Source organism: Manacus vitellinus, unplaced genomic scaffold (assembly GCF_001715985.3).
Source record: "Manacus vitellinus isolate BGI_N305 unplaced genomic scaffold, ASM171598v3 scaffold_6_pilon, whole genome shotgun sequence".
Taxonomy (NCBI): domain Eukaryota; kingdom Metazoa; phylum Chordata; class Aves; order Passeriformes; family Pipridae; genus Manacus; species Manacus vitellinus.
The window spans coordinates 18,000,029-18,072,117 of record NW_021940750.1 but is presented as its reverse complement, the minus strand read 5'-3'; the positions used below and the strand labels follow the sequence as shown (position 1 = coordinate 18,072,117).

The window sequence follows — 72,089 nt, the reverse complement described above, 5'->3', positions numbered from 1 at the left end:
CCTTTCCCACACATTTCCAATCTATACATATTAAAATTCCAGTCAATTAAGAATTGCACTGCTTAATTACCCAGCACAGGTTTACCATTGTTCTAGTGTACAGCTATTCCACGCTATCAACAACAGCAAGCTTACTGTGCTGTAAACTAGCTGGGAAAGAGAGATTGACCATGTTATGTCCTGCTCTACAGAGATTGCAAAGCATTCAAGGCTGCCAAAGCACTTACCTGAGCTGCCTCTCTTCTGCTCTTTAAGGTGCATGCTATAAAGGAAATGCTAAAATCCCTGTAGCTAACCAAGAACTGAAAGGTTAGCTTTGTTTCCACTGCAAGAACTCAAGACAGACTTTAATCCCAGCTTCAATATGTAAAATTCACAGATAAAATGAGACATTCCATCTCCTTATTTATGCTTACCTGAAAGCTGATCTAGTGATCTTTCCAGGTTTTGTCAGAGTCCAATAGCCTGTGTTTCACACTTCACCTCAGTTATTAAGGGCTTCCAGTTACAAGATAAAAAGGATAATAATACAGCACTATAAATTTGGTATTAATTATTTGAGGAAATATCTAAGAGCATCACTTTTAAGCTAAGAACATTTGTCTCCCTCTAGGAACACTTCACATTGCTGTTTAGCACCCTGTGTGAGAGATGTAATAAAACATTGGAGCTTGTGTTACTGTGCAGTTCTGCAGTGTGTGCATGATTGGTTTTGTTGCTTCAGGCTCCTCTGAATAGGGAGCGATTCATCTCTAGGAGGCTAATTTCTTACAGTTGAGTGCAGGATTTTAATAAATAAACCCAAAAGTGAAGTGCCCTTTTGAACAGCCCTCATATCAGCAGGTAATATCAGTAATTTAGGAAACTCAAACCATTCGCCATTCCATCCAATGTATTGTGATCTGTACTGGATTATTTATTTATTTTTAATACATTATAAGTTATCTCTTTTGTTGTAATTAAGATCTTACAACACCACGGAGAAATTTTAACCCCAGAATGCTGAAGATGAATTAGTTGAAGGACAATAAAAATACATTTTTGATTGACCAGTTTACAAATCATTTGTTCCGGTGAGAACAAAGAACGTGTTTTCTACAGTAACAGATGCTGAGCCATCCTCTCCTTAATGAAGACCTGGAGAAAGAGCTTTGAAGAGGTAAAAAACAGTCTACAGAAAGATTCCCTTACAGATAACTTTTTCCCTTCCCCCATAAAAGCAACTGTTTCCCCTAACCCTTCCAATTGAAGACTTACTGAGTACTCCAGGCTTCTGTAGCAGTAGAGATCTCTCTTCATTCATGCTATAGCATGAAGCCATATAATCCTGTCACAATTCCTTGCTACCTCAAAGTATGGCAAAAAGTGTATGAAACTATCCCCAGCCCTGTGAGTTGCTAAGGATCCAGGCAACCTGTCCAAAAGTGTTGGGCTACACGTTGCCTTTGCTGCCAGAGTTGCCCTAACCCAGACAAGATGCTCCTGTGGCTAGGAATAGGATTTGATGACCTGTCAGATAATCTATCCCACCCAAGAGCAGTGAGACCCAACTCAAGTGGTCTCTAGGAGCCAAGTTTTCTTGACATTGCTTCCTAGGATATATGAATTTGATTTCTTCTGACTTCAAGTCCTATCTGATGGGGGCGAAGTGGGACTATGTACTGTAGAAAGTCTAATGATTGAGAAATAAGAAAAAAGAAAGCACAACTACAGAACAACTACCTCTGTAGATCTTGTAGTGAAACTGCCTTGTCATGGGCAAAACACTTAGAATTAACAATGAAAAGAATAGGCATTGTTCGAAGCTATTATTTGGAAATCATCTAAATTTTTAAAGGTTAATTACTGTAATTTACCCATCTTGATTATTAAAAAGGGTTCTACATGAACAATAAACATAAGAGTTCAATCTGTTTTATTTCCACAGTTGATTCATCCACATCTGATTAGCTTTTTTATGACCATCTAATTGATTTATAGAATTCTGTCCAGTACAGATGGGCTACCGTTCATGACTACTTTCATACCATTTATATTATTGTTGCTCTGATTTTTATTCAAGGCCAAACAGAGGGGAATATAAGAGCGTGATGTTCACCTAAACATAACAATGACATTAAATTTCTATTTGGCTCTGAGACAAGAATAGATTTGTGGAGACAATCTACTATGAATACAAATAAGTTGTTTATACATAAATATAATAAAATTTCTTACTTAATTATGACCCAGTTTACAGGTTCTACAATATGCTCTGTTATGCAGTTTTGTAGCAACAGCCAGGATAAATCAATTGTCACAAACTCATTTGTCTCAAAACTCGAATTATACACCTACTAACACTTGTGAGAGAATAAAAGCTATGCCTCCGTAGCCTGTTCTATGATAATTCTAGTAAGTTTGTAATACATAGTATTTTATGCACATGTACATGTATATGCTACATTATTTTATACTCAGTTTATACAGAATTTTGCATTTGGTGGAAACCATCACTCCCCTTTGAGTTGTCAAGACCAGTGGAGTCTGGCTAGATGCTTCCTAGAAAAGACACGTAGCACAAGCAAGTCTTTACCAAGCACTGGTCTGCAAACCTAGCTCTTGCTCTCTTTTATTTCTGAGTTTTCTGGGTATATGAGGAGTAGTTTGAAGAACCTGCATTGTAGTTGTCTTTATACAGAAGAATTGTTGTCAACACCAGACCCCGAATCATCCAAATCATTCAAAGAATGAAGTACCATCAATTACCTAGTGCTCCAGCCTCTGCTTTATGTACCTGGAGCTTCATGAATGTAACTTGTATGTATATTAGCAAGAAAGCAAGATGTCAGCAGTTATTACAGTAATGAGAGGTACAATTTCATGCCAGCAATTCTGTACACATCATACTATAGATATTTGCTTAAGTGTGCCAAATGTTTTGCTTGACCACCTTGCAGGGGATTAATTTTGTGATCAGTCACAGGAGCCACCACTAATAAATCTGAAGAAAACTAACAAGGAGTTTAACTAACCAGACACTTCTCAGGCCAAGAAGGTGTGTAGTATCAAACAAGCTCAAATACTGAACAATAGCCTTTGCACAAAACTCATGAAAGAAAATATATGGGTTGTTGCCTTCATGTACACATTAATTTTTCAGAATTTGTTGCCACCAAGTATAGCATCGTAAAATGGGATAGGAGGGCAGAAAGAGTCTTCTGTTTAATACAGACTAAACTACCATTGTGGGAAAGCTGCCTGTTCAGATTACACAGCTAAGCAGATTGTACTGCTTGTAACTTCAGCTGCAGGGCACATCATCACACTTGCTGAATTATTGCAGTGAGTTTGTTACCCTCCCTGGGAGGGAAGAGGGACTAGATAGATCACCTGATTCATATTGTGCCAATAAGGTATTCCATACCATGTTACGTCAGCTCAGATATAAAAGAGACTAGAAGGAAGCAAGGGCTTTCTCTTCTGGGTAGCTGCACAAATAGTTGGGCCATTTCTTCAGAGGAGAAGAGTGTTCTCGTGGGGAAGGAGTCTTTATTGTTAGTTCTTCTCTGTGTGTATAGTTTTTACAATTTGTTTTCCTCTCTATGTAAATATTAAACTGCCTTTCTTAGCAGGTTCGATTTCACGTTTTTTCTTTTCCTTTTTCCTCTTTCCTCCTCCCCTCTCCTCAGAGGGGAGGCTGGGTGCAGGCCCGGTGGATACCTGGCATTCAGCCAAGGTAAACAATAAAAATTATCTACCACAGTTTAACATGACACAGTACAGGAATTCTCCAGTGCAGTGGAAAACCTTCACTGACATTGCAATGGCTTATGATAAAAACATTTCTTACGTTGTGGAGATGAGAAACATTGTCCTCTCACACTCACAATTCTTCATTAATACATGTTGCAAACAGCAAAGGAGGAAAACACTGCAAAATGGAGAGCATTTAAAAATCAGTATGTTAAAAGTTGATAATGCTAATTGCAACATGGAGAAACAGTTTTGATATACCCTCCAGCACAGGTTGAGGGAAGCATCAGTTCTGAACTCACACTTACAGGGAGTGCTTCATCTCTGCTTTGCTTTTACAATACCACGTATCAAGTAACAAATTGTTCTTCCAGTGAATTCCAGTTTAATACAGAACATGTGTGTATGGACTTGTATTTTAGCTGTGCCAAAGTGCTTCACTGAGTACCTCTAACAAGTCCAACAAGCAGCAAAGAGGAAAAATAGATATAGCAAAGGTGAAAAGCTATTTCAAATGCAATTTGAAACAAGACAGAGGGTCAACAGGAGACAAAGTAAGGTTGTTCCAGGTGTTGGAGCCGCAGAAAAGACACTTACCCAGCACAGATAGCTGTACAGGTAGGGAAGAGACCAGGATGACACAAGATGTGCCAAAGGAGAATGCCAGAGATTGACCTTGCAGGATGCTACACAGAAGGGTTGTTAGCACAGAGGAGATGAAAACAAAGAAGCAGGAGTCTGACAGGAGAGGAAGGAACAAATTTTGGTTACATGACTGACAGGCTGCTGCTGCTGCAGGTTGCACAGACACCAAGAAGTCTAAGGGTTATCAGGTCATTAAATGCATAGAGAAGAGCTGTTTCTGTGCAGAAGAAAACCAGACTATTAGTCCCTCAGAATGTCTCAGAAAAAGGTGTTTCTGACTCCTAGCAACACAGAGCTCCATGATTCTACCTGCAATGACTACAGGCTTCAGGAACCAATTTTCTCTCAAGTAATATCAATGTTGCAGCTTATAATGAGGGTTCAGGGCTCTTGCAGGATTAACTGAGAAAGAAATCAGCTTCAGAATCTAGTTTTTTATGGAGATTGTTATATATAGTCATTTTTGTAACTCCACAGATTTTATTACTTACAAAATATTTGTTATGTCTTTTCACTTTGTCAGTCATTCAAAGACTGCTGTGTGGCAACAGCGAATGTTGCCTGTTTGCGTCCTTCTGAGGGAAAAAAGATTTACTACAGCAAGATTTAGAAAAAGAGGTTTAGCAGGTATTAATCATCAAGAACATGGCATACCTTCATGGCAAGAAAGAAACCCTGCCTTCCTTCTCACCCTATCCTAGAATGTTCCCTGTGACTCCAGCTGTTTTGTATTTATTTTAGTCACTCCCATTCTTGACAAGCACTTGCAAGCACTGCTCCCTTTCTCACCTGCTCTCCCTTGCTCAGATAACTGCCTTCATCCTCCCTTTTTCTGTCATGCTTTTGGTGATCTTCTCATTATTGGAACATAAGAAAAAGCCCACTGGCATAAGGGAAGTCCTTGGACTTCAGCAGTGAGTCTATATAGAGATGACATGCTAGTCTCTGTTTCAAAGCAACACACTCTGGCTTCATGTGGGGTTCTACAGCTGAACAAAAGTCAGCAAAGGTCTGAAATACAAGCAGGCAGAAACACTGAAAAGCAAAGAATTCAATTAGACTAAATACAAACTTCTGTGTTCAGGGAGAAAAGATGGTTGCAATTCTCTGTTGAGATTTAGCAGTGCTTTCCACATCCACAAGTTACTGGTGAATCTTTGTGCAAAACATTTGATTTTTCCATGCTTTATCCATCAGTTCCCTATAAGTAAATGGGCATCATAAAGACTGTCTTTCAAGGTTACTGTCATGATAGATCAAGAAATATTAGGGATTTGTCCGGGTCCTGCACTTAGAATGATGTTTTCGTATAATGTATCTGGGACAAGAATAAGCAGACTTTTTAATACAATCTTTTTTTAGTAATCCTACAGAATAGATGCCTGAATTATACTGTAATCTGCTGCTGCAAGACTTTAGGTAAGCTGGTGCTGCAGCTGAATCCAAACAAACACAGTTTTACAGCTGCTGGAACCGAAGAAGTGCAGGCAGAGCTATGCTGCAGGCAGTTTCACCATGAAATGTTGTCACGAGCTCCTTGAACCATCAGTGCACTCTGCTTTCCGTTGCAGGTCACTGCCTGTCACAGGCTTCTTGTCCTGCTTGGCTCCGCTCCTGGGCTAATCCTACCACTTGGCATCACTGTTTGCTCACTGCCCTTCATCCAGGTGAGTCCAAAAGCGGGAGCCAGACTTCAAATGGGAAATCCTCTCAAGCAGCATAGCAAAACTTTTGTTGTGATTTGAACCATTCTGTGTGGCTGCTTAAGAGTTTATAGTTATTCTGTTCCCTTTTTTCCCTCAGGAAAATAAGTAAAAAATTTAAAAAAACCTCATTCCCCAAGGAAGACATAATTTCTGAAAGCATTTTTTTAAAGGAAAATGAACTACTATGCCAGTATCTCATCTTAATACTTTGATGTCTCAAAGAAAGAAATAAATACAAAACCCAGAAGCATATGCTGTTTCTATCTGTGCTTGTTTCACTGAAATAGTGTTTTCAAACTGGAAGTGATGAAGGAGTGTGGGAAATATTGAAAAGTAATGAATCAATTTCAATCAATTTTAATTCCAGTATAAGAGGAAGTAATGCCACTTGTTGAAAACAAAGCAATCATTTCTGACAGCTAAATTTGCAAGAGACTTATTGCTGTCTGGAGGGAGGTAAAGCTGAATGCTTCCCTGCTTCTACCTCCCCATTACTTGACTTTCAGTGCTGTTTGATATGTTCTAGTGAAGTTTCTCTGTATCCTGTGACTCTTATTTTTCTTCCCTTAAATCAGCACTCCCACACAAACAGAATTATTTTTTTCCCAGTTTTAACTTGGACTTTAGTGGAAAATGTATGTATCTGTTTTATAAAAATACTTTTCTTGATGAAAGACATCTTGATTTAAAATAGTTGTTAGGGAAATTTGGAATTATAGTATTGCTAGAATAAAATTAAAAATAAAGATAAGAGTGGAAAGATCATCGAGTCTCTCTTTTGTGTCATTTTACTGTGGTTTTTTACAAGCTAACCATTCTGGTCTGTGTGTACGTTGTGGTTGAAATAAGCCAAAATCCTCTTACAGTGCTTATTCATCATTTAGCACCCAATAATCATTTTGACTGGTTGTTGCCTAAACATTTTACTAACTGGTTTCCCTTGAAGTCCATGAGGGTTATGGATTTTACATGGCTTTATTAAAAAGTTGAAAAATTTTGCTTCTGTACTACAAAGAAAGGCAGAAGCCTCCTCCTTTGGAAGAACACCATGAGGACTCACAGCCCTCCATGAAGGTTTGCAAGGAAAACACCCTAGTGGATGTTTTCCCTCAAAGGGGAGACTCGCAATGAAGAGGTTTGCCCAAGTATTTTCAGGTTGTCAACAGCAGGTCTTGGCTTTCACCCTTTCATTCATTTATAAACTGGTTTCTCCACATACAGTGGGCTCAGGTAAACCATGAAACAAATATCGGGATGACAAACAGCACTGAACATTGGCTTCATTCATTAACCTATTTAACACTGAGTTTTTCCATTGCTGACTTCAGGCTTTTGAACTGAAGAGCAAAAATTCACTGCTCAGCATAGCTGCTACCTTACTAACATAGGCAAGACTGTGTCTTTACCTACAGGTTTTTTTCTTCTAGGCTGTGCTGTTGCCTTTGGCAGCAGTAGGGCTTGAGAGACACGTTTCCTTGTGCCTGTGCTGGAATTGTTATCAGCAGTGATCCAATATAATTTTAAACTTTTATAAACAATTCTTCATGTAGATGTTTTAAAATTAAAATGCATTATTCTTTTATTTATATCTGCATCATAGCTTTTCATAAGACAGTTTGAAGCAAGTCACATTTTCCACCAAAAATTTAATGCAGAAAGTAAGATATTAACAGGGTCTAATTTCAATCTAACAGGTTAACAAGGGTCTAGTATCAAACCTTCATCCCACACACTAGAGGTATTACAAATACAGGTCTCATCCACATCCCAGCAGGGGTCAGAAAGCCTGGACTTGGATGAGCATTGGAAAATCTCCAAGGTAATAGCAGCGGGAGGTCCTGGAATTTTTGAACTTGTCAGGAGATGTCAAAAAATTAAAAAAACAGACAAAAACCAAAACCAAAACTAAAAATAAAAAAACCACTGTGTGTACTCCATTTAAAATACACAGTAGCAGAAGAGGATTAGACATGGCAATTTAAAAATTAGAAGATAAATTCATTTACTATTCTTGAACAGTTAGACACCATTATAGATAGCTCTGCTTTTTTTACAAGATGTGTTTTACACACTTATTCATACACATGAAGGAAAAAGCTTGATCTGTGCTTCTACACCCATTATTTGTGAGAGTAATTCCTTGCAGCACAGTGAAGGCAGCTGTAAGGGCTGCTTGCATCATTAAAGAACCACAGGACCGGGCCTATCTTTTGTTATGGATGTTGAGACTGAGATCACTGTAATAAGAAACCTTCACAACTTTTAAAATACAGAGAAACAAGTATTTCAACTTAGATTTCACCCCTGAAGTCTGTCATTACCAGTTAGCTAACAGTTCCCTCTGAAGAGGGCCCACAATGCAAAAGTATATTTTCAGAGTTTCAAGAGGCTGTCAATGTCACCCAGTCTTCCAGGCAAATTCATTAGGCCAGAATTAAATACTTACTGTGGAGGAAAATATAGGAAGAGAAACTTCAGCCTTTGTCACCCATACTTTTGTTAACCTAGACTTTGCCAGATTTGCCGCATGTCACAACCGGTGCTTGCCGGGGCCATTGAGTCACCAAGAATGCATTCGCTTTGTGAAGTAGTTTCCGCTTGCATGTGACAAAGCAGCTAGCTGGCTAGTCAGCCCCAGTCAGTGTCTATTTATGGCAAAATGTCAAAAAAGAATGTCCTGCATTTGTGACTCAACAATAACGAACATGGCTAAATCTGAAAATGAACAAAGGGAAGTGAACAGCTTTTTAAATCCTGAAGAACATTCGATTCTTGGTGTCCTTTTTGTCCCGATTGTTTGGGCTGAAGGCTATGAAAGGGCCACCTGTTGGGCTGCCATTTTGGGATTGTGCTAAATGCAGGGATTGCATGAAAGAACTCTTTCCAAAACAACCTGGTATTATTATTCATTTATTTTATAGTAAATCTGCATTCAGAACCTGCAGGAAAGTGTAAGGCTTTTTTTCTAAGTGAAATTTAAAGCTGTAAGTTCTCTGTAAACACACTTACTGTGGATGCATGATTTTATAGTGACAATCATGATTTTTTAAAAGGAGCTCAATTAAGCCTTTGATACAGCAATAAGTTCCTCTGTAATAGAAAACTAACCATTTGAAGTAATAAATACAAGATGAAGGAGTGATTAAGTTATAAAGGACTGAGTATCTCTGAGGATGAAATTAGCAAGGACTACTTGCACAAAATGTAACTTAAATATTTATTTTGCTTCTGGCAGGAACTTGAAAATTTTAGTGAAGGCAATTATTTTTATTATCTATGAGAATGTTCTTGAGTGTAATTTGTTTTTGCTTAAAAGACTGCATTGAATTGTGCTAAAATCTTACTGAATTTTGAAAAAGTTTATTGTAAACCAGTATAAACATTTCATTTAAAAATATGAAAGATGTATTCATTTACTATGGATTTTTCTTTTTATATTTTGTACAGTCAAGTGATAATGATTAGTTACACAATAAAATCAGGAGAAATGTTGCCTAAATTTAAAAAAAAAAGAGTCATTTGTGTTTTATAAACATCAAATCATCCAACTTTAAGTTCTGAAGTTGAGACATTCACGCATGGAAACTTCCACCTTATTCCAATAAATACACCCATTAATGTATTAACACAGCATTGTATTAACTTTCTATGGTTCTTGAATAACCTCAATTTAGAGGCAATGCTAATAACATATAGAATAGCAAGGAACAAATGTGTTTTCCAAAGAGGTTTTCTTTATGCAACCATGATGAATTCTAAGTTATTTATATAGTCTCCCTGTATTTACATATCTCCCTTAATTTTTCTTAAATATAGATGTCTATGTAATACAGGTATTTTATTTACCAGTATGAGCAATGAGCTTTCTCTATGTGTATCTGAACTTACATGCTCACATGCTCACAACACACATATCCAAAAACTTTATATGAATTTTATCTGACTTCATGATTGGAGATGGGTTACACAATTAATTGGAGGGATAGTAGATAGGGATGTCTACATGAATAGCTGGATGTACTTCCAGCTGCTTTCACCTGTTTCAATCACAAAAGTTATAGCTAAAACTCAAGTGGTAAACCTCTTGGGTTTTGCTTATTTTTCATCCTCAGAAAAGTGAAGGTAGTTATATATCTGAAAACAGGCCATAAATACATTAGTGTAGGTAAAAGAGTGCTTATTTCCTGGAAACATCCTGTATGTCTTATTGTAGCAGAAACTGAGCTTAATGTATCACAACCACTACTTCTGAAAGTTAAAACATGATTTTAAATATACTGCAATGGGTTAAACTGACTTCTAGAAAATATTAATTTTGTTGGTCAAACAAGACTAGTAGTCAAGCAGATTTTTACATGTGGATAGAACTATATTTCTTACATCAAAAAGAATTAGATTTTCTCTGACTATCGGTTCAGAGGGGGAAAAGGTGAAGTGGAACAGTGTACACTGCACAAGTATAAATTAATGTCTTGGTTTATTGTTCACCGTACCATAAAGAGTATGTACTACACACAGCTATTCTATTAGGGAATTATGGAAACTGAAGCTAGCAAGCAAAAATGACTTATGTCTGAATAAAAATATGTATCTTTGGGAGAGATACAATATGTTTGGGACCCTGAGGGTTAATGAGAGGTAAGCTGGTGAAGGGGGGAGGTGAGATAAGGGAAATAACAGAAGCTGAATAGATGAAAGAAGTGATTCAGTGGAGAAGCATTGTTGATCACAGCTAGGTGTCAGAAACAAACTAGAAAAATGGGAACTGCTTTAACATTGGCAGGAAAATAATATTTTAAAAAAGAACTTATACCACATACTAAAAAGTAGAAGAAAATAAGAAATAATAAAAAGCTTTCAGGCTTTCTTTGGTATGCATCAATGAAAAATAGTGCAAGCAAGCAAGCAAGAAAAAACTGAAATGGAATCCCTTCCAGAGGTATCTTGGGGAGAGGGGCTCATTGTCCCATTCTTTTCACATCAAGAATTTAATTTCGCATTCTCTTTGTCTGTCTTGAGATATACTTGCAGATATTCTACAGTGGGTACTTTTTCGTTCTTTTTATCTACTTAGGTAGTCTACACTGGCAGAGAGAGAACCAGAATGGGAGAAATCTAGCTGTGAATTAAATCATCTGGCTGTCCATTGCCAATGTGATTCTTGAATAAAGTTTGAACTGTACTCAAATGCAGAGTGGCATCCTCTTTCCCAAATACTAGAGAGGACTGCAGTTCTTCAATTTCCCTAATTTTCTCTTCCCATTTTTAACATCTGTTTTTACAGGGAAATTATATCTATCTGTAGCATCCAGATTTCGTTATGCTTCTGCTACACAGGATGCAGATGTACCTTACAGAACTCAATCATCTATTTACCTATATTTCACTTCGAGCATCTTGAAAAAAAGGTACCAACTTATATTGTTCCTCTGGAATGACCTACCCTAAAATGTTATTAACAGAACATTAAAAACCCAAAAATGCTATTTGCTTTTTAGTGCTAGGGACATTCCGGTTCCTATGTACACATACTGTTTACACCCATCCCCCATGAATTCCTAAGACAGTTTCTCTTATATTAAGCTTCCCTTTGGTGCCCATAGCAACACCATCTAGTACTGAAATGTTCCTGCAGGGTTTGCAGGAGTCCTTTCAAAACAAGATGCTGATTCTGCAGTTATGGCACACCCAGCTACTTACATGAGATTCATAGTCTGAGCCCCCGGTAGCACGCAGAAGGTTATTCATCTGACCACTGACTGTCCTCATCATCGTTAGGGATGAAACACCTTGTGTATGTTTTGGTTTGAGTTTTCTTCCTACCAAAACCAACTTGGGTATTTTGCAGTTTACTTAACTGTTTGAAGAAATAGAAGAAGGTGGTGGGGTTTGCAATTTGAGATTCTGCTGTTTTATTTTATTTTCTCTATCTCCAAATGCACTGATGGGCAAATTAACCTTTACCCTCTCGTAGGCAGCTTGGGAGCCACCATTGATCTTGAGGGCAATGGTGTGAAGGCAGAAAAGGTACATTTGGTTAAAAACCAAACTGGGAGAAATTTATGGGAAGTCCCAATGGCTGTCTCCCGCAGCTCAGGAACTTTTACCAGAGCTTGTTGTACTGGGAGGCCAGAACCCTCAGGGTACCTGGTAGGGGTCAGAGACACCCACACCGAGCTGGAGCTACAGATGCATGTGTTCAGGCAAAAGGGAAAGGCCCATGCCATTGCCACTGCCCCTGTCTACCTGTGTACATTGGGATTGAGGAAGCTGTAAAACAGCTATGTGAGCCTGTTGCCTCCGTGTCTCGTCACTGCATTCTGGAGATGCCAGCAGGTCTCCAGTGGAGTGGAAAAGGCTGAGGAGGTGCCCCAAAGGCACACTCAGAGCCTCTTAGCACCCTATTCCAGATCTTCAGGCTGAAAAAAAATGATGTTTCTTCCAACCACCAGGGCCATGCCCGTTGTCAGTACCAGTCATTAAATGATTTTGGCTCTACAAGGAAGGAAAGGATGAGGGTAGTGACAATATACACTTTGTTTATTCATTTTTAATACAGTATTTCATTTAAATTCCATGCTGTGCCATTCTGCATGCTAGAAAATGTACCCTAGGATATTTTTAAAGCTATAAAAGTTCAGTAAATGGAGACTTCCCCACAGGACTCAGCTATTAAATTTTTGCTGGAAAGTGGGAGCCATGTCCATTAAAAAATCTAATCACATCTTTGTAGTACTAAAGTATGCTTGAATTCAGATGTTAATCGTGTAAATATTTGCTAGTTATACATCATGTAGAACAAATGCCACAATTTGGCAGAGTCAAATAACCCCTTATCTCTGAAGTTATCTTGAGAACATGGAAATATTTGGGACATGTGTTCAGAGTGAAGGCAGAACATTTGCCACAGTGAGGCAAAAATAATCCCTTCCCTTGCCATCATTTAGAAAGAGAAAAGTTCACCTGGAGTGCAGCTGCACAGACTGTGTGCTGTGCACCGTGGTGCAGGCTGAGCTCTGCTCCCTGCTCTGAGCACAGTGTGCCTGGCCAGGTGCAGCCCCTGCCTGGGGACCATGCCAGCAGCACTCCGAGAAGGAGATGGATGCTGCTGGTGTATATAATATAAACATAATATTTGGGGTTTTGTACAGAAGGTGGGCAAGGGTTCATAAGAGCCCCCTCAGCCCTGCTGGTGTTCTGAGAGATGCCTTATCTGGTGGTGGCAAGGAGTCAGATGCAGGTGTGCAGCAGGCTCTGCTCTGAACAGAAAAACAAGGCCTGGTAAAAAGGAGAGCTTGAAACTCCTTTGGAGAAGATGGACCACAAATCACCCTCCCCTGTGTTGGCTTTAGCAGAGTCATTCCAGAGCAGGAATACAGCTGTACCAATGGTGCCTGGGGGTGCAGCGTGCACACATTTCTTCCTTGCAACCTTCACATATACTGTGAAAAAGATGTAATTCTGAATAACTAAGAATTTAATTCCAAATTTAATTCTGAACTTAATGTTTGTTAAAAAAAATAAGAAGTTTTTTGTAAATCAAATATCCTTTTCAACTTGCAAGGAGATGTGAATGATTTCTAACATTACTATTTGACAATCGTATTTTTATCTGATGTCATTCTTCTTACCCAGCATTAAATTCCCCATTATCAACAATTAACTCTTTATGTGGTCATTTCTGTGCTGACTTGAGAAAGATAAAATCCCAGGAAATTTCTTTTGTTTCAAGACTACCCACCTGCTGAGCATATCTAGCCCATAGGACAGTTTCTTGCACCCTTCTGGTAATATAGCTTGAGCAGAGGAAAACAAAATTGGGGGTAGTATCATGTTTGTTGCAGGAATGGAGGGTTATAGCAGGGAGGGAAGGATGAATTTGCAGCCCAGCTTAGATCTGGCAGGATTTATTTGATAATTTATCAACAAGTGCTCCATTACCATATCTATACCAGACAGGCTCAGAACACTGGACTGGAGTTAGAAGTGGCATCCAAACCCACCAAGTTGGTTGATCCCAACTGGCACAGACAGGACTAGATAGGAGATCTAGAAGATACAGAACAAGAATCTGGACCAGTGCATTTTTTCATGAACACAAGAGCTAGAAATATGATTTTTACAATGGATTTATGCTGAATCTTAGATTTTCATCCTGGGTGGGTTTTTTTCGTTTGTTTATTTTTTTAATACTCTCTATCTTATTATTAGGGAGTACTTCTTTTTTGCAAAGGAATCCTGATGCTACAAAAACTTTCCAGGATAAAAAAACACACCTGTTTTTGTTGTGATGTGTCTCAAGTAGAAACTGCAATCTGTAAGAATTGTTTATCCTCCATCTCTTAAGAAAACTTTTCTTGTGAAGATCCATTAATCCTGTAAAGTTAAAAAAATATCCAGTTCATAACAAACCACATCTTCCTTGTATTTGTTTGTTATTTAGGATTCAGAAAGGTCCAAGATGTGGGCCCCAATTCATCATTGCATTAATTTTGGTTTATGTTTGCATAAAGCTGTTGGTTTTGGATTAATTTAAGTTAGTATAAAAAATTTTTAAGACACACGCTGCCCCTTTCTGAAGGTAAAGAAAGTTCCTGGAAAAACTCATAATGAAATTTTTCTCAAGATATTTTCTAATGATAATAATAAATCACATCAAAGCTGTCTGTGTGCATGTGAGGCAATGCATATTTTATTTAAAAAAAAAAAAAAGAGGATAAGAAAAATTACCAAATGCAAGAATTACTGTGTAACTTGGGTCTGTCAGGTTGCTCTCACTGCTAAATCTTGTCCCAGTTCTTAATCCAAACTGGTAATCTGTGTTTCTTGCAATGGAGATCCTAGAATTCCTTCTGAAAAACTGTTTTGCTACCTGTAGGTGCTACTGAGAGGAAGTCTGGGCCTGTGCCCAGCTATCGTTAGCTTTAAAAAATTCTCTTTCCTGATAGTCAGAATCAATATTTACCAAGTCAAGCAATGCCATTCCTCATCTGAACACTCTGTATGTTTGTCCCCAGTTATAACCCATCCCTTTGTTATCATTTTGCTCCTCTGAACAGTTTCTTTTCTCACAATTATGAAAAATCAAAATTGTTGATAGTAGAAGTTTTTCTTTAATAAGTAAAGCAGTAATCAGATATCTGATACACAAGCTTGAAGAATGAAGCATAGTTAATTTAAGAGGAATTATGGGTTTCATCCCTTGAAACTATAAAAGCCATGCAGATTAGTTGCTTTTAATCCCATTTAACTAAAGCTCCCCATTTCATTCTCCTAATCTTTCCTCGTAAAAAAATCCTTCCAACTTCTCAGTCATGTTTTCTATCCTCCTTGGAATTTCTCTCTATTAGTCTACATATTTTGAGCATAAAGAGAGGCCCGGGGTGATTGCCGGATTCTAGGAGGGACTCAGTCACCATTGTGCTAAATCCGTAATTAAAAAGGGTTAAAGTTAATATATTTAAGCTACAACAGCGAAACCACTTGATCACACATGACAACAGAAGTATTTATAATTATAGTGATTGTCTTACCTCTCAAATGGTCAGACTTAGAGTGTTTAATCTGTACAGATTTCTTCTCTATAATGAAGATTTTAAGGACATTTCCAAGACAGTGCAAATTTCACTTGAATTGTAGAAAGAGAATTATTTTTAAAGGATTTAAAAACTCTTATGCCCTGGTGATTTTGGTCTGCAAATAACAATCTCTTATCCACCTTCACTTTAACACTGATCTTTCTATCTCCGTGTAGCAGGACCTGTACCTTCCAGCAGTACTCTCCGTATGCAGCCAAAGAGCAGGCAGGACGATGCACAGTAGCAACAACAGCTGCAAATAACATTTTCAAGACCTTTTTTTGCACTTTTACTGAAATGCTTAAATAAAACAGTGGAGATGAGGAAAACCCACATGTTCAATCCATCAAGCATTAACTGAATGCAAATAGAATTTTCCTGTTTAAATTTATTATTTAAATGTTCCCCAAACTATGCTAAAAAAAACTAGCTACATACAGGAACTCCAAAGCAAAGGTGTATCTGAGACACCAGATACAATTATACAACCATAATCTGTTTGGTTTGTTACTTTTCTGACCTATTATCAAAGCTGATAGTAATTTTAAATTCAACAACAACATCCATGCCACAGATGGGCATGAATACACTGCCTTGGAGCCCCTCTCATGCACTGGGACCCCAACAGAGTAATGACGGTTCCCACCTTACAAAAGGTCTCTGATCTGAAAGGCTTCCCCCTGGCATAAATTCTCAGTACTTTGTATGGTCAGACGTAACAGGCATAGAGGTCAGGAAGTTTAGGGTTCGGGTTTTTTTCTTTTTCTCTCCAACCAGTGCTGCAACAGAATTAATCCAAAGCAGTTAACTTGTGAAAATAAATTGCGTTCTCTCCAAAGACTAATTTAGTGCTACAAAGTATATATGCATGTGTACCTTACCCCCCCCAGACACACCTGCACAATTATACACACACACACACACACACACACACACACACACACACATACACACACATTTACATGAGGAGATTAACTGCATCTAAAAATTAATTACTTATCTGTATGCACACACGTGTTATTAAGATTCATGAAGATTATGCATAGATTTAGCTACAGGTTCTCCTTAGGTTTCTAAAAATTTGACTCTAAGTATGATCCTGATGCTTTTCATCCCTCTGCTCTTTACCTACAGACCATGAGCATGTGATGTTCGTTTGTATACAGTATAGACAGGGGTCAGGGGAAGATGTATATAAACACATCTATTTATTTATCTGTATATGACCATCATACATTATTTATAAAATGAGTTTATTGCATATACAAACAATAATTATTCTAAACATGCAATTATATATCCATATTTGTATGTCTATATAGATTTTTTTGTCCTTAATGGAAAACTTGAACTGCAAGCAGCCATGTCAGAACTCAGATGGTTAACATTCACTTCTTGCTGTTTTATTGCATATTACTGTGCGCTCCTGAGCAGCAGGAGCAGATTCAGGCAATTACAATCAAGTCAGGGCACACGCCGTGGCTGAGCAACACGATCATGATGAGGATACTGATGAGGCACTTATCGAAAACCCCACATCATCCACACTCATCAGCCACAACATGTCACCCCAAATGAGGCATCAGCTGCCTTCAAATGGCTCATTGCACACTGTTTACAGCTTTCTTTGGACCCACTTTTGATTTTGCGGTCAGGACTTAGTTCAAACAGCAGCTGACTGGCACTGGCAAACCCCAGGATTCAGCAGAGCTGACTTCCCAGGAGTCAGGAGTGTTTTGACACGGGGCCTGACCAACGGAGAGGAAAGGTCCCAGTTGAGCCCCCCCAAATATCAGCCCCTCTGAGAGCGGGAGGATGAGTTATTTCAGAAGAGTTTGAGATCAGGAGAGGAGGGGCAGCACGAGAGAGCGGAAAAGCAAACAAATAAACGAACAGTCCCACAGCACTTTCTGGTATTTTTTATTCCCTACCTCCACCTTAACAAGCAGCCAACAAAAGGAAATATGGCAGAAACACTTTGGACCAGAGCCCTGTCATTTCTGGAACTTCTTGAGTCACTTTGAAGGTGTAAAAGGGTCCTTAAAGTGCAGGCACAAGTCATTGGTTCTTTATTCAAAACTGTCTTTGTGTGGGACTTGCACTAAGCTGCACAGAAAACTTTTCCTGAGCTGCAAACCTTTCCCCACTACTTACTGTAATTCATCAAGACCTTTCTTTTTTAGTTATTTCTCCATAAAGCAAGCAAGAAAGAATGAGCAAGGAAGGATGAGAGCACATGAACGGTTCCTGGGTATCAGCCCTCTGCCTGAGTGAGGGTCAGGGATGACACAAAAAGGAACAACTCCAAAACAGAGAGACAGACTCCCTCCAGCACAGCTGATGGGCACCCAAAAAAGGGATTTAGAGACTCACCGGAATAGCAAAGACTATGTCCAGACTCTTGCCTAAATCAAATGGAGTGAGAGCTCTGAGCCAGAGATTGGTTGCTCCCACAGAGCATAACCCTGGGCTGAACTGGAGCTGAGATGCTTTCTCCTGCCACCACTGCCTAGAAACAGATATTTCCATAGCACAGATTAGAACTAATTTGTTTTGACAAATACAGATTTTTTCTGATGAGAAAGTGCTGTGTCATGCAGTCCCTGACACTCTGCCAAAGAGAGGTGAAAGGACCTTAGGTTGAATAGAAATCTAGTCCTTGAACTTAAGATGTTAGCTAATGAAAACATATACTAATCAATTATTGTCAGTTCGTATCTGTTTATGTGAGAGACTCGAAAAAATTAAACTATTTTACTTTATTCCTCTTTCTTTTTTTATCTCATAATATCTCATTAATTTACTATATTCATTTAAGGTGATGATAAAGATCAAAATCTCTAGATAATTACCAATATACCAATTAAAAATCTTATTTTACAAATAGATAAGTTTATTAACTGAAAGATGAGGTTATTCACCTAATCTTCCAGGTCATTTTAGGCCTGTAAAGTAAATAATTAGACAATAATATTCCGATTTTTCAATTAAGGTGTAAGAATATATATATTTGTAGTTACCTTTACGGTTACTGTCTGCACTGTCTACCTCAATAGTTCTCAAATTCTAGAAGGCAGCACACTCCCTCTGGATACTAAATTGTAACAGCATGTTGCATCATGAAAACATCTGAAGGGAAAAAAAAAGGATCCATGAAGGTTTTCCTACACTGGTACATATATTTGAGGACTTTTTTTTCTTGCTGCCTCCAATTCTACCCTCTGTTGCACAATACTTTTTTCTTAGGGGCAATTCTTCCTGCTGCTTACAAAGATTTTATTTACTGTTAAATAGAGGAAAAATATTTCTAAAAAGGCAGAATAGGTGGTCTCAGGAGAGATGGAGAATAATCTGTACAATCCGTTTATTAGTCTTATTTACTGAAACCATTCCCCTTCCTTTCCCCCCACACTCCCCCCCCCCGGGTTAGCAAATGTCTTATACAAGTCCTAAATCTATTAATATCTTCAGAAAAGCTTTAACTTATTCTTAGGACTCCTATCATGCTGTCTTCTCTGTGGTGCTCAGCAACATGAGCAGGAGGAGGAGGAGGAGGTAAGGAGTGTGCATGCGTTAGGATTGCACAGCATAAAATCCCTGAAAACTGCTTGACCGAAATAAAATTGAGCTGCTCGGCACAGCGCTGCAAAGACACGAAACTCTGTGAATGATGCTAGATAAGAACTGAAGCACCGGTGGTAAAGCATCCTAATTACAAACCTGCGGTGCAGGCAGAATAATGGACAGAGTGGCAGCTCTTGTAGCTTTGTAAAAAGGAGTGGAAGTTTGCATTTTTGTGGCTGTATCTTGAATTGAAGGGGGGGTGGGGGGAGGGGTGAGAGAGGCTGTGTGTGTGTGTAAAGAACTGTTTTTGGGTCATCATCTTACGCTCTTTGTGATGCACATTCTAATTTAGGCAAAAGGGATGCATCTTTCAAATGCAGATCATGTTTGCATTAGAAGAGCAATGAGAACACTTGTCACTTTCAGAACATTTATGTGCTAGAAGTACTGTTAGCAGAAGAGCAGTTTAGATAAATTCAAGACTTTTTTTTGCTGATCACAAACATTAAGCTTCACACCTGAAACCCTCAACCCCCTGCTGTGCTCTAATCCTAGCACCATTCACCCTTAGAGACTCAAAGTGCTGTGCCACTGCTCTCAAACATTTGATTGCCCTTACTTTGAATGCCACCACCTGCAAAAATGCCTTTTTATTCCCTTTGAGCCTCTTGAGAAGGAAGTAAAAATGATAATTCATGACAAACATTAATTAATTGTTTACAAGATGATCTTTTCTTTTTCTAACTTCTGTTCAGCAGACATGTTGAGCTGCAAGACTCCGCGCTTGATGCCAGAGCTTGTCAAGAGGTCTGCATTGTTGTTTATCACTCAGGCATAGGATAGACTGCAGGTCATTGTTTCTGCAGTTCAAGTAGGACTGTCTAGCTCTTGTTTGAAGAATGGAAGTGCCATGCATGAGTTACCCAGCATAAAAGAACTACCGGTTTTAAGAAGGAACAGGGATTTAGCTTCTAATGCAGAGTAAATAAACATTTTTCACCATCTCTTGCTCCATGTGATTTTGGAAAGGTCAAGAGGTGCCATTACAGTATTTTAAAAGCTTCAAATTATGTTTAAATAACGTATCGCTAAGCTCCGAGAAATCTTATCAGAATTTGGGAACCTATTGTTGTTGTTTTAGTTCTCGAATTCATCATCAAAGGAAGACATATTTTGAACGGAATGTGCTGTTGTTATGAAGACTGAGATTACTGAAGGCTTGGACATAGTTTTCCCACAAGCTAAAGCATAAACCCTCCCCCCTCCAGCATTGCAGATTGGAGTCCTTAAATTCAAGAATTAAATCTACTGAATTTGTTACACAGTTCTAACAACTGACATGTGTATTCCAATGACAGACTAAAAGAGAAAAATGCAGTCAAATTTAAAACAATGCCACCAAAACACTGAAGCCTGGGCAGCAAAATTTCTCTCCCTAAATTACGCTTATGCTGCTAAAGGTGAGCAAACAGGTTTGCAGAGGAACCGAGCTGCCACAGCCTGGTTGAATTCATTAGAAACTGTGGTGACCCGCACCTTTACAGATCAGACTTTTTATTTACTCTTATTTTTTTTAATAGATATAAACATATGTTTATTTACACAGGGAAGCAGACATGTCTTGGAAATGTTGCTCTCTCTATTCCTCTTGCAACAAAAGGATTCCAAGAACTTTAAACCACATCAAAAGTCTGCTAAAAAGGTAAAGAAAGTGAAAGGTCTTACTTGTAGGAAGTGTACAGTAATATAGCTTCTCACTGAACTCTGGTTTCCACATTCCAAATTAGGAGCCCTTAGATCACGGCTGCAAGGCTAAAAATCAATGTTATATTTTCTGAGTCAATACTAAGGGCTGCACTTAACAGAGTTGGAGACTAATAAGGTATGCAGAAGGAGTAAAAGCAGTGCACAAAAAATTCAGGCCTTCGTCTTGGCGACGATCCAACACAATGATGTTTCAACCAGATTTGAAAAAAAATAAAAAAAAAAATCAATAACATCTGTGGTATAATGGTTAATTAAAGAAGCTCTTCAGCAAAGCTCAAGATGAGAGGCTCGGCCTGAAATTCAGACAGCTGAAGCTTGATTATCAGGAAAGAATGCTTTTTTAGCTATGAGTGGATAGGCCAAAAGCTGCAATGTGTGGAAATGGGGGAAAAACTGCTTTTATTTTAACTTTCTTTAAGTGATCCATACATGGATCTTACCTGCATTAGGAGCTGTTCAGTGCAGAAGCCTCTTTCTATACATCTATATAAATATAACGCACTCCCTTTTGAATCTATGGATTTAAAAAATCATCAAAGATAAGCAGGTTGACTGCCTGTTCTTAATTCACAAATCCTTCACTTTTTCATCCCCACCCCCAGCCCCTGCGGATGTGCCTTACTACAAAACGCATCGCATGGCAGATCCCTTCAGCTACAGTCTCTTCTGATTTAGTTTAATGTTAATGACCTGAGCCTTTTCAAGATCAATCTTGAAAGAAATTAATCAAAGTTTGAATATTAAACCATGATATCTGCAGTAACCAGATAATTCTACTGTCAACTTCTACATCTTTCTATCCTCCTCTTTTATTTGTCATCTCCATCTAAAATACATATGCACAGATTTACAGCCAGAAGGGACTATCTTAATCCATCCCTTGTATGACACCAAACAGAGGTTTCCAGCTAGTAATTCCTGTGCATTGTCTTAGAGAATCTCTTGTTTAAGAGATTTCAAATGACAGAAAATCTATTCCATCTCTTGGCAAGTTTTTCTGAAAGTTAATTAGCATTATCATAAAACCACTTTATTTTTAGTCTGAATTATTTCTACCTACTTGTGTCTTGGTCTGCAAAGTTCAAGAGCTCTGGGCTATTGGAAATAATTTCTCTGTAGAAATTACAGAACATGGTCATGCCTGATCTTCATCTTCTTGTAAACTGGAAGTAATGGCACCACAGTCTGTCTCTTACAGTAGACAGACTTTCTTAGTGTAGACAGATTTCCCAGATTTTTTCTTGTAATTTCTTCCTATGTCAGGGTCCTTTTCAAGGGCAGATAGACAAACCCTCTCTTCTTCCAGTAGCAATCTCACTAACACTTAAAATCAGGGCTCTGCCTTCTACTTAGTTTTTCCCCATCGATCAATCCAAATACTTCCCAGTTGCCAATTCCCACACTAAGAACTCAATTATTTTAGCACTAATCATATCAACCCTTTTCTCCAAAATGCATGTCCCTTTCTTAAAAATAAGAGCAACATTCCTTCTTTTAGAAGGTGAAAATACCTGGGTTTTGACCATGTTGTAACAAATTTTGTTAAAGTATAGCTCTGCAAATATAACAATTTTTTCATTCTGCAATGCTAAGAAAAACATCTGTATATTACAACTATTAGGAGTGGCATTTTCTATTTCCCAGGAAACTGCAAAATGCAATTCAAAAAGATGACAAATATTTTTTAAGTTAGCCAGCAAATTAAGTTTCAGGCAGAAAAAAGTTTCTGGTTAAAAATTATTTATTTAAATAACTTAAACATTTAATTCAAATTTTTATTTTAAACTGACATTGTATCTATTTACATATTGCTTCTTAAAATGCACATAAAATTCATCATCAAAACCTAATCCGAAAAATTAAAACAAGTTGTTTCAACACCAGCACGGTGTTGCCTTTCTTTTTCCTGGGTGAAATTTCTTGAAAGCATTACTTTTTCCAGACTTTATAAATCTATGGGAAACAACGCTGCTCATTAAAAAAGATTATAATTAATGAATTCAACTCACACTAATGAGAATCTAAGTAGGCAGATCTTTTTTTTTTTAACTTTAAGGCACAATGTAACTTTAGAAATAAAATCAGAAGTTTTGAGAACTCAGAATTTTCAGGACAGGGCTTCCCAAAGCAGTTGGGTTTGATTTACTTACATATCCATTTAAATCAGTGTTAGCTTTATGGCTGTTTTCAAAGGGAGCAGACCTAAGTCAAGACAGTGCAAATTAAAATCCTGCCCCCTCGAACCTTCTGTTAGAATTCTTCAGATTCCTCTGGAGTTCAAATGGAATTTTCCTCAGCAAACAGCATACTCAGTGCAAAGATCTTTTATGTCAACAGCACTGAAGAAATGAAACATCAGCAAGTATATATTTGGAAATACAACTATATTCACAGTCAAGACCAAAGAAGACAAATATCATTAAAAAGTAGCTGCACCTGATTTACTCCATGTCAGATGATGTCCATCAGTGCATTTTGTTGTATGTGCCAAACATATTTTAGCATGTAAACTTTTCCTGAATTAAGTTTTATTTTATATATGTCTATGACATCCAAGAAACACGTAATGATATTCTCTTTTAGGACAAGAAGTGCCCCAATCCCTCGAGAGATATTGCAAAGCATCACGTTGACTGTCCTCTGCCACGATTACAAACTCCCGCAGGCACTGGACCAATTCTAGTTGCCCTGTCTCACACAAGGTGAAAAGAGGGCTGACAAAGCCTCCTTGTTCTCCCACAGCATCCAAAAGAGCCAAACACTCCATTAATAAAATAGTTCTGCCTTGTAGACCTCCTCACATGAATTGACAGCTCTCCACTCTCCAGCATCCCCCAGTGAGATCCCTTGCAAGGGTCCTCTGAACAGGCAGTCTGCCAAGAGATGGCACACTGAAATGGTGTCACTTTTAAACCCAGCTTTAATAACAATCTGGCATTCAGTTAGGTCCATCAGCCCTACTTCCCACAGTTCCATTTAGGTAATCAAGTAGTTCATTACTATTTGGCATGTGTTGTGCATATTCATTGTTCCTCTCAAAGAGGACCAGAGCCCTCAGCCAGATGAATGGTGGCTGTTAGGGCTGCAAAAGCAGGCAATGGATCTGGCACTGGGCTAAGGATTTAAGGCAGTTGCATTAGCATTAGTCTTGCCAGTAGTGCTCTCAAGATCATCTAGATACCCAGGAGCCAGATATCCAGCTGAGAAGCTGAGCTGTCATGAAGCTTGTATGTCATCCACATTACTGATGTGTGTCAAGAGATAACTTGAACTTCCCTGAATTTTGTAGACTCTCTAACAGGACCTCAAAACCAAACTGCCTTTTCACTCCTTTCCCTCAAAAGGTGTCAGTAGATTGTGGCATGGTGATGGTGATCTGCTAGGAGTACTCAGACAGCTTCATCTCTCTGGTACCTTGTAGGACCTTCTGTGAACCCTAGAGTCCCATAAATGACTTTCCTATGATTTTCTCAATTTGATATCTATGTCTAGCCCAAAACTTAATAAAACATAATGTTTGTAAATCTTGGCCCGTATGATCAGAATCTTTTTCTATTTTCCCTAAAAGTTGTTCCCTCATGAAAGTTCCTGAAATCCACTGGGTGTGTAGACACCAGGGGTAGGATGTGCAAAACCTTGGACATGAGACGGGTGTCTAAATTGTTGTGTCTGTCCTGTTGGTTTAAACACAGGACTGATGTGATTTGGATCTGGGCACAGCACCAGGTTAAACATATGCAGACTTCTCACGGCATTGCTTCCAAATTGAGCTTGAGCAATCAGACTGTAACCGTGCTTCAAATCTGCTCATTTGCAATGCCCAGTAGTACAGAGGAAAGTTGAACTGTAGCTAAACCCTAACTTCTATAGTTACTTCAGACAACTGAGACCAAACTCAGAATGCTCCTGCAACCTTAAAAAAGACCAATGATATTCTTAACATATATCTAGGATGATATTTCTGGAAAAGATACTGATATAAGAAAAGTTACGTAAGTACCAGCTTTGATGTGTCTTGTCATAAGATTTCTAGTAATTTGTTTTCTTTTGGTTTGGTTTGGTTTGGTTTTTTTCCCATCCCCGTCTCTCCTAGAAAGTTGGGTTATAATGTGAAGTGGCAATCTTTGAAACATAGAAAACATACACACTAGAAAACAAGTAGACAACCAATGTAGTTCACACACTTAAGCCTGCAAAAGAGACACCAAAGATATCTTTGAGTTGCTGCAGAATTGGGGTGGCCATGGAGAAATATGAAGTTCCGTATTTAATGCCTAACTTCTCTGAGACTTAAAAATGTGCACTGCAGTAGTTAGCCCAGCCTGCAGGCAGAGACAATTCTTCTCTACTTGCCTTGGTCTGAGCCCAGACAGGCTTGTGTTTTCTCTTCCTTTTTTAAGCTGAAGATGCCACAATAGATATTTGTATCAAAAGAGGAAATAACTGGCATGGGATGATCATGAAATTCCAACATGTTATTTGTTTGACACTTTTCCTCTGTATGCTTAGGGCAGATTTGCCAAAGGAACATTTCTGACTGGAATTAATGAAAGAGGTGAATTTCAGAATTTTTTTCTGAAGTTCAGCCTCTGAACTCTAACCAGCAAAACATGACTCAGTGTGAGATCCTCACACATTGCTTCAAAAATGCACACATGGATATGACCACAACTTCTGCAAAGTCTGAAGTAACATAGCAGCTGGTAAAATCAAGAATTAACAGACAAACTGCATTCCAAAAGAGCTCTTACTCAGCAGCCTCTCCTTAAAAGTACTAAGAGCCACATGCCTCATTGATAAAAGATACCTATTTCTGCTTGTTGTTTCTGTACCTCTGTCTTGAATTCTGCAAGTTTTCATGCTTTGATGTTTTGGAGAACATTGTACAGACTGCAGTGAAAAAATGACAGGGAAGGTCTGATAGAGGCGATAGAGCTTAAGTAAGATCTGCTTGAGTCAGAGAAGCAGTCAAATAATGGATCTCTTTATACAAATGAATCCAAAAAGCAGAGGTTTCAGTTTAGAGAATGTCTGATTCATCTATACACTGATTCACATATCCAGATTGATAACATAACTCCCCCCACCATAGAATAAACACAGCAAGAGGCAGACCCCTGCTATCTTTGCAGAAATTCATAGTAAGTCCCTTGACTTCTTGGAGTTACCCTGGGTTTACAATGAAATAAGAGAGCAGAATCTAGCCCATGAAACCATAAACTCAGCTGTTATCAGGCAGCATCTTAGAATTCACTATTAATATCAGCACTGAGAGCTATTCTGATTACAATTGCAAAAGAATATTTTATATCCACTTTTACTATCTTGTTCAAATACAGGAAATGAGTCAATCTCCAGAGAACAGAAAGACCAGTCAGAAGAATTGGAGAGTTGTATAATTCAACATCTAACTGAAGTGAAGGAAAGGAAAACTGATTCCTGCAAATAGTCTGCAAGTGGGACTGTTAACATATTGCTAAAGGTCATACCCACAGACTCGATACAGTGTTTTCAGTTGTTCTCTTCTAAGCGTATCATGTGGACACCCCACCTCACTAAATGCCAAATGAGCGCAAAAACTGCTGAACAAAGTCTTCCTGAAGTAATTCACTGTGAAGCAGCTTGGGATTCTCTGGATAAAGAAAAGTGAGAATAGTACCTGCAGTTCGTATCACTTACGCATTACTATGCTAACTATACAATTACAATGCTAACTATAGTTCTCTCAAATTTGGGAATTTTGAGTTTGTTTTGCATAGTTCCCACCTAAAGATGCTTTTTCTGTAATATGAGCTAGAGCCAACACAGTTGTTTTTCACTATAAACAAAATGTTAAAAACAGAAACCAATACACTTGTCCTTCCCTAGTGCGAAGGCTTGAACTGGCTTTGCTCTCAAAGCTCAGACTCTCTTTTCCTTTAATGGAGTATTACAGACTTGGCTCAAAAAAAGAGGCAGCAGCTAGTTCTAGTTTTGTCCCTTATTTTTCATTGAGAGCACATGCCTTCTAATGCTGTTAAGAAATCCAGTTCTTCATATTTACATCATGTGCTAACTTTCACTAAGGGGGGAGTAAAGACATGGAGGTAAAAATTGGCTTGAGGGTTGGCTGTACAAGACTATCCAGGACTTTAGATATGAATATGGATGCTAGTCCACTACACGCTGGTAGTGCCATCCATGACAGAGTTTAAACTACCTGAATACTTTTATAGAACAACCACAATGTTAAAAGGAAGGGATACAGGAACTAGGAAATGACAAAGGAAGCCCGAGGAATCATCAGGAAATAACCTTACGGAGGTTCTAGCTGAGGAGCCAGGAGGTGTGAAGAGAAGCTCTTGCTCTGGGTCTGCATTTAGAAACTGCCACAGCAGGGAAAAAACCAGATTGCCTTGGCTGATCATCTGCCATTTTATTCACCATCAAACACTGCCCTGGAGATCACCCAGGGAGTCAAGTATCATGCCTGTCCTCTAAAAGAGCAGTGCTCTTGCTCACTGAACTAAAAGCCATGCTGTCGTCTCCCTTCCAGCCAGGCTTCATGAGGGTGATGGTGCAGCAGAGCTTGGGGGTCTAGAGCAAGGGCAGGCACAAAGTTGTGAGCTTCCCATTGGAAAGAGGAGATAAGTCTTAAAGGGTGGTCTTTATGAGAGAGAATTTAAGTTATAGATATTACATAATGGTTAGGAATACTACTTCTAACATATAATTTCATATATTTTAAGGTACTGTCATAGGCTACTTTAACATGAGACACTTCCAAAATCCTTTGAAGAAGAAAAATTGTGAATTATGTACTTGGATGATTCCTCCTAAATGTCAGTGTTGCAGCTACCGTGGTATAGGTGTGTCTGAGTCCCTTCTCCTGCAGCTCTCACAAATATTTTACATTTAACATGAGGAAGATTTGAAAATTACTGACAAATCAAATGGACAGAAATGATCAACTATGTGTACAAACACCCCTGGTAGACATACCATAAAATCATTTAGTATGTTAATTTTTTTTTAAATTACATCAAACTCCAGTTTTGAAAGTCTGCTTTGCCTCAACAAACCCAGGTCACCAAGGTCTTCTGGTGCCTGAAGTATGGTAGATGAGACATAGGTCTCCATTCCTTGTTTTTTTTTTCCTTTACATTTTCTTGATCAAGCTGGTTTGGGTATTTTTAACCTCATGGACAATAAAGGCAGACTGTGCTTTCCTGATCCCTGGGCAGAGAGAAGCCCAACAAGCTTAGGGCAGTTGTAGTTGTCCATCAGAAGTAGAATCCTGATTCACCAGGAGAGGGGAAAGGGAGACAAGGCACAGCACACACTACAGCAGAGAGCATATACATCCTCCTTGCCCTCAGGTACCACAAGGCAAACCATGGCTGTGGGATAGAGCCGGTGGGGTGCCTTACCCTTTCAAAGGTGTGATACCACAGAAGGACTGAGACACAAATACGTTCATCTGGGGGCTGGGTGGGAGCTGAGCACTCCCAACACTTCGTAGTTCTGTACTCAGAAGCCTGAGGGTTAGTCTATGCAGAGACACTCAGGAAAGCTGAGTTAACTAAAGAAAGAGATTTAAAGAAAATGCATTAAGCTACATTAAACTCTTCTCTGCTCTCATCTGCTTCAGTCATAAAGAAGTAGTAACTGTTCTTTTTCCATTAAAGTTAGATTGTCCAATAAAAGATATTGCTTCTTCCAAAAAACCTTCCCTGCCTTTTTCACTTCAATCCCCAGACTCCTTTGTTTGTTAATGAATTAGCTCCTGTGTACCCATATCAAGGTAATGATGCAAAAATTCACTTTGTAACAATAGGAATATATAACAATAGAGAAATGTATCATTGTCCTAATAGATAAGGATTTTGAATTGTATGTCTTTTTGGCTAAATTAAACCTTAGTTTGCAATAGAATTTAATACCATATTGATTAGCTACTGCATAAAGCTGAACTCACAAGCTGTTGCAGCTGAATTAAGACAAATACCCACACAAACTTGATCTGATGCACAGGGTGTTTTGTCAGTGCTGTCTGGTTCTGGAGGAGGGGGTTACTTTCGCACAGCACATCATCTCTCTATGTGTGTGAGAGGGATCCTCAGTGCAGCATGTGTTCACCCACATAGCTGGAGGGGTTCAGATCTTTTGCAGCAAACAACTGACGTGTTGCACATGTGCTCTCATCACAGTTCAGCTCCCCGAGTTTCCTGCCTTTCATCTGTTTACAACACAGTCTATTATCAAAGACTTTTTGTTTATTGATTATTAGTTTGAGTGGGGAGGAGAAGGAAATGGATCTCTGGTTTAATAAAATTTTTGAGTCTTGTTTAAGCATGTCCCCTATAGTTACGTCTTCCCTTTGAATATAAATGATATATTTTCCAATTTAATTAACAGTTCACAAGTGAATAAGCTAAATAGCCATTTAGAACTATGGAAATGTAATTGCTCCACCATCTGGTCAGCTGTAATATTTTATGATGATTGTGCGAAGAAATAATACTGTATTTTTACTGCCACTGTAAACCACCATGATGCTTCCAGAGCACAGTTGTGCTAGTCTGGATCCTACTTCAAGGCCATCCTTGAACCAGAAGATAAACTTCCTAGGTGTCATGGCTGATGGCTAGGTAAAGTTTTATGTATATTTCCATTCTCTTAATTTGAAGTTAATGCTTACAGATGCTTTGGTTTAGTTTTGACCTTTGTTAAGCTAGTAGAAACACTGAATGAACCATATAGTGGTTTAATTTTTTCACATGCAATTCTGATTACTGCACAGTTATGCAGAATGGAAGCAAAGGAGTTATCATTCCAAGACCAACATGATATTCTTTGTATTTACTCTGCTACTTCAAAGCAAAGAAAGAAAAATGTCATTACCATAACAATGTGCAGTTCATGCATCACTACTATAATAGAACTCTACTAACTTACTTGCCACTGAGTCTTGGAAATTTAAATGTAGCAACACAGTTTTGCTGCAAATGTCTGGTCACAGAGGCCACGTCTTAGATGGTGTTGTGGAAAGGCTCTATGGCACTGGAAATGTATTTATTCTTTCTGAAAGGAAGGACAATGGTGGGAAAAACAGCAAAATGACCTGCAAAACCTGACTTTTTTTCTTTTAAGTTGATGACTAGAAAATATGTAGATCTTATTATTAAGGATGTAAACTCTCAGATACAGCTTTACAGATTTAAAACTTTGATGAGGTCTTATACAAAAACAAATACTGAAGAGATGCCATATACTGAGATCAATATGGCCAAAATTCTGTGCAAGTCAGTAGGAATTTCACCACTGACTTAAAAGGAATCCAGACTTTATCCCATACTGGAAAGACCTTAAGAAGCTTCAACAACTTGAACCCAACTTGTTATAGGGAAGTGCAGTGAGGGACATTACCTAGAACACCAGACACAGTAACAGGAACAACAGAGTTCATATTTGTGAACAGACTACTAGTGAGACATGTATGTGAACTAGACAAGTTGACAAATAATTAATTCCCATCAAGAGTCAAGATACTTTGCTGTGCAATATCATTACATCTCATGTAGTAAGTAGTAACAAAAAAAAAAATATCCAATGTGGAGTCGGGGGACTTTTATTCAAGGTTTTCTTACTAGCACAGTGAGGATTTTGCTTGTGATTTACATGTGAAATGCAGGGCTCGTTCTCTCGCACACCTGGGGAAAGAATTAGCACCTTCAGAACATTTCATTTTTTGTCAGCACTAACAGAAATAACAGATTTACTGAAAGGCTATGGAACTGCACCCTGAGCCCCCTGTGAAACATGACCCTGTGCAAACAACTGGAAGTGATGCAGAACAAGAGGCCTATGGTTATTTAGGCTCCTAATGGCCATGTCTGTGTTAGCATTTGGGTTAGGAGGAGCCCTGAGATTTTGAAGCAAATCCCCCAGTCATCCCCACTTACTGTGTGTTGGTTCAGATGACAGGATGGGTTTGCTGCATACTGGATTCCCTTCCTGATCACATCCATGTCTTCTCAGAGCCTCCTGATGCCACTAGGGTTTGGTTTTGTCTTAAGTAATTTCAAACTTTTTTTCAGGATCTTTTTCCTTTCTTGAGCAGTGTAGTCCTATGTCCCAGCTGGGATCAGTTCCAGGGCTATGCACTAGAGGGCAATTACATTCGTACATGTGCATCATTTCACTACAATAACATGCTTGCAGTAGTGCAGAATATGCCAATGCAGATATCCTCAATTACCTGCAGGATCCTGATGACTACAAATCATTCTCTGCAGGCTAGCAAATGGTATTTTTTAGCTGTCTCCATTGTATAAGATAGCTTTGCATTTTGAAAATTACCTGAATATCTTATTTTTATCCACCTAGGAGATGAGTCCCCTCAAATAATCCCATTTTCCACTGATATCCATTTAGATATTAGTTCTTTATTCATCTGTTTTAACTTCAATGTAAGAATGCAACACCAATGACTATATGTCTCTATAGCCAGATAGTGGAAAACAATTCACAGTTCAAATTGCTGTTTTGTTGCATGAGGTTTTATTGAAGGTTTTATGTTTTTTGGAGACAAATATTCCCAGTCCTGCATTAAGTAAAAAGATATCTTCTGTAAGAGCCTGAGCAACTGTTTCTGTTGGTGATATTCTGTCAGTTGAATATCACCCATCTTTTCCCTTTATACTTAGGGGGGGAGGGGGGGAGGGAAGAAAAAAAAAGTAAAGACTGTATCAAGTTTCCAGCCTTTTCATATTGTTTCAGTTCAACCATTTCTCAGATTCAGGGTTGGTTTGCTTGCCAGCTTTCCTCATGCTATGTAAGACTATTGTCTTGTCTTTCCTCTAGAAAGCTTGTTCACTGAACATAAAGGGCATTTCTTCTGGATATAGTGAGTGGAAACTTTGTTGTTGCACATTCAGAAACAGGAACCACTTTTCTGGTAGCCCTTGATAACAAAGATCTCTCAGCTGTTTACACAGAACACACTCCTTAAGTAAGGCTGGCTTAGGTTTTATCTCAGGTAGACTGTCCGGGTCAGGCTGCAAGGGGCACAACTTTATTTATGGGTATGCTAGTTACAAGAGGTTCATGGAAAGAAAAGTGAGGGGCCTTGGACAAGGAGGAGAAGATGAGTGATCAGGACAGGACAGAGTGGATACATAAGAGGGGCAGAAAGTTAAAAAAAACCCAAACAACCCAACCCTGAAAATGCAATGCAATATTCAGCCAATTATCAGTTGATGAATGGAGACTCATATTGTGCTCCAGATGTCTGCAAATACCCCTGTCAACTGCAGTTCCGTGAGTTCTCCCCTCATTTTGTCCTAAGGATGGAAATGGAGTGGGACACTACAAAGAAGGAAAATCCTGCCTTGGTGATCGTGCTGTCAGTGGGGGACAGCAAACAGAGAGGAGCAGAGTGGGGAGAAGAAAAAGTTTTGCTGTACTCCAAGTAGCTCTGAGTGCAGACTGTTCCCTTGCTAACAGTGTACTAGGGCATAAAAATAGCCTTGAACAACTCATAGTGAAGGGTAGTACATTGAGTCGTTCCTAAAGATTATTAGAGTAATATTAATTATGGATGATAAAACATCATGAGCCTAAAAAAGCAACTCAGATCAGAATATGGCTACTATATGGAAAGAATAAACATAAAAAGCAGGAAGGAAAACTTGAAGTGAAAGAATAAGTATACTGTGTAAACATTACCATTTGTTTCCTTAACGTGCTAATCAACCTTCTATTTCTAACTCAAACCCAATGTTTCTTCTCAAGTTCACGAAAGTTATCAGTTATCATAATTTTTCAATACCAGGGAAAGAGAAATTAAAAAGAAATGAGATATTTGAACCCCACAAGCCCCCACAGCAATTTAAAGATTATACCATGCTAAAAAATATACACCTTGTTAAAAATGCTCAGTAAAATCACGCATAATCAAGCAGCATGTTTTGAAAATCTCTTATTTACAATACATTAAAGAGAAAGAAAATATTTTCATGATGTTGAAGTCATGGGAAGACCAAAGTCAGGGTTTTACCTAAAATGTTTTTACAAAGGAAGTGGAAACTGTCTATCAAAATGTTCTCTGTTCTCAACAATAAAAAGAGAAGAAAGAACGAAGAAAAGAAGATGATGTTAAAAATAACATCTGTATGGTCCCCAAACTAAATTATTATTTTACATTAGGTTTCATTTACAATAACAAAGTAGAAGCTGGGAACAAAAGCAGATTGGGTAATGAGAAAAGTGTCTAGAAATGGTTAGAATATAATTTTCTATGTCAGCTGGGAAAAGATTTCAAAGAGCTCAATGTGTTCAGGAAAGGTACAGTAGATAATCTTCATCCCAGACTATTGAAAGGACTGACATATGAAATTGTGAGTGCTATAAAAAGGAGTAAAACTAAAAATCTAACAAGTCAGAGAGGGATTGTGAGACTGAAAAAGAGCAAGTATAACACCTGTATCTAAATCAGAAAGAAAAGTGCCCTGAGCTAGAACACACCAGTAGTAGCCTGATCTCAGTAGCATGTAAAGCTTTCCAGTGCACTTTAAGGGAAGCAAATACCACATTTCAAAGTGCATAAATGATATACCTTTTTTTTTTGTGTGTGCTTTGGAGCATCCTCTTGGGTTGCTAACATGTGCAAGCAATAAAAGTGTTTGTTTACTTGAAGTAAATAGGCAACTCAGGTCCGAAAAAGAGCCTTCTGGAATAAATGTCCTCTTCAGACCCTTCTGAGGATATTCCTTCCCCATTCCTTATTCCTGTCTTTATCAGGCTTTGGATTCCCCTTGCTGTATTGTTTTCTTCTACCCAGCACTTTATCCTGGTGCCCTCTTCTCTCCCCTTCCCTCCCCTTCCCTTCCCCCCCTTTTGCATACAAAAGCAGCTGATACTGTATTTTCATGTATATTAACTAACACATTACTCAATAAGATTGGGTTACCTGGGCACCTATTGTTGGAGTACTGTAATTTTAAATGTTGATGGTTGTCTGATATATGGGTTATACCTAAGAAAAAAAAATAGATATATAAAGTTTGAAAACATTTGAAAATGCAACTTGGGGCTAGCTGCATGTTATTGACAGAATTCCTCGAGAATTAGCCTTTCAAATTATTACATGTAATTTTTCCTTTAATGATATGTAAAGTCTGAAGTATAAGTAATACCCTGCAGAGCTAATAAAGACAATTTTTTGCATGAGTGGCACACCAAACCAACATGGCATACCTCCATAGCCCACTGTCTCCCCACTCCCTTCTTCACTGGGAGAGTCAGGGAAACAGGAGGCCAGACCAGTGAGTGGCTCTACCTTGAGTGCAGATGTATTACAGTGTTAGCCTCTCACACTCAGCATCAGCATGGCTGCAGCTACCTTTATCAGCTCCTGATTTGTCCTCTGCTTTCTCAGGGATTTGCAAGGGGACCATAAGTCTTTTTGACTTGTAATCTCCTCCTTCTGCATGCCTTCAATTCCTACACTTGTGATACACTTATTCTTTTGACTTGATGTACCAGCACATGTTGTAGTGTTCCCTTGAGATATTATTACCACCCAACCCACTCTGGGATCTTCTCAGGGTCGCCCATCTCCTGAGTAGGCACTTGTCTCTACCTTTACAATTCTCTTACAGAGTTAGATTTTAAAGTAAATAGCCCACCCTACAGATATACCAGTCTGTTCAAGTTACCTTAGAGGCCATGCACAGGCAGGTGGAGGATTTGCTGTCCCACTTCTAGTAGAAAGAAGGCTCACTTCCCTATGATGTATCTTTTTCTGTGCCTCCCCTCATGGATGCCTGAGGATATTTAATGTGTTGTACAGTCAGAAGCAGAGCAAGGAGGCATGCCCTTATGTGGAAAGAATAGAAAACTGAAAGTAGAAAATACGAAAAAAACCAGGTCCTCTAATGTTTAGCATTCAATAGGCAAGCAGGAGAAGGCCAAGTGCAGCAACAACAGTACAGGTGTAAGAGGACGGGGTGGATCCAAGGTCAACAGAATGCCAGGGTAAGCATGATATTTTGCTATACAACCCTGATGATGGCCCCAGCCTTCTTCTAACATCCTCTGGATTAATGTGTCCTCTATGCCCAATCCCCAGCCTAGGTATGGCTGACCTGAAGTTGTCTTCAGTGTAATCTCTAGTCTCTTAATCTCTCCATTTTCTCCCCTTTCTACCTCATTCCTAGGGTTTCTGCTAAGTTTTTCCATTATCACCCAGAGTTATTCTAATCTGTCCAACACCTCATTCAATTTAATCTAAATGGTGTCCAGCAAACAATCTAACCTAACTTGCCTGTATCCCTCTTTGTAGTACTGATATTTACAGCTCCAAGAGGAGAGATGTTTGAGAGATGAGCTCATTGCTGATCTGGGAACTTTACTTCCAAGAAGCCTGAGATCAGCTAGGCTGAAGGCATTTTCAGTGCTGATGGTAGTATGGGGATGATCAGCATCAGTGTCTGAATGAAACGCAGTCATCTCAGAGGGCAAGAGGGAAAGAATTTTGTACATGTACAAAACAAGAAGTATAAGGGGTAAGGATCTCTATGGAGCTATCTCTAGCTGAGTACTGAATTCAGATATGAAGTTGGTGCTAGGAATCTGGTGGGAGAGTGGGAGAGTAGAATTTAATGTGAAAGTGGCAGAGAAGTAGAAGTTAGCAGCCTAAAATCTCTTGTACAGCTACCATAAGGAGATGATGCCAGTGTGTGATGATGGCTGCCTGGCTTTGCTGTCAGCTTATATTCCACCCTCAGTTTGATGAGCTGTGCATGGGCCATGCCTGGCATGCAGCAATCTCTCTGTCTTATGTGGTGGAAGATCAACAATGAATGCTGATGGCTGTGCCAAGCAAAGATTTGCAGCTGGTAGGAGAATGCCTGGCCTTTCTCTTTGCAATGGCTGAGGCTCTTTTATACAATCAGTCAAGTTAAAAGGGCTTCAAACATAGGCAAGGGTTTTCCTGAGCATTTTTTTAGACAATTATTTTAATTATACAATAAAATAATTAATAATTCCACCTGATATCTTATTTAAGGCTGGCTGCAAGATTTGCCCAGGAGCCAGCAAGGGCATGAAAGGGGGCAGGATGGAGAATAGAAGCAGTTTTGGCTAAGGCAGTGGGTAATATGGAAAGGACTGGCTGGATGACTCCACAATGCCATTATCAGATAAACCACAAAGAAATGTCCAGAGTTTTGTGCTCAGTGCTGTCTTCAAACTATTACACCTCTGGGCTATCCCTAAATACCTCAGCATTCTAAAATTACAGGTTCCCTTGTCCATTCCCTTCCCTAAAATGTATAAATTGTTTTCAGCAGTAGAAATCACAGACTCATTTGTCAGTAACACAGCACCAATTTCCTTCACCCCTTTCCTATAAAGAAAATACCAGAACTTCTACCATACAATTGGGAGCTTATAATAGAATGCTATTAACACAACACTAAATTCGAGGTGTTTCAGAGAAGTACATCATTATGTCTGTTGTTTATTTGTGGCACATGTACAGTTCCGGTTCAAGTTTCCCTGGAGCTGGAAGAGAGATCTGCACAAAATGCCATGATAAATTTTAGGATGAATACTAATATGCAGGAGTCTAAAAACAAAAAACCATGACTTCCAATCAATGCTTGACATGTGTCCAGTTTTCTGAAATTCCAATGAAAGGTGAAGCTAATTATTCATTACACAATCTGGTCATATTTATTTGCATCCACACATTTGAAAATCCAAGTTTACATTTTTAAAGCTAAATAAAGTTGCCTTGTGACACTCATATTGTATCTATTACATATTTCACTTCAAAACCTCATCTCTCCTAAAGCCTCTTCAGTGTGCTTGAAGTAGCACAGCAAAAGAAAAGGAATTTTCAGTTTAACTAGAGCACTGACATTCTGTTACACAATTCCATCTTGTCTATTTACCAGCTCTTAAAAAACAGAAGACACTAAACAAAACAAAACAAAAAAATAATGCTGAATGCATCCAGCCAACAGTGCCATAGGTGTCTGAATGCATCGGTAGCTTCCCTCTCACTCATCAGTGTAATTGTTGTCATGTTATTCCATTTTTTGATTAGGCTGGTCCGCCAAGCTCCCAGCTTTTCCTGGCCAAACGTTCTTCTGCTGGTTGTCATGGTGACTGCATTGTTAGTGGGGAGAAAGGCTCTGTTGTCTGCCATTGTTCTGTTGTGCTTTAGGTAATGCACGAGGCATCACAAGTGAAGTGGATGGACCTTTTTTGCTCGGCATCATTGCAGAGTATTGAAAATCTCACATAAAAAAGGAGCAAATAGGCCCTGACCAAAGAAATAACCAAGTTCTTTTTTTTTTCCTTCTTTATTTTTTTTTAAAAAAAGAAAGCACACATTACTATAAAGAGGTAAAACAGCACTGGCGGTTAACTGAATAATCAAAGAAAATGCTATAGAAATTATATTTATTAGAAGAACAATTGCCATGATTTGGATGTTACTATACAAGGGTAACCATCTGGCAATTTAGCTTGAATATAGTTTTTAAATATTCATTTCTCCAGCTTGCAATGTCATTTAACCTCAGATTCTATTTAGTTTAAAACACTACACTGTAGGAGTTGAATGCAATTATTTTGTTTCTAAAATTTAATCTGGGAATGGAGAGCTTTGAAGTAAGCTACCACAGTTTATTACATTTTATACCATCATCACAGTATGTAATCACTGGTTTTCTTTTTTTTCCCCCACAAAATGAGGTTTTACTCTAATATTAATTCAATTGTCTGAAAAAAAAATTAAAACAACAGGCACTATTCACAGGTCTGACTTTGACATTCAGATAATTTCTTTAAAAGCCATCTCAGAAAAATTAGGGGAGAAACCCTGAGAAAGTTCTTCAAAAAGCCTTAGCTTACTTAAATGGATTGCCAGACAGAATATTGGCTTTAAACTGCGATTAATTAACACTTTTCCAACAGCAACTTACACATTAAATATTGAAAGCGAACCAAATGTAAATCCAACTGCCTTAAAAAAATAGCATATGGTTTGAGAGTCTAATTTTCAGCCCATGCCCAAATTTATCTGCTGATCTCATTAAGGGAAACAAGGAGGGTACCAATATTTCTCTCCCATCATTCCAGGGAGAAAAAACACCTTTCAGAAGAACCTGTCACTGGATGTCACCAAAGTTCCATGAATTTGCAGGCAAAACAGCACTATTTTATCAATAAAACTCAAGAGTCTTAAAAAAGGTAAGCAAAAAATGAGTATTACAGGTAACCCAGCTTCCCTATAAAGCTGGCAATGCCAGAACGTGCACTGTGGTTGCCACTGAGGTTCACATGCTGTGGCTTTCAGCTGCCCAATATCTCACACACCTGGAGCGAGGAGAGGTTTACAACTGCTAGCACAGGCAGACGAAAAAGTGCACAGAGTGGCTTAATTCGGATTGTAATACATGTTGACATATATTTCCCCCCTTTAAGCCTGTAAAATGAGAATGACATTTTCTATTTTCTTCTTTATTTAGTGAGGTTTTTTTCTAGACTGTTTATTGAACCCAGCAGACCGGGACCTTCCCATACCCCATGTGCCTCCTGCACTCAGGACTGCTGGTGGTACACACAACACCTGAAAGAAGTTTTTGCTTCTCAGGTGCTTAGCTCCTCCATGTGTCGGATTGGGAATCTAAAAAGAAAGAGTAGGAGGTGCAGATTTCCTTGCAGGGGAATCTATACAAACACATAATCCTAGGAGTAGCTCTTTGAATAATGTCAGGATAATTTGGGTGAAGAAGAAAAAAATTTGCCATGAATATAAAACTTTTTAATAGATAGCTATTATGTGTAACAGAAAAATGGGTTGTCCTTTGGGAAAAAAAATGTTATAGCATGAAGTTTGTGTTTTTAAACCTTGAGATTGGGGATTTCACAATAACAAAATCGCTTGGGCATCTTGGGCATGACTTCCCACGGGTATTACCTCCACAAATCCCTTGTCATTTCTGGTTTTCTCAGAAATTACTTTTGAAAGCTAGAGAAATTTGTAGCCTTCATACAATTTGCCAAAGAACATTGAAGTACAGTGACTCTCTTACTTAGAGTTTGCCTTGGACTCCAGCTGGCCCTGCATTTCACAAGCACTTGCTGAACACAGCAGCAATCCTGCCTTTCTGTGCTCCTCTACTCTGAGGTGTTCTGGACATATGCCCAGCATCTCCAGGACTGTGCATGCAAGCACCTCTGAGACTGGGTAGTAAAACAGGATTTATCAAGCTCACATACATGGACACAGATTATTTACTCACAAAGCAGAGGCAGGTCTGCACACAGCCTCGTGTCAACTACTGACAGGCTCATCTATGGCAGAGGTATAATTCATGCTAAATTCCTAATTCTCTTTTAATTCTATGAAATTACTATATAGCCCAGTTCATTTTACCCTTATTAAATTCAGGAGAGCTTTTCCATAAGGGATAGCTTCAGAAACACTAATATAGGACAATTGCTGTTTTTTGGAGAGCTCTATTGCAAGTGTATTGCCTTCTCAGCTGGAAAGGATGATTACTGATGTCTGAAAAAGGTACTTACAGCTTAGTACACAGTAAACATGTATTCTGTTTTTCTTTTGCTCTGTTAAACAATATAATACATAGCAAAAATCTACAGAAAAAGCAATCAAAACAGACACACTTTAAGAAGAATCCCGATGCTTCTTAATTTGTACTTAATTCTTCCCGTCAGCATTTCCACTCGCATTCATCACTGAATATTCATTCCTGCTTCTGTCTTTGGGTTGCATGTGGCAGCAGCCCAGCTATGCAGGTATTTCGGTGAAGGGGGTGACAAGGCATCCCTCCCCCCATTCCTGCTGCATGGCAGGAGGATCCCCAGCACTCATCTGGTTTGGGACGGCTGAGCTCCCCACCAACCCCTTTCTCCTGCCTGATGCGCTGAGAGCTCCCCCTCCTGTTACAGCCAATATTAACTGCAGTCGACAGATTAATATTATTACCTCATTTTAATTAATTCCTCTCCTCAATTCAAAAAAGCACATCTGGTGCTTTTCAGAGCCAGACAAAGCTTTTTTCCTCCCATCCTCTCCTGAACATCAATTAATAACTTGGCAACAAAAAGAAAAGCAGCGTTTGTTCTCCGTACCTAACAGCCACAAGTGACAGAGAGAAAGAAAGGGGACTTGCTCCAGACAGAGGTCAACAAAAATAACAGAACTGCCAAATCTGTGTTTCTGTAACTCAGCAGAGCTTATTAGGTCTGAGCACAGTGACACAGCTATTCTGGCTGTGCAGTTTCCAGGCCAGAGTTGTTTCACTTCTCTGTAACTTGAAGTGCAGGACAAATGATGTGTAACTTGTCCCACCAATTCAGGCAGGTGGTTAACCATTGTCTGCCATGCAGCTACTCAAGCCCAGAAGGTGATTTCAGACCTTACTGACAACATTTCAACTCTCAAACCCACAATTCAACTTCTAAATAGAAGTGACTCCCCTTCCAGAATTTCTCAAATCTCTAAAATCTCCTAATACAAGCAGAAGACACACATGAGCCCCCAGTCCTACGTGGCTCTGTGCCTTGCAAAAACAATACAGAGACCAGTGGCACTGAAGACAGTGAGGATGAAAAACACTTGACAGTTCTCCAGAGCAGGTGGAATTCTCTTTGCCTAGAGAGATGAAAATAAAGTTCAAAGGAAATTTTATTCTAAAAGAAAAAAAATGAAGAGGGAGTTTGGTACAAAAGGGCAAGAGTTTCTTACAGCCATTTGTGCAACACTGAGATGCAGGACTAAACTCTGAGTCACTGGCCCATAGTCTCCCATAAGGCCAGATCTGCAGGCCAGGGAGACATCAAGCCCATAGGAATGGGCATGGTTGAGCACAGGATGTGCCCATCTGGGTGGCAGGATGGGTTGACCAGCATGGGCCATGCACTGAGCTGAGAGCCACTGGTGCTCTGTAGGCAGAAGGTGTGGTGGCCATCAAAGCCTGCTCACCTCAAAGCCACCCTTGGACACACATTCAAACAAGGCTCAATATTTGACATTGAATTTTGTGCTGGAATGCTTCCCGTTTTCCAGCCTGACCTCAAGAAAGTTACTGATGCCAGAAAAAATACATGAAACTTTTCAGGATGATAAACATTCATGATAAATAAGGAGAAATGTCACTGAGTCAAAAACAAATGTAAGAAAAAGAAACAATTTATTAGTTTTTCAAAAGGGAACTTGTGTCATATTGTTCTGCTGTTGTCTACTTGCAGCTCCGGGACATCAGCTCTTCAGCTCTCATTGGAGAGACAGGCTTTGAAGTTACTGTCCAAGCTGGCTTTCTTCTTTTAAACTCAACATTATTGCAAAGTCAGTAGTTGAGGCTTGTGACTTGCTTGGGAGCTTGGCTTTCCCTTAGAATTTCCTTTTGTTGATGCCTTTATTCCAGCTTTGTAGCAGCTGCTTTTTTCCTTTCTGCCTCTATTTTATTTTGTTTCTTTTCCCTACCCTCCCACCCCTGAAGAAATTTGGTTTGGATCCCTCTCATGTGATTTCAGTCCCAATTCAAAACTGAGTTCTTCTTGGGAACCCATTTTTTTAATGTCCAAATACTTTGTGGTTACTATTTAATGTATTAGTACCTGAACATTTATATAAAAAATTAAAAATCAAAATAGGCATGAGAACAACATGAAAACTGTATTTATGCATATTTTATATCAAACACAAACATACATTTTTACATCAGATGGGAAAATGTCTTCTCACAGGTTTGACTTTTACTAGACATGAGGTGAATTTCATTACAACTAAACTAGATCCAGAAAAAAATGGGGAAGGGAAACTAGGTAGCTGTTGCTAAACACAGATTAAAAAAAATGTAAAATTTAATTCAACTGTACCACAATGCGAGATTCAGCATATTAGCAGTATGCCTACTCTTAAAACTTCCTTCAAAATTTCTACTTTATTTTTATTATAGAACTGACTGTCACACAGAACAATATAGGGAAAAGACTGTGTTAGCTAATCTGCTGTAATCCTTTCAAATCTTTGAAAGAACAACAAATGCTTGATAAGCAGGGTCAGGCTGGGTCAGGATTTCGATGGGAGACATATAAGGAATGCCTAGGTGCTTCAGAAAGGGGATGTGGGTGATTTAGCAAGCTGGCTAAATCAGCAAGCTTGCTCTCCCCTCCACTTCAGTAAGGAGTAAAGGGAGCAGACCATGTGATGCTGGCGGGGTAACCTTTCAGGAGACATACATGTAATGCAAGAAATTCCATTCAAGGTGTTTTTTTACCCTTTTATCTGGTGGTGGCTTTAACTGACATCAGTTAAGGTAAGTACATTTTGCCTTATTGACTGATGGATAACCTGTTTCCCACATCCAGTCCTAAAATTTGCAGGGTGTTGTCAGGTGCTGTTAAGCCATGCCATAAACCATGCTATTCACCCATTGTCTCGAGCCACTTCTCTTCTACACACTTTGTATATATTAAAAATGTATTTCTGCAAAGTACTTATAAACTGCAGGAGTGCCAGCTGCACCCACTATAGCTATCACCCGTATCAATTCTAGCATTGGTTTTAACAACTGATTACATATATAAACACCAAAAAATGGATCATATGAAATATCAGTAAATATTTTTAATTAACTCCCCACAAAGTTCTCATCTGAAACAGAAAAATCAAGAATGTAAAGTTATTTTGGAGGTACATACCTTGCTCTTCTGAAGTATTACACAGGCTGTGCTGGCAAAAACAACCTCTCTCCAAGAACATATTTTAATGAAAAGTCAGTATTTGTGGCTTACTGAAAGAAATATAACAGTTTCAATGAAAAGAGTACAAACCTCTCTCTCAGACCTCATTTTAAGCTTTTTTTGTTTCCACTGAGCATATTTTAAGACTAATCAGCCCTATAAAAGGTACCACTGTTAATTTACTGTTTATCTTGGTCTTCACTGCAGCTGCTTAGTAGATAAAGAGCAAACAAAACCAGAATTAAGGTCATTCCATTTAAATACTTCAGAATGGAAGACAAGGACTAAATTATTGCTGAGAATTACATGAAGGAAAGCCCGGGATAAGATGTGTTTTGTTTATTATTTGCCAGACCCATAGTGGTACTGCATTTACATATTTGTGAAGGGATTACATTAACGTTTTATGAGATTAATTGGTAGCATGGGGAGATTCTCTGATGTAGTGTCCACACAACTTAAAATTATGCTCCTCTGCTTTCACAGACAGTATGCAGTACATAGGGGTTGTGAGAAATAACCCAAACCTCCCAGCTACCCAGCTGTAATGCATCAAATAAAATGATATTTTTTCACATAAATGAAATGTAAAGAACATTATTACATTTCATCATACAGCACAGGTCTGAATCCCATGGGATCATTAAGGTAAAGGTCTTTATGGATGATATTGTTTTCCTTCACAGGACACCTTAAACTTCTACTTTCACATTTTTAGGCAAAAGGAGCAATAGCACAAAAGATCGCTTTTATGCTAATTGTAGGAAATCATTTTAAAGTAGTCAAATATGAGTAGAAAATGAGTGGTCAAATGAGTAGAAAATCTTTAGGACGTCAAAAATCCACAATCCACAATCTTCAAATTAGGAAATATTCCCTGGGAACTACTCTATAAATAAAACATAGTAGGGCTTAGTGTAATCTTCAGTATGAGAACATTCTTTCTTTAGAGCTAACAGTAATACCACTTCAAGAAGGAAATGCTGTGTGAAGAGAGGATCTTGCAGCTCTCTTCCACTTTAAAATCAAGTACATAGGCTCCAGAGTATCTGCAGCCCCCAGGAGCCTGATGGCTACAAGGTATGAGTCAGCTCGACCACTCCGACCTCTTAAGTGGAGGAGAGGTATGTCCCGGTTTAGTACCCTGTGCTGGCTCAGGCTTCCCACACTCGGCCTCTGTGAGGCTGGACAGAAATCAAATATTGGCATTAGGTATCCACAAAGAAAACAAAAAGAGGGGAGGGCATTTCAGGTGGTTGAAAAGGACCTCTGCCCATGCCTGATGCAGGTCGGCAATGAGATGCTCACAGTGTTGTGATCTGAGTTGGGGAATGCTGTGTGCTCTATTGAGAAGAGTAACCACTCACACCAACACAAAGTTTGTAACCTTTTTCCAAGCAACAATTTTGATAGGAGATAAGTCTCAAACACCAAATCACTGCAGATTTATAGACAACCTCAAAATAATCCTTCTTTCCCCTAGGCCCTCCTCCCTCCTCTTTCCTTTCTTACCCCTCACTATCCACAAGATTTTTTGCCCATCCTATTTCATTTAGTCTCACAAACTTCCTTCACCCAGCCTGATTTCACCCTTACAAGCTGAGTAGGGAGCAAAGAGCCTTTAACCACAGTGATGCATTGCCTGCTGTGTCTGGGGTCTGTGAGTGGTGACAGCAGGCTGGTGGAGGGGGGACCCAGACCAGAGACGTGACCTCCTGAGGGACGAGGGTAGGACTCACTATGTTTGCAGGTCACAAAAGTAATCCTTTCAGCTTGCTAGGAACCAGTAAACCTTTGTGAGGGAGGCTTGCCTCAGGTCTTCAGATATCTCAGGAGCATGCCAAGTCAATTGGACCATGCTCTTTTGGTTACATTCCTCCTTCTGACAATTCACCTGCATATGTTTAATTTTATGCTTCTTTCCTGGGTTTCTATTTCTGTAAGTGGATAAATTGCAAAAGAAAATGAAAAGTAGGTGGGCCATAAATCTTTCAAGTGTTGATAAATCGCTAGCAACAGTGGAATTTCTAGGAATATTCACAAACAGAAGATTCAGGATGAGGCAAGACTAACAATATTTTTCTCTCCTTTTTTTAAGGGGCACAAAATGGAAAATACTGCTTTATGTTCTACTCTACTCTGTAGAGTTTGTCTGTTTGCATTGGGAAACCTAATCTGTGTCTGCATTTCCCATACAAAACACTTTTCATGTATCCATTTAGGACATATACAGCATTATTGTCATAGTGCTAAGGACTTTCACTAAGGAAATAATGGCTATATACAATAAGCTATTGGGTATAATAATACTCAAGATAACAGTCATTACTAGAGCCACTGAAGAAACACATAAAAATTCTAAAACTGTCAGAGGTGACATCCGCAAATAATGTCACTTGCATTCTTACATCTCTGAAATGTCTTGAAACACTTACACAAAAATGTCACTAACAATTCGCCACAGAAGTGTTACAAGGATGACACGACTATATAAAAAATTGCTAGAAATACTTAATATCAGGAAAATATTTTTCTCTATGTGCATATACAAAAAGAAAAAAAAAGATTCTTAGTCACATAATGAAAGCAGTCTGAATTTACTTTAATGCAAAAAACACCCCAACCCCCAAACCCACACTATTTTTTTAGAATGTTGGAAACCTAACTAGAGCTCAGGATTTAACACTCTCTGTATCAGGAAACATGGTGAACACCCGTCTGTATTTTCTTGTGCACACTTAAGGTCAGAAATCCTTTCCCCCTCATTCCCTGTTCTTTCTGAGAGATGCTGCTACTGTCTTGTTTATTGTCATAATCATCTGCAATCATGACATTTATGTGTCATCTCAAGTACTAAAATAATAAGAAGACACAGAGCTCTGTAGAGATCAACAAGAAGTCCTTACAGAAAGTGAGGCACAAATGGAGAAAGGCACTGTTGCTTCTAGCTCTAATATGTCGGAAAGCATTAATCAAGAAACAAGAGTCATAACCAAGCCATTAAGCAAGAGTCATATGTCATGTAATGCATCAATATGCATTTCTATCAGCACGACACATGCTGGTAATGGTAGTAACTACCAAGTCTTATAGGCTTGAACTTTAATTCTTGGATGATAGTATACTAAACTACAGCACATAGCATTAACAGCAAACTTGGAAAATATATGCAACACAGCACAGAAGCTGGCTGCCCAGCTTGATGATATTTTCAAAAAAATACATTGTATAGCAACATATCATAAATGGCTTTCTGTATCATTTCTAAAGCACTCCTTACTGTTTTGTCAAAGCTGACCAAGTAGTTGGGATAAAAAAGAGAGGAAGGAAAGGATTGTATTCAGCCTATGATTATATTTGAGGAACTAAAAAGTTATTTATTTGCAAATGTTAGTCTCTTGAAAGGAAGTTTCGTAGAGGTTGAATTAAATAATTTATCTAACATAAAGAAGGCATTATATTTGTAACATGTAAATATTGACTGACTTAGCTAACGAGTGGCTGTGTATAAACAGACTCCTTTATAACCTCAACTGGAGTCTGAAGCAGACAGCTTTGTATATTTTACAGTCTCTTGTACCTGAGCCAACAATTGATAGTGCCATAGATCAAAGCCTTGATACAGAGATACCAAGCAATTTGTGTATAAATGTGCTCCTTAAAAAATGGTAAGAGCACAAAAGAAGTTTTAAGATACTTTTGTCGTGGTTTAAATGGTAAATAGCAAATTACTCTGATGAGTTGTGTTAAAGTTGTACCTGATGTACCAACAGGACAGAAGTTCAAAAAAATATTTTCTATTTTTTTCCCAGAAGATTTGTAAATGTGAAGATATTTTATATTAAAACTAGACAAGACTCTTCCTATTTTCAACAGGAGTATTTAATTTGACTCCTTAATTATTTCTTCAGAGTTTATGCAGAGGGCTGGTATCTAATTTTGTCTGCATAATTTAACCAAGATATTTAAGGAGACAAGTAAGAAAAAATGCCTTCAGTGGCCATTAGATGCTTACTAATACTGTGTGCTCAATTACAGTAATTTTTAAAACATGAGTGAGAACATTCAGTTCAAGCCTCTTCATGGTTTCTATTAAAGTTATACTGCCTAATTTATGAACAGGCTGAGCATGCTATGCTTCTATAAATTGTTGAGTAAAGAAAAGTTAGTTAAATGTATAAAGCAGTAAGATATATTTGAAAGACAGCTTGCTGGGGACACAGAACTATAGGAAGTACTACAGTGTACTTAAGTTGTACTACAATGGCTTCAATAATTTGAAAAACTACATGTATTATGCTTTAATTCCTATATATTGTTTGAAGAGTTAAATTGTGGGCACAAGTATTTTCTACTCATACAACAAAGTACTTGGCTTCTTCACTTTTTACTATGCAATAGAAGACAACAAGTCAGAAGTACAAATGTAACACTTAACTACGGCTCTTAAAAACGAACATTATAACCCTATCTCTCGAGTTGTTTTCTCACACTGTATCAACAAAATTGTCTAGAACAAAAGGGAAAGGTGAATAATATCTGAACAACAGACACTTATTTACTGCTGTGTAGTACCAGGAGGCCCACAAACTGGAGAGGAAGTGAGAGAGAAAGGCACCTCTCCATGTATTAAAAAGAAAAACAACAAAACAAAATGAAAAAGTTGCATCTTGCATTAATTCTGCTCTGTTACAAATGATGCAAGACAACAGACTACAAAACCCACAACTGATTTCACTGTAGAATTGTGTCTGAATGAGTTCTCTGATGATTTTTAATACAAGAGCAGTTTTAAACAATATACTCCATATTGTATAGATAACTGGTTTTGCATAGTAAGGTCAGCATGGGTATAAGAGGCAGGAGAGGTATGACGACTCAGCCTGTTTATGCAATGCTGTTAGCAAAACTGATGAGCACTGGCTGCAGTGCTGCAGGCAGGGGTAGGTAAATTGCAGCTCTACCTGTATATATGTGCATGTGTGTGTGCATGTGTGTGCACACGTGTGCTTTTGTCTGTGAGCAACATGAGTGTTGTAGTGTACAGAAACACACCCACTCCAGCTTTAAAATAGCTGGCTCTGGCAACAAAGACATCATGAGTATGCAGTCCAGGAACAAGAATATATCCCAGCCCCTTGCAATCTGAGCAGCAACTTGGAGCTCCTGCTGCCATTACACCTTTGACTCCAACACAGACATATCTTCCGCAGCAGCAGTTTCCCACACGTAGGAAGAAATCTACAACATTGCACCTGCTTCCTCTCACTTGTCCCACGCCTTTTTACTTTCTCTGTGTTTTGAGGGAAATCTGAAGATAGACTTTTCTCTTCAACCATGGTTTATTTTGCCTAGATATAATGACAGAGGCCTAGAAAACTAATTTTACTATTTTTTTGTCTCCTAATTATTTTTGCTCTCTAATTATTTTCTCTAATTAAAAATATTACAGTGATTGGAAATAAATACGAGTAGGTACAAATCCCTTTCCTGCTATATCCATAAGTAGCTGTGCTTATACTTACTGCATTGCAATACAATCCCAGGTGAACAATAGAGGAGACATTAAATAATCATCAGTCATAGAACTAACAGTAAGGTAGGACCGGGGTTTTGCTGCCAGTTAAATCTGGGTTTAACCTGTGAAGGTGACCCTGGTGAGGGACCCTGAGATTTCCAGATGGAAAGCACTATAACAGTCGGGCATGATCCTGAACTGTTTTTTCCATTCTCATTGAAGGAAGAGAAAGCCCTAATGTAACAGCGGGAATGGCATAGGGAATGGCATACAACAGTGCAGGTACCCAAAACAGGGATGCAGGACGCTTTCCACAGCCAGAGGCATGTTTGCTTGCTGAGAGGACGGTTTCACACAGCAGCCTGAGCTCAAAGCAGCATGCAGCCTCCATCTCCAGCACATCAAAAGCAAACCTGACACTGAGTGCAGATCCAGGGCAATGATTTTGTTCTTCCTTACCACTGTTGCAGGGAGAGGCTTTTCCCCTCCTCTGTCATCAGCTCCTATCCCTCATTCCTCTGCCTCCAAAAGGATCTGGGAGCATGAGTGGTGCCAGCACTGCTGCAGGAGTGATGTGCATGATTCAGGAGGGCACAGCTGCACACACAAACACACTGAGCCTCTCCTGCTGCTGCAAGGTGAGGATGTTTTATTTTGCATCGTCTATCTCTTTGTTTCCTTTGGAAACCCTCAATTTCTTAGGGAGAGTTGGAATGACCTTTGTTTCTCTTGAAAAGAAGACCAAATAGATTTAAAGTAATGACAGTTATATAAAAAAAGAAAATAAAATCAATCTGTTAACATCTCAAATTCAGGGTGTATTCAGTCCTTGGCCTCCACAGTGTCTGTACATTCAGGTGCACTTAGAAAATCCCCCAGTAAAATAGAAGTGAATAATAGATGCAAGGCTATAATTCCTTATTGGATTTTTTAGTCAAACTAGAAGGAATGTACACAAGACCTGAGACTTAAAGAAAAGGTTTTCATAAATAAAGGGTGATAAATATGTTCTAGAGCAAAAGACTAAATATGTTGTACATCTCCCAGGGTTTAAAAACATGGGAATTCCCTCTCTTTCCTTCTCTGTACCCTAGCAGAATGACATTCAGCTAACTGCAGATAACTGTAGATATTAAGGGGTACCTTCATCACTATCTACAAGTGCCTGTATAGGAATCAAAAATGTAATAAAGACCTCTGGAGTCTGCCAAGGAAAGGTACAACAACCTCCAACTGCTGGTAGTTGAACCAAGGCAAATTCAAGCTTAAAATGATGTATGGCTCTTCTATAATGATGTTAATTAGTCACTGAAAGACTTTGCTGAGGATAGTGGTGGCTCTCTGGGAATTATAAAAGCAAGCTTGACTGTGCTTTCTTGGGAACATGCTCAGATTCCATCTAGGTGTCGTTCAGAGGAACCCTGCAGCAGTTCTGTACTCTGTAGGCATGATTTCACATTGTACGTCTGCTACAACAACCTAGCCTACACTCATCACAGACCTTCTTTTCACTTGGCACATTACAGGACTCAGGAGCATGATGCACTTGCCCACACACTATAACTGCTTCACTCCATGTCTTCTAAATTCATGGATTATAAACTAGAAGGAACTATGTCTCTGGTTCAGTGTTCCTTCTACATGGGAAAGACCACCTAAAAGATACTGCCTCCTTAAAATCTATTCTGTAGTACTGTGCCATGTGGTGAGTACAGTCATTCAAATAACTTGCAAACAAGCATAAATGGTGACATACCATGCTTATTACTGTTGATAGGAATGTGATTATCTCCATACTGCAGCTATCCTGGTGGGAGTCTTTTACAGACTATGCAAACAGGGCAAAGAGACAAGCAAAATCTTCTATAAGCGGCTGGGATAAGTCTCATGGGGGACTTCATGGAACCAAACCTGGCAAGGGATGCAAAGAATAACAGAATGGTATGTTAATAATAAAAGGGTATATACAGGTATATTAATCCAAAAAGGAAGGTTAAAGAAGGCATACCTCCTCTGATAAACAATGCTTATGAACAGGCAACAAGGGATGAGAAGGTAGCTTAGGTACTTAACTTTTTCGCCTCGGTCTTCAATGACAGCCTCTCTTTCCACATCTCTTGAGTGGATGGGCAACAGGATGGGGATTGGGAGAGCTAAATCCCTCCCACTGTAAGTGAAAATCAGGTTCATGACCACCTAAGGAACCTGAATGTGCACAAGCCTATGGCACTCAATGAGAGGCATCCAATGAGGTGCATCCCAGAGTCCTGAAGGAATTGGCTGATGTAGTTGCCAACCCACTGTCCACAATATTCAAAAAGTCATGGCAGTCAAGGGAAGTCCTGGGTGACTGGAAAAAGAGAAAAAAGTGAAAGAAAGGGTGACCCTGGCAATTACTGACCTGTCAGCCTCACCTCTGTGCCTGGGAAGATCATGGAAAAGATCCTCCTAGAAGCTATGCTAAGGCACAGAGAGAACAGGGAGGTGATTTGAGACAGCCAGTATGGTTTCACTAGGGAGGGAAATCCTGTCTGACCAACCTAGTGGCTTTCTACAATGGAGTAACCACCTCAGTGGATAAGTGAAGAGCTACAGATGGTATTTATCTGGACTTCAGTAAGACATGGACCCCCACAATATCCTTCTCTCCAAATTAGAGAGTGATGGATCGAGCAGTGGACTGTTAGATGGATTAGGAATTGGTTGGATGGTCACATCCAGACAGTAATGGTCAATGGCTCAGAGTCCCAGTGGGCATCAGTGAAGAGTGGTGTTTCTCAAGGGTCTGTACTGAATCGAGTCTTACTTAACATCTTCATTAATAACATAGAGGGATTGAGTGCACCCTCAGCAAATTTGCAGATGACACTAAGATGAGTGGTGCTGTTGACACACTTGAAGGATGGAATGCCATCCAGTGGGACCTAGACAGGCTCCAGAAGTGCATCCTTGGGAATCTCATGCAGTTTAACAAGACCGAATGAAACGTGTTGCACATTTCTCAGGGCAACTCCTGGCATCAGTAGAGGCTGGAGGACGAATAGGTCAAGAGCAGCCCTGCTGAGAAGGACTTGAGAGTGCTGGTAGACAAGAGACTGGATATGAGCAACCAATGTGCACTCGCAACCCTAAAAGCCAAATGTATCCTGGGCTACATAAAAAGAAGTGTGGCCAGTATGTCAAGGGAGGTGATTCTGCCCCACTGTTCAGCTCTGGTGAGACCTCATGTGGAATGGTGTGTCCAGCTCTGGGGTCCTCAACACAGGAAATGCATGGGCCTGTTGGAGCAAGTCCAGAGGAGGACCACCAAGCTGATCAGAGGGATGGAGCACCTCTCTCTCCTTTGAGAAGACTTCCGGGTGAACAAATTGCATCCTTTCAGTACCTGAAGGGAACTTACAGGAAAGAAGGGGCAAGACCATTTATGAGAGCATATAGGGACAGAACAAAGGGGAATGGGTTCAAATTGAGAGTTGGTTTAGATCAGATGTGTAGATGTGGCACTTGGGGACATGGTTTAGTGGTGGACTTGGCAGTGATCCATTAGTGGTTGCACTCGATGGTTTTAAAGGTCTCTTCCAACCTAAATGATTCTGTGATTCTATTTTTAAGAGCACATTTGGAAAAATGCTGGTGCTTGAGTAGTGAATTTTATAGTGTTTCTAGAAAAAACCCAAACTGTGGTTTTCATGGCATTATTTTCCCATTGTCAATATTCCCACATTTGGAATGTAAAACCACTTTTTTACCTTGTTCCACAACCTTTAAGACAGGATGGCAAAACGTAGGGTTACAGAGCAGTTCACATATATGTTCAACACCACAGAGCACAAAAAGTAGTTAAAACATCTGTAGTGAGGAAGGTAAGTGAGGTATTTGGTTTGCAGTCTTTCCCTCTCCTCTCCTGCTCACAATGGGACCTGAACACTGTGTCTGTGCTGAGTGTAACCCCACTCCCTGTGTCCCTCCTGTGCCCCCCAGCTAACCACATGCAGCCACCCTCACTTGCTCATGGACCCCTCTTCAGCACAACCTCACAGGTCACTCCAAGAAGAAATTCAAGCAGTGCTCATGGCACAGGTCACTCCATGGTTTGTGCCCTGCACAGACCAAGCTCCCAGTGGGAGGCAGAGAAGGCAGAATGGGTGCAAGCATTTCTGCATGGGTCGCTGAAGGGTCAGGGGCTGCCCCTGTACTTGAGTGGACCTTCACATCCAAATAAGTCTGTAATTCTTGAAAATTTGCTCTTTCACTGTGAAAAAGACTGAAATTATTTATTGCTTGCAGACAATTACAGTTTATGCAGATTGAAGGCCAGAAGGTGTTTCTGCTAGGATTTCACCATTATCTGACATTATCCAATGTCTGTAGATTTGATGATGTGGTTGAGTTACATTAGCTTTGAAATTATTGACCTATTCATTACACAGGTAGTAATTTACATTCCATGCTAATTCACAGAGGCCAAGCTTTCTCTTACTTTCAATTTCTCAAAAATATGGAATCAAGCCAGAGCTAACTGTGAAGTCTGATCCTGATCTTACATCTTATTAGTCTTAGACAGAGTTATTCCAAAAACTATCATGCACTTATTTTGGAGGCTAATATCCCATTTTCCTTTAACAATTTTTCTATTGAAAAGCCTAAGCATACTTTTGGACATTGTACATTCAAACAAGAGGATATAGTTGCATCTGTGTTAGATATTGCAGGATAATGTGGTTTCTTTCTGATTACCTGAACAGCTGATCTGTTTCTGCATTTATATATATATACAAATTTTCATATGTCCATCACAATCTTAACAATTTTACTTCAAATACCTATGTTGTTCCCACAGAAATGATGAAGTGTCATATTAGACCACTTTAGATCCCACATTATTCTGTAACAGCAGATCCACAACTCTTAATTCTTTTGTTAATTTAATATTTGCACATTACTGCAAGAAATCTCCCTAATTTAGGGATCAGATGTTGAGGTCAGCTATGATAAGCACACTACTCTAAGCACTTTCCAACTAGTGATTCAGAAACTGCCCAGGTGACACAAAGGGTGAGTGGAGATGAAATCAACAGTTAGCTCCTATCCCTTGTCATAACCAACCAGTTGGCTATAGATCACCAGCTAACTAGAACCTCCAAAGAGTTACTTTAAAAAGAGCTTGAAGATTTTTTTTCATATATTACTCTTGCTATCTATAAATTAGGTATTTGAAGTGTACACATTCTTCCAGCATATTCAAGTATTCTATTAATTATATTTCAAACAAAGGAAAGTACAATCTCTCTTTCATCATCCAACCTAAGACTGCAGATATCAAGAGTCAGAAGAAAAAAAAAACACCTTCAGTTGCTGCAACACCTTCAGTTGCTGCATCTACTAAGTATTATTACTTCAGCATCAAATATGGAATACGAAAATAAGGTCAAAAAAGCACACTTTAAAATTTAAGAATGCTAAATTAACCCTACAGATTTGCAAAAAGTGAATTTCCATGTTATTATGGAATTCTATAGGTTGTCAATAGTCCTAGCAATCAGATTACTTACATAACTGCCTGGTAAGGGAATGTCTCTTTTCTAATTTTCCTTCAAAATTAAAGGAAGAAATAATCAAAGATCACCAGAAAATTCAAACTAAACACTGAAACTAATTTTAAAATTTCTAACCACAAGGAACTAGGCTCTGCTTTACTGTGTAAAGCATAGAAGCAACATACCATGGTTTGACATTTTAAAATAAATATTTTCAAAGAAAAATGCTAAAAATGTCTCTTTTCTGTATTTAAAGGTCCAATTCAACACTAGATAACCACTAAAACATAAATTCCAATTGCAATCTGGTTACAATGCACACCAAGCACAAAAGCCCTCTAATGATCTTTGATTAGTTCTTTATTAAATTCATCAAGGGAGCAAAGAAAATTTAATAGTCTTCACCATTTGTCATCTTTCTGATTACAGTTTTGATTAGAACTTCCAGCTTTTATTTTCTTCTTTTCTAGTCATGGCTATTACTGTGATAGCGCTCCTTTCCTCTAGTTTAAGAAGTACAAGATAGGACAAATGAAACACATTTGTAATTAAATTTTAAGAAAAGAAAATATGTATTTAACTAGGTGTGTTCATCCCCTGAAAAAGGCTAGTTAAGAATATGAGATCTTAAAAATGCAAAATAGCCCTTAGTGGAATGTCTCCACATTCATACCATAAAAATTTTCAGAGTTCCAGGTAAATAGCATCTTGCTTAACTAATTGAATACGTTAAAAAACTTAGATACTCTGGGCTTGAATTCCCTTAGGCAGAGGACAGACCTGAGTCCAGGCTGTGACTTGATGCCTATCTGTAGGACGCTTTATCTGATAATAAAGAAACAAGGGAGGAAAAAGGACACGAGACTTGTTCCAAGGTTATTGCAACAGAGCCTGTGATGTTGCATGGACTTTACAATAAAACATGGCATAGATTCAGAATTTCACACGAGGGATTGTTGGAGTGGTAGCTTCTTGAATGCAAGGTAGAGAAAAAAAAATTGTTGGTGCTGCAAAATCTTTGTTACTAAAGCCCTCTTACCCAGATTAAAGCAAAGCTGAAACCATTACAGAGGAACATCTCAAGTCCTCAAGGTTCACAAATATACACCATGACCTCTTTCGGTCAGGACACCTTCTCCTGACTCTTCCCAGTGACGAGAAGATTGTCCCTTTAGTACTGCTGCTGACTTGTAGGTGAAGGAAGGTATCTTCGATTGCATGGTATATTGCTTGGAACAATGTGCTTCAGAGTTATCTCAGGACCACAGATTTAAGGCACACCACAAGTAGAAATGAGTCACTTTGAAATCACTGCTAGTACAAGCAAATGCAATTATTTATTCCTAAACTCAAGAACAGACAACAAAAAGATTAGTAGAGATGGCCACAATAGGCACTAGCCCACCACCAAGATACTTCTCTCTCTAGCTGGTTGATAAGCGGTGTAGACTTATTTATCCACAGTGATCCAAGGACATATTTCCTATAATTACACTGCACATATGAGAAAAGGCCCATCTCTGCAAGAAGGACATCTTTTATGGCTACACCTTTGAATACTACTTGGGCTTCTTTAAAGTTGATCTCCCCTTTCTACACTTGTTTCCCCCACATACACAACAGGCAGTTGCAATGGTGTCATCCACACTGTTCTCTGATAGACTACTGTCCCTTTGGAAGGCAAGGTAAAAATGCTTTCTGTGCTTGGGGAAAATTAAAAAGTGAAAATAACCCACTAGGGGATGAAACTCTCATTTCTACCAAGAGAAGGGCCTTGCATAAGTACCTGAAGCCTTTGCATCTATGAAACCTCAACTTCCAGATGAACTGAACTGTCCCAGCCTGACTGGCCACTCATCTCTTCACCCTCCAACCTCCCTCCTTGATACATGGGCTGACGCCTCACTTGTGAATAAGAAGTGTGGCATAACCAGAATATCCATGAGAGGTTTTTTCAAGGGTTCACAACTACTGTAAGCTAAAGGACCCCTCTTTTAGTGCAGGCAAATGATTCCATCTGAAAGTTAAAGAAAGAACATCTCCACTTCCCAGCTCCCAGGGATATATTTGATTTATATAGTTTTATCAGTTATGTACAATATAGGGATTTCAACCTTTCTGATTGTTACTGATGTACCCTTTTCTCTCTGATATGCTACTTATTAATTTTGTCTGGATTTATATCTTCTAAGTTATTAGGCTAACAACTCCTCATTACAAAATAGCCATGCCCTAAAGAGCAATTTGTATTTAAATGTACATGAAATTCTGGACCTATATTATTAAAAATAGAGATTTGTCTTTTTCTTTGCATTATTTTTCATGGGTTTCACATGGTTTTAAAGGTTATGTCATTATAGGAACTGTGCTACAAAAACAAAATGCTTATTGTGACGTTTATAATTTGCCTTATTGCAATTCCACTGTATTTTCCAAATCTTTGCATTTCTGAGTGCATAAATGAGAACTTTCCCTAGCTAACTGGAGCCTCTTTTCTTCCTCACTGGCTGTTTACATGGTCCAAACAATTAGGTGATGTTGCAAATGCAAAACATTCTGTTTGAACTTTCCCTTGTGCATTGTGTTATTTGTCATGTGGTCTCAGAGGCAGCAGTCATTTGTTTGTATCACATTTGGCTTAATAATAGTAGAAAGGGGAAAAATGAGGAGAAAGAATAGAAATAATGGAGTCATTTAACATTGGTGTTTACAGTAAAATTGGTATGTTTTCACTGCAGAAGATTCATAATGTGACTTTGTCACTAGGATATTAAAGACTTTATTTTTAAAATTAAGCTTTTCAGTCAGTGTGAAAAAAACATCACCTTCAGCACACAGAACTTGCAGAGAGCCAGAAATGGTAAAATTTGCAGAGGAGCTGATAGCATCATTGAGAAGAAGTCAAAGTTTTACATCTCCTAAATGCTCTTTATTAGAATATGATTTATTCAATATAAAATGGGTTTTCAAGATGATGATGGGATTAATCAACTTGTTAGCAGAGAAAGTATTGAAATAACTTCATGGTTGGTATAGCTAGTTGTCGGATCAGCTCTCCCTTTCAGAAGCACTTGTTATAACAGGCAGGGGGTTAACCCTCTCAGACACAGAGCTAATCAGTCCTTGAAAGTCACTTCATCCAGTGGAGGGGAATAATGTACTCTAGCATCATTTGTCCACCTCTTCCATTTGGAGTGACGTTATTTAGACTGTCCGTTTTTGCTTCATCAGCTTCTATTTTAAAGAATTATAATTTTTTCAATGTTATCTTTTATCAGAACATTTGGTTAAACCTATTGTTTCCTATTCTCCCCTTTGTAGCGCACATTGTTAAGACCAGTCTGTGAATATAAAGTAAGATAAAGAAAAAGCAGCTGCATAGTTGGAATGGCTATTCTTTAAGATTGATTAAGTTCTCACAGAAAAAAATAAATCTGAACAAAAAGATCACAATTAATGACCAAGAGCAATATTTCCAGCAAAGAGTTAACTTAATCAACCTGCTGGACTGCAGGGTCTGTTTACAATTACCATGCAGATGCTGGTAGCCTTCTGGGTGCCTGCCCACCCTGTGCAAACAGATGTTCTTTGTCTCATTTTGCAATATTTGTTGCTGCCCTCCTCACCATGACTGGCTGCCTGCCCCGCCTGCAAGAATTGGTTCTTTTCCTGGGCTGGGCCTAATTGAACATGAATAGATTCCCTGGACCCAAATAGGATCACTGAACTTGAAGAAGACAAAAGCTGATGGACAAGGACAACATAATAAACTTTTATTTGCTACCAGCTTTTCCTCACTGTCACTCAGTGATATCAGCAAATTAAATGTTCACAAGGAATAATCTTCTATAAAAGAGACACCTCTTTCTCCTAGACCTTGGATATTCCTCTTTGGGAAATTCCCCAGGTTTCTATTTCTTGTGTAATTTGTATAAAAGGAATCTCATTGGCACTTTGATACTAGGTGTTACCAAGCCCTTTGAAGTAACTTCAGAGTTTAAGCACCACTCACTCATAAATACCAGTTTTCTTCTGATAGTCTTTCAGACTTTTTACTAATGTTTTGAATCTAATGTAATCTGTATTAACAAGTACAAGTGGAAATTGTGTCTAGAAAATTTTTATTCCAGTTGAACTTTCCTGAATGTTTCATTACTCAATTAATGATGATTTAAATTATTCAGAACATCCAGGAAATTAATAAAAGTAGGACCAGACTAAACAATGTTGACAATTTGATTATGTTATACACAGAATTCACCTGTTCACTGAAATGCTCTTAGTGTGATAACTCCACTCTTTGATTACAATTATTTCATTTATGTGGCAAATTTGTTTTACTCTTGTTATTACTGTCATTTTAAGAAAATCTTTTCTTCTGCCTGGAGGAGGCTGATATCAACAGAAGAATAGAAAATTTTAAAATTTGTTTATCCACATGCATTAATAAAATTAGTACTCAGATGTATTCCTCCTTGTAATGCAGTAATAACATGCAAGTAACTACTTTAAACATTTCTTACTAGCCACGGGGGCATCCTTTGTGTCCGTGCAGACATGATGTTCAATGTTCAAAGGCCACTGTAGGGCTTCTGGTGTCTCTAGCTGTCTTTCTCTCTCTTCCAGTGATTCCCATTATCGATCTATAAAAGATCATGAAAATCAATTTTATTTTGCATAAATTACTATTATTTAAATATCAATAGAACAAAGAATGGTGCATGGGTTTAAGAGAGAGCATCACTTTCCTTGAGCTGGGAAGAGTGTGAGTCTTGCTGTCATGCAGAAGGGAATACTGATGCCAGCAGGATGTTTTCAGGGGTTCTTTGTTTTCACTGTTTGAGCCATAGTGTAGAAAAACCACCTTGATCAATTAGCTATTTATTTTTTCAATGTCACTGTTCTTGTCTGTAATCATAGTGCATAATATACTTGTTCCCAACTAAACAGTTGAAATAGAAAGGAGGCTAATCTGAAAGAGATGTCAATTCACTATGCACATTTTTCTCTTTTGATTAAAGAAGGGTTTCTTCTGCAAAATTTGAAAATTTTGGTCTTGCATTAAAAACCAGTAAGCTGAGCTTTAAGAAAAGAAGTAAAATTTCTTAAAAAATCCCCTCTCAACTTTTCCTGTAAAAGCAGAAACTTTCCACAGGCTTTTATAACTGAAACTAATTTATTTAGTTTTATGTTATTTAATTCATTTATTTCATTACAGTGCATATAACATGTCTGATAGAGCTTCCTGTGGGGTTTGGTTTCCTCCCAGCCAGTTAAGGAAAAGTCATTGCATTGCAGTGAAAAGCAAATGGGAAGGAGGAAAAGGAAGGAAGGTAACCATACCAGGTCACATTGGCTGCTTCCTTCCAGGAATGGCTCCCGCTACCACTGCGAATAGTGAGCTGTTTGAATAGTGAGCTGAGGTTTTTTTCCTGACCTTCTCTATCTAGTTACAAATGGTGTTACTTGAAAGGCTAACTCAAGTCTTTTGCAGTATAAGAGTAGTAATGACTAATGGCACTTATGTGTAGTAAATTAAGTCCTTGCTGATAAACACCCTTTTTACCCAGATACTTACATTCTTGAATTTCACAATAAATCAGAAGTAATATATGTGGAACAGGAAATAAACTATGTGGAACAGTAAAGTTAAGCGAAAGAGTAACTGGTGTTCAGCAGAAGTTATTGGGTAGTAACCAGTTTAATTCAACATACCTCAATAAATCAGAAATATGAAAACAGAGTAAATTAATTTAAATAGTTATCTCAGAGTCTTCACGCCGCAAATCGCAATGATGAAAGACAGATAGCTGCAGATAATGAAAGATGTTGCTAGATGTTGCTCTCAAGCAGGCCACATGATCACAGACTTATTTATATACAGTTAATATTCTTTGTTTATCCCTTTGTTACGATCTTGCCAGATTTTATATCCTGACTCTTGACTGCTGTAGTTCTTCATTATTATATGTATTTCTCTGATGAAAAGAGCAATTCTGCTAAAATCATTAGTACTTCTGCATTTAAGTCTGTAAGCAACTGTTCACTGAATCACCTACTTTACACTTAAATGAAAGAACAAATTGATGCTTAATTGTTTTATGGGAATAATTGGTGCTTCAAAGTAGAGCAAGGGACTTTTCTGCAAATCTCCTGTAAAAATGTTTAAAAGCATTTTAAATTCAATATCTTGACAATTTCTGCCTGAATACATCAGATGAGATCTTAATTGATAAGCCAGTGCAAGTTGTAAACTGAAATAAATCCTGATATTAGATGAAAGCTAAATTGGATGGATTACATATGGCTCATATTAATAGTTGAAATCAATTTAATTGTTACAGAAAAGCATAATTATCTTTTCAAAACACATATAGGATCCTGAAACTTTGCTCTTGAAGGAGGTACATGGACCAGGGCCCACCAATCGTGTTATATTTCAGCACTCTTCTTCAATACTTTCAGTGTCCCAGGTGAACAGATACTACTCTCTTACCATCTTTGCTTAGGACTGCCAAATCTTTCCAGTGTCCTCTCCTATGACTCCCCATACTAAATGTAAGAGCACTGCATTTCAAATCCTAGTACAATTATGAGTAGTTACATGTCACATTACCTGCTGAGTTAGGTATTTATTGTTGAAGTTGGGGAAGTCTAGCTGTTACTATTTTTCTGCAGTCTAACATTACAGTGCAATTGGAGCAAGGTTTCTGAAAGACCAGTTCAGTATGTTAGCTCTCAAATATGAAAAAATACACTTTCATCATTGAAATTATTCACTTACAGCAGCACTTCAGCAAAACATTGTCCACACTGACCTTGCAATTATATCACATCTAGTGTGTACTGATTTACATACCGTATGCTTTTCCACCTGTAATTGAGGCTATTAAGCAGAATGCAGGGGCTGAGCTCCACCCTCTGTATCTATCAGATTACACAGAAGGTGTAAACTCAACAAAACACATGGTGGGGATGGTGCTGCTGAAGCTACACTAGAAGGGCTCATTGTTGAGCAAAGTAATGATCCTGCCTGTGAGGTGTCACTCAGTAGTTTTAGTTCAATAGAGACGATGACAATGCCAGTGTATGTCATAAATAGTGCTTACTGGAAATCATTCTAAAATAAACTAATCTGGAAAAAAATAGAGATACTGTGATGACACAATTCTCATTTTTATAATTAGACTGGAATTGAAATTTTAGATTAGATTAGAATTTTTTTCAATAATTTTAATACTGCTGTTTGAATTGGTCTCTAGAAGAGATGGTATTTCTTTGACTGAATGAGGAACTTCTAAAAGTGCTGAATTTTAAGCAACTATATCCCTTTCAGATTTAAATAATCATTTGCCCATAAAGTTTTCAGGATTTGGGAGTTAATGTGTCAGGTTTGTCTGGCTACTAAAAATACCAACAAATCAAATCACCACTTTCATTCATACAAAAATAACTTTAAATTTTTTTTTACAATACTTTGTGTTTGGTAAACTATTTGGTTATTAATATACTATGAGTTGAGAATACTGATGACCTAATTTGCTTCTGAAAACATGAAAAATGTCTAAATCTGAAATGCTCCTGAGGGGAAGGCTCAGGGGAAAGAGTAGTAAAAGTAAAGCCATCTTGAGATCTTAATCCAGAATAGTATTTTACGTTGTTCTTGACATATAAAGTAATTATAGAATCAACTATTAGAAGATGTTGAATTAGAGTCTGGATGGCACCAAAAATCACTGTTGTGAAGGACGAGACAGGACATTTGCATGTGAAAAGATAGTGAATACTATCTGTAAAGAATTGTGAAATTACTACCATATTTATTATTATAATTTTGTATCATCACAGTCTTATTTCAGCATGACCTGCAAGAATAGATTAAATTAATGTCATTTTCTCTTCTTGTTAACATCTTTATCACAAGAGCAAGCTGTCACAATTTTAGTGTCTAAAATAGTATGTAAATTATAGAGGGCAGGAGCAGGACCATCTCCCCATTCTGCGCCTTGGTTGTCTCACCTCTACCGTTTCGCTCTTCCTTCCTCACCACACAGAGTGACAATCAGCATAAAAGCTCTTTGTGTCCCCCTCTCCAGTAAAAACCAGAAGACAGTCTTCACTATTTTAAACCTCAAGGTGAGTAAAAAATATAGAAAAACAGAACCGGATGAAAAGAGAGTGGAGGAAGAGGAGGATTGAATGGAGGCAAGAATTAGAAACGATCGTACAAGAAAATTAAAGCAAGTATATACATACTTCTTTAATGTACATACAATACACAAGGCTAGAATACACACTGTCAAAATAATTGGGTTTACCCTGATGATACGAAAAAAATCTGTTTCTAGAACTTCACTGGCAGTTTTCAGTAACAAGTCTTTTGGACCTTAAAAAGACTAAGCCTCTTATATAAAAAAAAATATTGGGCTTTGGAAATCTTGTCTTTTTACATAACCATACTATGAGAAATGAGAGGTTACGGTTGTCTTATTTTTGCTTTCCATGTCCCTTTTTGCCCTTTTTTTCATCAACTTCAAGTAAAGGAAAGGTCAGGAAAGGAAAGACCAAAACATCACCAAGGAATTTCACAAGTGAAATTTTGAGACATTTTCTAGAATATTTTCAAAAAAAATGAAAAAATCTTTCATTTGGATACCTGTTGAACAAAGGTTTCAGGACTTTGAAACTAGTCAGTCTCTCCTTTCTTGAACATTTTGTTTATTTGGCTTTAACAAACTATTCAATAAGTGAATATTTTATGAAATGTCACTGTTCCTGATTCAACATTGTTAATTATTGTCTGAACTGCTATAGTGTAGTGGTTTGAAAGTTCCCAAAAAATCCAGTTTCCAAGTTCCCCCACAATTTGCCTCAATGTGAAAGAGAAGTTTTCAGACAGGCAAAACTCAGCATGGGGGAATTATATCACAATTTATTACTAACAGAATAAAAACTATAGAAACTAAAAAGCAAATAAATACACAGTGTTAATACAATTTCTACCACCCCCAGGGACCTCCCACATCAATCCAGAAGAAGAACCTTCAGGACGAAAGCTAAAGTCTCTCTCTCATTGGGGTACTGGGGAAGGGGTCTTTTGCACCCCCACCAACTGCTCTGCCTCTGCTGAGGTCTCTTCCTGAACTGCAAGGGAACACTTGCTTCATCAGATCTGCATCACGAGCTACAGGGAGTCAGCTTTTGAATCCTTTCCCCCCGCTTCGTGAAGATTCCTCCCAGGGAGTAAGATTTTAGGGACTTCTCCACTTTGGGTCCACTGTTCTCCCCAGGTTGCAAGATTTTCTGGGTTTTTGCTCAGTCTTATACCCCAAATAGCTTCCATCAAAGTCCTTACCCAGAAAAAGCCTGCTTGGCTTGGCTTCTCTCTGTCTCAGCTGCTGCATCAGCTCGACTTCCATGTGGCAATGGGGGAGCATTCCCCCGCATTCCTCGTCCTTCAGTTTTCGGCTGCCCTAGTCCAAACCTCACGTAGGGCATCTCCGAGCCCCTCGGCCCATCTCTCTGTTGCTCCAGTCTCAGCTTGAGTCGCTCCCTCCCCCTGCCATTGTGGGGGAGGTGGCAGCGAGACTGCTTGAAGTTTCTCTCTTCTCTGCCTGGAATTCTTCCATCTCTGCTTTACAATCACCGCTGTCCCCACTTGCAGTGGGGGGAAACGGCAAGGAAACCACCCCGGCCCTGGTCAAGCCAAGGCCGTGGAGGCCAAGGGGGACCCTGGGTTTGGGGCCCCCCTCAGCCACCCCTCGTGGCTCCGATTCTCTCTGCCAACAACTTCCTCTCTGGCTGCTGTAATATGCTAATTTCACAGGGGCGAAAATGCAACTCTCCATTGGCCCCTGCATTGGAAACTTACTTGGGATTAACCATTTCCAGCCCCAGGGGAGGCCAGATGAGTGAAACCACTACATATAGTCCACTTGTAGCTATAGAAATGAGATGTATATCTCAGGTATATGTTACATGAGATGTCTTATCACCTTTTAGGAAAGTAGGAAGTGGTTGAAGGAAGTAAAATGTTGATATTTGGATGGCAGGTAAAAGAATGCTGCAGACTCACCTTAGTGAGTTATGAATAAGTATTACATCCATTTAAAGTTGTCTCAGATCACATTGTTCATGGGGTATTTTTAAAAACCCAATTGATATAATGTCAGCTCAACTTTCGTACCTTTCAGCAGGGAAAAAGAAGAAAGAGGTTTTTAGTTTGGTGAGTATTTTATCAACTTAGACTTGTCAAGGTGTTTGCAACATCAGGTAGGAGCACTTTCTTTCGGAGTGCAGCATATGTTCGTGACGCCTTCAGGCTCCTGGCATGCAGGTGCAATGTGACCACTCTTCTCCATCTCCAGTTATGGAGAGATGCCCTGTTTCTTTTTGGCTAAATGTTAGATAGCCAATATGAGGGACTGGATGTGTGGGTATTTCACTGAATACCCCAGCTTCAAATTTGCTCTAAAAATCCCTGGGGTTGTCTGTAATGGCTCTGTGCCATTGTAAATGTATGTCTTGTATGTCTTGTAAAGGTACTCTTGTACCACTGGACAGATATCAGTATTGCAGCTATTGTGTTGTCATCTTCTTAGAGAATGTGATATAAACATCCAGAGCCATATGAAGAGCAGTGTGAACAACGATGGTTTGCCAATTGGAGCTGGCTATTCTGGACATTTAGGTACAACACAGATAATATCCCCTCTCTTCCCTCCAGCCAGTTGAGCTCTGGCCTCTGGTGGTCCAGGACACACTCCTTTCAACTCAACAAAAAGACTTCATGTCTATTCCCTTTAGTTATATTCTGCTTGATAATGAGCAGTAAGGTGAAGTAAATTACTTAAACAAGCAGACAATTTTTTCTAATGGCTAGTGAATGGATTTTGGGGGGGTTCGGGCTTCTTCACCTAAATATGGTTTTCAGTGCTAACAATCCAGAGGCTCTGTCTGTCTGACCATTCATCTGACCATTCCCTAACCTCTATCTGCCAAGCTATCTGAATTTAAAAAAATAGCACAACCGTATACCAAGACAGCAGCTGAACAACAAAACTGAGAAAACTGGAGGTACAGTGAAGAATAAGTTTTGGGCAAGCTGCTGTTCCAGCTCAGCAGCAAATAAAGCAATCTGCAGCATCATTTGCATATGCATAATTCAAGAGGGTGCTTCTTAGAGGAAAGTAAAACCAAATCCTTGTGGAGTTCCAAAATAATCTGTACTTTCTCTTTGATACGGTGAATATGTTGACCGCTCATTTGTATTGGGAGTTTTTGGTCTATGACTATCCAAAGGTTATAACTGCATACCAGTTTCCAGAAGGATTAAGAGAATAAGGCATAATTTGATGTAGGTCATGTTGTTGTCAAATGATGGCTTTCTAGCATGGTATATTTATATACTACTAATTCCAGCTTTCATTGTATGTAAAGGATGATTACTTATTTAATGAAGAGTCTTCACTGGAACAGAGTTTTGTCACAAGATAATGGTCTCATGCTGTTAACTAAATGGGAAAGCATTTACTGTAAAATATATACTCTAATTTATGAGATTAGCTTGTACAAAGGGAAGATCCAGCAATGGGATGTGGGAAAACTTAAGAAAATATATTATGAGAAAAAGAATATTTGTTTGTCCATAACAACAAAAATGGTAACACAGAGAAAACCCCTACTTTGTTGTATCCTTATCCTCAGATATGTATACATGTCAAACCTGGTTATACCAATGCAAGTTATATGCATCTGCGAAAAAAAAAACGTAATGGTGACTGCTGCAGAACTGCAGAATTCAACCTTTCTGCCACTGGAGTCTGGGTAAATAACAAAAGGGTGTTTTGCATGAGTTTCTATGCCTCTTGGCTGAGGTACCTTTCACCCCTAAGTACATGTTAATGTTCTGCATTCAGCACATGTTCAAGGAGCGCTCCCAACTTCTCTTTAAGTTCTGCTATTTCTATTACCAATATAAATGATTTTGCATATAGGAGTTTCCTAATATTCCTGAATGTGGTGTTAATGTACAGCTATAAACTCAAAGTGTTAATGAGGACTAGCGAGACAAATGATCTCCCTAAGGGGAAAGTGTCAGTTACATAATCATAATCAGAATACATTAAATCTGGTAGGCTGCAGGTTTTTAATAAAAAACAGCAAAATGAAGGGCTGAATTTATAGCCAGCAGACAAAGGTCCCTTAAAAATAGGCCTTTGAATGCTTCCTGCAAGGTCAGATCAAGGGTGATGAAATGAGAATTGACCAAACACAAGAGCAATTCCCAGCTAAATAAAAAGCCAGATATTATTTTCTTCACTGACAACAGAAAATGAACATAGAGACAAGAAGGGTTGATCACTGATGCCAAAAATGTACTTTCCATTCTCTGAGCTTTCTAAAGTCTCTTCTTTTATCCATTTTCTATTTTTCATCATATTGCCATTCTCCCTTTTTTGTCAATGACCTTTCTTCAGTCCAACTCAGCTTCTGTCTAATGACCTGAAGAGGCCTTCTTCACAGCCTGGAAAGCTTTAGATTTAAGATCCCCCTCCTTCATTAGAGTGAAAAGTGAACAGCCTCTATGTGCTGGGTGTTAATGAATGTGAAGAAAGATTTTTTTTGTATGTATTTTACACATTATGTTCTTGACTCCTTGAGGTGCTACAATAAATTGCTGCGCTTCATTTACAAGGAGTGATAACAGAAGCAAAATGAGGATCTGGCAGCAAATTACTTCTCTGTTCACCCTGGGTCAGGCTGCTGGGGCTAATGAGAAGAGGTGCTCTAATTTTAAACTCCTCCTCAACCAAGCTATTCTTGCATTAATGTTCACTGCTATAAATTGTAAAGTCAAATGAAGGAGCACTGTTGAAAATTAACCAGTATTTTTATCTTTTGAGTATCAATAGAACATATTTTGGCTTCTAAGCCTGGTGGTTATCAAAGGCAGCACAGCTACACCAGCCGCTCCTGCCTCACTGCGGCAGGATGCTCCTTGCACCCACACACCACTGTTCCTGCCTTTTCTTTACATGAGAGGCGGAAATGGTATGGCTTTACAACCAGATTATAATTTAACTCAAAGAAGAAGGTGTTTAAAGCCAGTCTTTTTTGTGTCCCTTTAACAGGACACTGCACAGAGGCACTAAAAGTCGTGCAGAATTACTCTGTTCATTTAATGCTGCTGCATGTTTAATGAATTGTAATTGTGTATATGGAAAGACCCTGTAAATCACTGACCCATTTATGTCTATGAACTCTTTGTTGCTATAAGCCCAAAGCAGGATTTGAGTAGTTAATGAGAAACTAATGTAGCACCTGCTTCTCTCATGAAATATCTTCCTAAGCCTATATTTTGCCAATTTGACAAAATCAAATACAATACAAATAGGGGGAAAAAAAAAGAAAATTTAAAAAAAAAAATCAAAAAAACAAACCAGAATAAAAACCCAAACAAATAAAATTCAACCAAAACCATATCCCACAGTTCACGCGTCTTTGAGGAACATGATTCCAGATTCTCGTCACTGGATTTTTTATTGATAACTTGACAGTGACTACAATGACATTAGTATATTTAATACATATATCAATGACATGGCATTCATTTTTTTTGAGATGTGTCTGTCCTGGTACATTCTTCCATGAAATTGCTACATAACATACAAATTAACCACACTACCCTACTCTAATCATTGTAATCAGTTATGTTTTCATGTGTACATTACTAATATATAAGGTTGTTGTAGTTCTTGTGTGTGGTTTAATTGCTTGTTTTTGCATATCTTGTGTGATTGATGATGTTCTAGAAATCTTTTCCCCGAAAGGAGACTTTCTAAATTACTTTGTTTAGATGCTAATGATTGTATTTCATTAGTGGCCCTCTCATCCAGAATCATCTTTAAATGAATGAATATGCCATAATTAAAAATCTGAATTATGAATTACTTTGAAAGGAGACAACATTGTCCCGATTTCCCACTGCGACTCAGTGTTATTTCAATTATGTAAATATGTTTAATCATTCCCCTTTTGTTTTTCTAATTATTTAATATTAATGTTGCTTTACCCCTTTATTGCTACAAGAAGGGATATGGCATCTTAAATGAGAGTACTTAGACAAGTGATACACAGATGACTAGATTCAAGCAGACATTTACCAGAATGCATAACCCATTTCAAAAACAAACATGCTATTAACATTCATACTAATATAGCAACACTAGCAGTAATTGCCCTTCATGCATGTTTTGTCTTTATAAACCTAATGTATTCACAATGTACAATCTCCAATCAATTTTCTTATCAAAGTTAAAATCCATTTGTACAACTTTAAATTCTCTTGAACTGCAAATTTTAAGTAATGAGATTTCCCTGCCCACAGGCTGCACTTTTTCAATAGTTTAAAAAACACATATAAATTATAAAGCATCTGGACATAAGATCTTCTTTGCTTACTGATACAGGCAGTTCTATTTTACAGAATTAGCAAGCAAATTCTTTACTGTGAGTCTGAGCAACCTGAAAAATTAATGCTAAAATTCACGTAGAATGCTGCACTTTTACTGAAATTCACAAAATGAAGGAACTATGAATTAATATCTGTAAAATTTTAAACATCATAAATCCACATTAGGGGTCATACATGCTACATTATTGATAATGGAAATTAATTATAATTTTTTTATACATCATAGAAATGTTATGTGAGTTTCTAACTAGATTATAGTCTAAAATGTAATAATTTGGCATTTGCTTTGAAATATCCTGAAGTAGAATTCCCAGAATTACAGTATCTCACTCCTGAGTGAGAGTAGCTGCACAAGTTCAAAGCATTATTTAAAATATATTTATTTGTAAATAATCTGAAACACCACCATAAGAGACAGAGAGAAAGGCAAGTTTTATTTCCATATTCTTTAAACAACACTTCAGCCCTGTGAAAAAGTGAGAACTTATTAGTGGAAGATAATGCATCTGTTTCAGTTCTTACCAGCAACAGCCATTTTTTTTAATATAAAAAACACATATTTTTAACCATAGGTTTTACATTTTTCCAGCGACCAGGGGTCAAAAAGGATAAAGAACTGTACATGAGTATTATCAGTAAAAGCATTCTGCCACTTCCCATTTGAGTGTGTTACTCTCTGCTTTGCAGTTTTTGCAGAGAGAATACTTCCAATTAGCACTGCTTCTCTTTCAGCCTCTGAATTACCCTTGGATGACTGAATATAAATGAAAAAAAATTGCTAATAACACGTGCTTGTTTGGATTTTTTAAAATAAAATTTTCTATAGGCAAAAGGGGTGTGGTCATTTTCTACGGACTTCTCTGTACTGATGCAGCCACAGTGGTGTGCTTTATTCATCACATCACTCTTGCCATCAGGACGAAGGTCCTGCCTGTAAGCAGATTTGTGCATTTTGTCAAACACACACATACACACACACATATAACCAGTTCAGTAACTACTGTTATGACATGTATTTTTGCATAGATTTCATTTTTGTCAGTGCTTCTTTGTCAGTCATCTTAAGCAGTGCTGATATTTTCAACCAAAAAATGGCATAAGGCAGCAGCTGCAATTTCCAATCTATTACAATTTTGTGTGTGTGTGAAATACTTAATTTCTGCAACTAATTTAGAAAAAATACTGGAATCAACCCCTTAGTATTTCTGCATAACAGTTCCAGTGAACTACCTTTACTTTGGAGACCACATTTTTTGAGAGAAGATGCTTTGCAAAACAACTTTGAAACAAGGTCAGAGGAGAAGAAAAGAGGGAAAAAGATAGCCAAACTTTTATGGCCTGATATATTAAAAATGAAGGAAGGAAATAGCAGGAAGCTTAGCCCAGCAGCCTCTACTTTATATGTTAAATTTTTCACAAGACAGTTTAATTACAAAAATTAGGAATGGTAATTGCTACATATAAATGTAAAGTGTCTCTCTTGGCCCAGCACAGGGGATAAAAAACCCCAACTAAATCCCAAACTATAATGCCGCTCTCTGTTCTCAGGATTCTTAAGTATGCAAATAGTTTTTCCACTTAAGATCTCACAGACACAGATCTGGTCAAAGCAAATTACCCAAACAGTTTGCATTCATCAGAGAGGAAAAGAGATGATAAGGCAGATAAAACCAATGATTGTGGACATTTTGAACAAAAGCCTGCCATTTTACAGAGAAGATTATCTTGTACTCTAATTCTCTAGTTACATTGGTAGCAGAATCTTATTTTCACATTATAAGATAATGTGAGGTGAAATGGTAGATAAAACCTGCCTTCACTGAAGTGAATGAAAAGATTTGCATTGGCGCAAATGAAGTACTTTTGTTCCAGGGGCTTTATGCCATGTGTAATTTTTTCAGTGGTTTTTTTTTTTACAGATACTAGCCTTTTTAACAGAGTTCTTTAACATTCAGTATTATTTGTACAGCCTGTGTTCAGCCTGGTCACATGGAATTAATCATCTCCAAAAAAAAGATCACCTAGTGTATCAGTTGTAATTCAATTTTCTCATATTCTTTTTTTTAATAAAATGTGCTTCTTCTTTTACATTTTACTTAAGGTGGTCATATTGCATGGAATTATCATGTGGAATGTTACTCTGTGAAATGTTATGTATGAGTTATCTTCTAATAAAATACAGAGGTACATAGAATCTTACTCTTGGTATAAATGCTTATAATCCTTGTCACATAGATTGTGACTATTACTTTTTGTTGTCAAACCTCATTGCTCAACATTTAGGACCAGTTCCTCTGTATATCTTGAACACCCATGCTCTGCACAATGGGGTGTTGAGCATCCACCTCTGCCCACCTGAATATAAGGAGTAGGAATGATGGTGCCATGATGCTCTGGTTCATGTGCTACGAACCACCACTCACCACACAGTGGTAGTGGCCACTTCTAGTAGCTCTGTGAGTGCCACCCTAAAATGAGAATGGTGGCACAATTGTTAGTCATCTGGGTGAGTCTAAGAAAAATTTCCAACATGTCTTGGGCGAGAATAAATATTCATACTATGAATAACAATACAAATAATTGATGGAATTATCAATAAAACTGGTAGTTACAAAAGTAAGGAAGATTAAACATTAAGGTTATGAAATAACATTAACAGAATACACAAAAGCTGAAAAAGCAGGTAAATCTATTGCAAAGAGTGTTCAGGTTATGCTTCAGACTTCTGGGTATATGCAGATATTATCACTGACCCATTTGAGGAAAACCCATTTAATTCCTCATCCTCCTTGCAGGGGACATAAGGAATAACAGATTGTCATTCTATTAATAGACATATGTGACATACTGAAAGAACTGTGTCTTGTTCCCTTTTGTATTTCTCTTTATTTAGCACAAACTGATACAGATATATTGTGCTTTCCACATAGTTTAGCAAGTATAATTTCTTTATTATTCCTGCGACCTCTCTCTCCAAAGACCTGCTTTGTTCTGGAAGTACCATGTCCAAAGCTGGACACAGTACTCGACAGGAATACGCACCTCTCACATCCATGACCTTACACTCCCAATAACACCTCTCAGAATTAAGTCTGCCCCTTTTTCTGCAAGGATCCCTCCAAATCTTTTCCATTTCTACTGCTTTTTAAAATCTTTCACTAATGATCACCATTGGGATCTATTCTGATGCAGTGGATAAATCTAGTCTGATTCTTACTAATGGATTTTTCTCAGATTAAAGTCTTAGATTAACCATTAGCAAAAAATTAGCTATTTGTAATCTCTAGTTCATTTAGAACAAACTAATCATTCCAGAACATCAGGAATAACTGGCACTGTCATTAGTAAATATTAACATCACTAGCAAAGCCCACTTTGCAGCAAATAGTGTAAAAACTGAACTTTACCACAAAGTTCTTTTCACCTCGGTCTTAAATAGAAACTTAACATTAATAGGCATAGAAGAGGTTTTAATAGAATCAGTTTTTAATTGCTTACAGCTTTTTCGACAGCTGCTGAGACTATTAAACCCATCAAAACAACAAAATCTATAACTTGAACAACAATAAAAGATCTAATTTAACTCCACCTGTCTCCCCAGAGCAAATGCTTACACTACATCACTGAGCTAGTTCTGGAAATGTCCTTGTAATAGCTGAAAACACCTAAAGAAGCAGTATCAGTAACAGCTTCAGCTTTATTTTAGATAAAGGAGTTGGAGGAAACACTTCATTAACCAAGGCCATTAGCTGAGGAAAATTAAAGGGTCCCAGGCCACATGGAAGGCAGATA

The 72,089-nt window shown here is 38.3% G+C and overlaps 1 long non-coding RNA gene across 1 annotated transcript; it reads left to right on the top strand.

Moving 5' to 3' along the window:
- The first annotated feature begins 37,219 nt into the window (after window positions 1-37,219).
- On the top strand, window positions 37,220-41,374 carry LOC108641330. Its single transcript, XR_001921898.1, has 3 exons — window positions 37,220-37,393; window positions 38,132-38,242; window positions 41,270-41,374. It is a non-coding gene; the product is annotated as an uncharacterized LOC108641330 (long non-coding RNA).
- Window positions 41,375-72,089: the final 30,715 nt, after the last annotated feature.